Here is a 72089-nt window from a genome sequence, read left to right as displayed (position 1 = left end):
AGAGATGGGACTACCATACCACCTGACCTGCCTCCTGAGAAATCTCTATGCTGGTCAAGAAGCAATAGTTAGAACTGGAAATGGAACAACAGACTGGTTCCAAATCAGGAAAGGAGTACGTCAAGGCTATATATTGTCACCCTGCTTATCTAACTTATATGCAGAGTACATCATAAGAAATGCTGGACTGGATGAAGCACAAGTTGGAATCAAGATTGCCGGGAGAAATATCAGTAACCTCAGATATGCTGATGACACCATCCGTATGGCAGAAAGTGAAGACCTAAAGAGGTTCTTGATGAAAGTGAAAGAGGAGAGTGGAAAAAGTTGGCTTAAAACTCAAAATTCAGAAAACTAAGATCATGGCATCCAGTCCCATCACTTCATGGCAAATAGATGGGGAAACAATGACAGACTTTATTTTGGGGGGCTCCAAAATCACTGCAGATGGTGACTATAGCCATGAAATTAAAAGACGCTTACTTCTTAGAAGAAAAGTTATGACCAACCTAAACAGCACGTTAAAAAGCAGAGTCATTACTTTGACAACAAAGGTCTGTCTAGTCAAAGCTATGGTTTTTCCAGTAGTCATGTATGGATGTGGGAGTTGGACTATAAAGAAAGCTGAGCACTGAAGAATTGATGCTTTTGAACTGTGATGTTGGAGAAGACTCTTGAGAGTCCCTTGGACTGCAAGGAGATCCAACCATTCCTGATTCTAAAGGAAATCAGTCCTGAATATTCATTGGAAGGACTGATGCTGAAGCTTCAATATTTTGGCCACCTGATGTAAAAAACTGGCTCATTTGAAAAGACCCTGATGCTGGGAAAGATTGAAGGCAGGAGGAGAAGTGGACGACAGAGGATGAGATGGTTGGATGGCATCACCGACTTAATGGATATGAGTTTGAGTAAACTCCGGGTGCTGGTGATGGACAGGGAGGCATGGCATGCTGCAGTCCATGGGGTCACAAAGAGTTGGACATGACTGAGTGACTGAACTTTCTGATGCAACCTCTCTCCAGCTTTTACTTCATTTATCTTCGGTAGACATATGTTTCTGATGACAGCAGACTAGTTACTTTCAGACCAATCCATCTACTTAGGACACCAAAAATATCTGCATAGAACATAAATGTAAAATTTTTATTTAAAATAGTATAATGTAATATAAATTAAGCACAATGAGTTTATATTCTGTGTATCATGTATATGTATGTGTGTGTATATATATATATATTTATAATTATTTTATACTAAGTAAGTGTTAGTCGCTCAGTTGTGCCCAAGTCTTTGCGACCCCATGGACTGCAGCCCCCCAGGCCCCTCTGTCCATGAGATTTTCCAGGCAAGGATACTGGTGTGGTTTGCCATTTCCTTCTCCAGGGATCGACCCGGGTCTCCTGCACTGTAGGCAGATTCTTTACTGACTGAGCTACAAGGCAAGTCCTATTTTTATACTATAAAAAAATACAAATTGTAGTTCAAGAGTAATAAAAGAAGATTCATGTTAAACATATAAGGTTTTCAGTTGAGAATTTGAAGCTCTGTGTTTCACTACTACACTACGTGGATAAGCAAATCATTAAAAGTACATTCAAACTTTTATGGATTATGGAAATCTGGGTCTGCTAGTGCTTTCACCCAGCTATTTCTCAGAATGAAAATTAAATCATCTCTGGAGGAAGAGCACATCAAATTTATCTAAAATATTATACAAAATTCTTTGGCTTTTGATAAAATATAACCAACCTTGCACAAATAAAGGATTTGAAAAATTAATGAAAAAATACATACTACAAATAGACAAACAAGAGATCCATATGTTGAAGTTATCAGACAACCGTAGTTGAAGAATTTCAAGAAAATCAAATTTGTCACAGAGCTAGAAACTAAAACTTAAGAATCACATGGGACTTCCCTGGGAGTCCAGTGGTTAGGACTCCATGCTACCACGGAAGGGATTATGCGTTCAATCCCTAATCTGGGACCTAAGATCCCATATGCCATATGGCATGACCAAGAAATTGAAAATATTTTTAATTAAAAAAAAAAGAACCCCTCTACTTTGTCACAGAGCACCAAATTGACTGAGCACACACACACACACACACACACACACACACACATATATAAAAAATGCAAACAGAGCTGTTCAAAGGTATCAGAGTGTACTGAACGCAGCCAGACTTGATGTATCAAGGTCAAGAGAAAACGAAAGCACACTAAAGTAAACCCTAAAACTCTGTCTCTTTTCTCTTTTAAGGCATTTTACAATTCTTGCAAGGAGCACAAAGGCTAGCGGGAAACAGATTCCCTGAGCTTATAGCAGTCTCACTGGGCATAGAGAACAAGTTAGCATTTAGGGATCCCAAAAAGGCCATAATCTAAGGGCCAATATTTCACAGAAAAGGGAACCACACCAAAGTGAGTCTAACATTCTACACTCAGTTTTCCCTTGAAGTAGTTTTTTAAGTTTTAAGCTTTACTTGTATGGAGAATGGTTCTGAGAAACCATACTAAAAGAAGCTGTAGGAGGTGAAAAGGCTAAGAAGAGATTCCAACAGTGTCATGGCACTAAGGAGACAAAAAAAAAAAATTGAGGTTAGAACCTACAAAGGAAGAATCACCTGGTAAATGAACAAAGCCTTCTGGTAAGACTCTGAAAGAGATGTATCCTAGAGAAAGGACAAAATGCAAATAGACTAGTTGGAGAAGGAGTAAGGCAATTTGACCATACTCTATGCTTCTGTAAGAAGAATAATATATCCTCTCTAAAGGAAAAAATGAGACTTAGAACCTCTAAATTTTTCTTGTGCAATGTCTATTATTCAATATAAAAGTAACACGTATGGAATGAAACAGGACCAACTGACTTAAATTCAAGAGAAAAGGCAGTCAATAGAAACAGATCCAATGGTGATCCAGACACAAACTTATAGAGAAGTATGATGAATATCTTCAAGAAAATAGAAAAAAAATGGAAAATTTCACAGAAATAAATAATAATAATCAAATGGAAATCTTAGAAATAAAATGTAAAATGAAATAACACTTAAAAGTTTTAAGTAATCTAAATTAGTAATTTGATAGACAAGTTTAACAGCAAATCATTCCAAGTAGAATGGATGAATAGTAAATTTGAAGGTAGGTCAGCAGAAAATGTACAGAATGAAGCACAAGAAGAAAAAGAAAAATGTAAAAATTCTATTGTACAGGTAAATGGAAGCTAAGAAAAAGAGAAGACAGAAAATGGGTCAGAAGAATATTTGGAGCAATATCAGCCAATAGTTTTCCAAAAACGATAAACACCATCAACTATAGATAAGAGAATATCTATGAATCCCAAGCAGTGTGTGTGTGTGTGTGTGTGTGTGTGTGTGTGTGTGTGTCTCCAGACAAAGAATATCATGGTAAAGCTTCCGAAAATCAGAGACAGGATAATATGAAAAATCAGCCAAAGGAATTTAAAGTTCCATTACTTTTAAAACCGCACCATTAGACTAATAGCTAATTTTTCTAAAGGAAGAATAAAATAGGAGTTCTTTAAAGGACTGAAAGCAAATAATGCAAACTCACCTTACAATTTATAATGAAAACATCTCTACACATACAGACAAAATAAAACATATTCAAACAAAAGCTAAAAGAATGAATTACTATCAAATTTGCCCTGAAATGTACTAAAAAGAAAGGTTTATGAGAGGGAAATGATCTAAGGTAGAAGTATGGTAATGTGGAAAAGAATGATGAACTCCTGAAAGGATAAATTCAAATGGATACTGACCATTGAAAGCAATAATAGTGCTAAATTGTGTGGCTTTAATATTTGCAGAATTAAAACTTTTGGCAGCAAATCACATAAAATGCAAAAGAAGTGTGAATAAAGATAAAATATTAGAAAGGTCCTTGCATGTTTGGAAAGTAATAAAAGCATTTATTTTGATCGCATTTTAATGAGACAAGGATGCATGCTGTAGTCTCTAGGGTAACCATTAAACAGCATGAAATATTTATTATTAACAGGGCAACAAAGGAAAAATAGGATTTAAAAAAATATTTGATTAATTCAAAAGAATCCAAAACAGGAGAAAGAAACCACCAAGATAGGCCAAAAAGAAAGTATATAGCAAAATGGTTCTATAAACTCAGAGACATCACTAACTACTTTATATATAAATGACCACAGACTCCAAATAAAAGACACATATTGTCAGTCTAAAAATGAAAATAAAACTCAACTTATTAGTTACCAGAGGCACACCTTAAATGTACAGAAACATAAAACATGAATGTAAAGAGTGAAAAAAATACACCATGCATACAACTAACCCAAAGGAAGCTAAATTAAGAAAATAAAAGGACACCAATCAGAATGGCCATCATTACAAAATCTACAGATAACAAGTGATGCAGGGGGTGTGAAGAAAAGGGAATCCTTGTACACTGTTGGTAGGAATGTAAATTGGTACAGCTATTATAGAAAACAGTATGGAGATTCCTTAAAAAAGACTGAGCATAGTGTTACCATAAGATTCAGCAATCTTATTTCTGGGCATATATCCATACAAAGCCATAATTTGAGAAGATATTTGCATCCCTATGTTCATAGCAGCAATATTTACAATAGTCAGGGCATGGAAACAATCTGAGGTCCACTGAAAGATGACTGGATAAAGAAGAAATGATATAATACAAACACAATGGAAAACTACTCATCATACAAAAGAATGAAATCATGCCATTTGCAACAACATGGATGGACCTAGAGATTTTAAGTAACCTTGAGATTATCATACTAAGTGAAATAAATCAGAAAGACAAAGACAATACCATATGATATCACTTATATGTGGAATTTTTCAGATAAACTCAGAGACATCAGTAATTACTTTTTAAATATAAACTACTAAAGACTCTAAATAAAAGAAACATATTGTCAGTCTAAAAACGAAAATAAAACTCAAATACAGGGTTACCAGAGACACACCTTAAATATACAGAAACATAAAACATGAAACATAAAACATTCTATCATAAATTATGATAGAAATGAATTTATCTACAAAACGGAAAAAGACTCACAGACATAGAGAACAGACAAGTGGTTGTCAAGGGGGAGTGGTGTGGGGGAGGAATGGTTTGGAAGTCTGGAATTAGCAGATGCAAACTATTATATATAGAGAATAGACAATCAACAAGGTCCTAATGTATAGCACAGAGAACTCTATTCAATATACTGTGATAAATCATAATGGAAAAGAATATGAATATATATGTGCAACTGAATCACTTTGGTATACAGTAGAAATTAGCACAACATTGTAAATCAATTATACTTCAGTACATTTTTTTTTAAAAAGAAGAGGGTAGGACATAAAGGACAAATTTAATAATGATAAAATGTCAACTCAACAGGCAGGTGAAAAGTGAAAGTCAGTCATGTCTGACTCTTTGTGGACATGACTGTTTAGTCCATGGAATTCTCCAGGCCAGAATACTGGAGTGGGTAGCCTTTCCCTTCTCCAGGAGATCTTCCCAACCCAGGGATCGAACCCAGGTCTCCCACATTGCAGGAGAATTCTTTACCAGCTGAGCTATCAGGGAAACAGGAAGGTATATGCACCCAATAATATAGGTTAAAATATGTAAAGCACACATTTTCAGAAGGCAAACAATATACAGACCTGCAAACAAATCAGGAGACATTAAAATACCTGTCTTGCTAAAAAATAAAACAAAGAAAAAATACTGATTATCTGACAGATGTAAATAAACTGTCTTAATTTGGGTTATCCCAGAAATAGATTTGGAGACAAGGATTTAAATGCTAGCTATTGCTTTGGGAAGCCCAGGGAATACTGGTAGTAGACTGGGGAATTGTTAATGAAAAGAAAATTCAGCTATTGCTATGTGCTGCTGTGGGCACTGGAACTTATTCTTGTCTGTCATCTTTCAGACAAAGTTAAAACAAAGAAACAAACACTTCCTCAGTATTATCCCAACTAAGGAGTAATAGAATATTTATACACATATACCCACTCCCAAGAGTCATTGATTATAGGGCCAGTCTCTAGGGGAATAAACTCTCGAGCACCTCTGGTCTATAGTGTACACATGGACAGCATGACCTTCCACCTTTCTGCTTTCAGTCATAAAGTTGTAAATTGTGGGCAATTTGCAATCAGCCAGAGCACACTGGAGTGTTCTAAGGATGTGAGTGAGGCACTGACAGCACCTGCTACAATGACTAACAAGAATGGCCTAACTGATATTTATAGAGCACTGTTCAGTTCAGTTCAGTCGCTCAGTCATGCCTGACTCTTTGCAACCCCATGAACCATAGCACACCAAGCCTCTCTGCCCATCACCAACTCCCAGAGTCCACCCAAACCCACGTGCATCAAGTTGGTGATGCCATCCAACCATCTCATCCTCTGTCGTCCCTTTCTCCTCCTGCCCTCAATCTTTCCCAGCATCAGAGTCTTTTCAAATGAGTCAACTCTTCGCATGAGGTAGCCAAAGTATTGGAGTTTCAGCTTCAACATTAGTCCTTCCAATGAACACCCAGGACTGATCTCCTTTAGAATGAACTGGTTGAACCTCCTTGCAGTCCAAGGAACTCTCAAGAGTCTTCTCCAATACCACAGTTCAAAAGCATTAATTCTTCAGTGCTCAGCTTTCTTCACAGTCCAACTCTCACATCCATATGTGACCACAGGAAAAATCATAGCCTTGACTAGACGGACATTTGTTGGCAAAGTAATGTCTCTGCTTTTTAATATGCTGTCTAGGTTGGTTATAACTTTCCTCCCAAGGAGTAAGCATCTTTTAATTTCATGGTTACAATCACCATCTGCAGTGATTTTGGAGCCCAGAAAAATAAAGTCAGCCACTGTTTCCACTGTTCCCCCATCTATTTCCCATGAAGTGATAGGACCAGATGCCATGATCTTCGTTTTCTGAATGTTGAGCTTTAAACCAACTTTTTCACTCTCTTCTTTCACTTTCATCAAGAGGCTTTTAGTTCTTCTTCACTTTCTGCCATAAGGGTGGTGTCATCTGCATATCTGAGGTAATTGATATTTCTCCTAGCAATCTTGATTCCAGCTTGTGCTTCTTCCAGCCCAGCGTTTCTCGTGATGTACTCTGCATATAAGTTAAATAAGCAGGGTGACAATATATAGCCTTGATGTACTCCTTTTCCTATTTGGTACCAGTCTGTTGTTCCATGAACCCTGTACATTATAGCAAAACTGCAGCATACACATTGTTTCCAAGTGCACATGGAACATTTATCAAAATACACTATATACTGGGCCATAAGACAAGTCTCAGCAAATCTTGAATTGATTAAATACATACTGAAAATGTTCATTGACCACATTAAAATTGAACTAGAATTTAATAACAAAATGATATCCCAGGAAATACACACATGTCCATATATTAGAGACTGCACTTATAAATAAACCATAGTCCTACTTTAAGAAAAACTGATGTTATAGGCAGAACACTCAATGACATAAATCAAAGCAAGATCCTCTATGACCCACCTCCTACAGTAACGGAAATAAAAACAAAAGTAAACAAGTGTGACCTGATTAAACTTAAAAGCTTTTGCACAGAAAAGAAAACTATAAGCAAAGTGAAAAGACAACCCTCAGAATGGTAGAAAATAATAGCAAATGAAACAACTGACAAAGGTTTAATTTTCAAAATATACAAGCAGCTCATATAACTCAATGCCAGGAAAACAAACAACCCAATCAAAAAGTGGGAAAGAGACTAAACAGATATTTCTACAAAGGACACATACAGATGGCTAACAAACACATGAAAAAATGCTCAACATCACTCATTATTAGAGAAATGAAAATCAAAACTACAATGAGATATCATGTCACACCAATCAGAATGGCCATCATCAAAAAGTCTACAAACAATAAATGCTGGAGAGGGTGTGGAGAAAAGGGAACACTCTTGCACTGTGGGTGGGAATGGAAATTGATACAGCTACAATAGAAGATGGTATAGAAATTCCTTAAAAAACTAGGAATAAAACCACCATATGACCCAGCAATTCCACTCCTAGGCGTATACTCTGAGGAAACCAAAATTGAAAAAGACACATGTATACGATTTTTCACTAAAGCACTTTTTACGATAGTTAGAACATGGAAGCAATCTAGATGTCCATGGACAGATGAATGGATAAAGAAGTTGTGGTACATACACACAATGGAATATTACTCAGCCATAAAAAGGAATGCATTTGAGTCGGTTCTGACGAGGTGGATGAACCTAGAACCTATTATACAGAGTGAAGTGAGTCAGAAAGAGAAAGATAAATATCACATTCTAACATATATACGGAATCTAGAAAAATGGTACTGAATAATTTATTTACAGGGCAGCAATGGAGAAACTGATATAGAGAACAGACTTATTGACATGGGGAGAGGGGAGGAGAGGATGACATGTATGGAAAGAGTAACATGGAAACTTACATTACCGTATGTAAAATAGCCAACGGAAATTTGCTGTATGGCTCAGGAAACACACAGGGGCTCTGTATCAACCTAGAGGGGTGCGATGGGGAGGGAGACAGGAGGGAGGTTCAAAAGGGAGGTAGTATATGTATACCTATGGCTGATTCATGTTGAGGTTTGACAGAAAACAGCAAAATTCTGTAAAGCAATTATCCTTCAAGTAAAAATAAATAAATTAAATTTAAAAACCTGATGCTGTCAGCTATGGCAGGGAAGGCCACCCTGACGTAGAAAAATGTATGATAAGACATGGGAATCAGAGAAAAAGGGTATTATTCCTTCTGTATGGAACATACCCTTTTTCTGAAATACAAAAAACCTCGAATAGCCAAAGCGATCTTGAGAAAGAAGAATGGAACTGGAGGAATCAACCTACCTGACTTCAGGCTCTACTACAAAGCCACAGATATCAAGACAGTATGGTACTGGCACAAAGACAGAAATATAGATCAATGGAACAAAATAGAAAGCCCAGAGATAAATCCACGCACATATGGACACCTTATCTTTGACAAAGGAGGCAAGAATATACAATGGATTAAAGACAATCTCTTTAACAAGTTGTGCTGGGAAATCTGGTCAATCACTTGTAAAAGAATGAAACTAGAACTCTTTCTAACACCATACACAAAAATAAACTCAAAATGGATTAAAAATCTAAATGTAAGACCAGAAACTATAAAACTCCTAGAGGAGAACATAGGTAAAACACTCTCTGACATACATCACAGCAGGATCCTCTATGACCCACCTCCCAGAATATTGGAAGTAAAAGCAAAAGTAAACAAATGGGACCTAATTAACCTTAAAAGCTTCTGCACATCAAAGGAAACTATTAGCAAGGTGAAAAGACAGCCTTCAGAATGGGAGAAAATAATAGCAAATGAAGCAACTGACAAACACCTAATCTCAAAAATATACAAGCAACTCCTACAGCTCAACTCCAGAAAAATAAATGACCCAATTAAAAAATGGGCCAAAGAACTAAATAGACATTTCTCCAAAAAAGACATACAGATGGCTAACAAACACATGAAAAGATGCTCAACATCACTCATTATCAGAGAAATGCAAATCAAAACCACTATGAGGTACCATTTCACACCAGTCAGAATGGCTGCGATCCAAAAGTCTACAAGCAATAAATGCTGGAGATGATGTGGAGAAAAGGGAACCCTCTTACACTGTTGGTGGGAATGCAAACTAGTACAGCCACTATGGAGAAGAGTGTGGAGATTCCTTAAAAAACTGGAAAAAGAATTGCCTTATGATCCAGCAATCCCACTGCTGGGCATACACACCGAGGAAACCAGAAGGGAAAGAGACACGTGTACCCCAATGTTCATCACAGCACTGTTTATAATAGCCAGGACATGGAAGCAACCTAGATGTCCATCAGCAGATGAATGGATAAGAAAGCAGTGGTACATATACACAATGGAGTATTACTCAGCCATTAAAAAGAATACATTTGAATCAGTTCTAATGAGGTGGATGAAACTGGAGCCTATTATACAGAGTGAAGTAAGTCAGAAAGTAAAACACCAATACAGTATACTAACGCATATATATGGAATTTAGAAAGATGGTAACAATAACCCTGTGTACGAGACAGCAAAATAGACACTGATGTATAGATCAGTCTTATGGACTCTGTGGGAGAGGGAGAGGGTGGGAAGATTTGGGAGAATGGCATTGAAACATGTAAAATATCATGTATGAAACGAGTTGCCAGTCCAGGTTCGATGCACGATACTGGATGCTTGGGGCTAGTGCACTGGGACGACCCAGAGGGATGGTATGGGGAGGGAGGAGGGAGGAGGGTTCAGGATGGGGAACACATGTATACCTGTGGTGGATTCATTTTGATATTTGGCAAAACTAATACAATTATGTAAAGTTTAAAAATAAAATAAAATTTAAAAAAAAAGATACCCAAAATAAATAAATAAATAAAAGTTATTTTTAAAAAATGGAAGGCTCTTGAAGGAGGCATCTTGAAATGGGCCTTAAATGATTACTAAGACTTGGCTGGCCAGAGGGAAAAAGAATAAAGGATATTGCAGGTATAAAGAGCAATATGAGTAAAAAGAGGTATGAACATGACATGTTGGGGTCTATGAACTTTAATGAAATCTAGCTTCTTTGATGTGTAGCCATGGGGAATTAAGTTGGAGAAATAGGATGAGACCAAATAATGGTGTGGAGAGCAAAGATTTTTAGCTATGGGTCAATACACAAGAGATGAATGTATACTTATGTAGCAAGCTTCCTTTATAAGGCAAGCTTCAGTAGAATATTTAAAAACCTAAATTTAATTCAAAGAGATATTAAAAGCCACTGAATAATATATCCCTTTAATAGCACATGTAAAAGTGGTCCACCTTCTGTTCCAAGGAAAGCGTTCTTCTGTTCAGTATATATTGCAACAGCAGGTTGCTATCAAGCCCAATATTATTTAGTAACAGATTGTTACAGTATAACAATCTAACTCAGGCCATTCTTGGTCTTCCAGCAGTCCAACAGGAATGGACTGCTTCAGTTAATTGAATATTCTGTACATTTGTCATGCAAATACAGAAGGTTTAGCAACATTTACAAAATCTGAGTACAACTCAAGTCACTTAACACAGATTAAGAACTCAAAATCCACGTGCTCAAATTATCTTTCAGTTCATTTCAGTTTATCTTTCTTTGATGATTCAGAAAGCTCTTTGGGTCTTAAGGGGTCATCTGTAGAAATATTTTCTTATGTGTTCAGAAATGCTTAGAGTAGAAGTATCCAGGCAGGGGGTGCTGGAGAAAATGATTTCTTGTAAGGTGATACTCTAATCAAGTATGGGGGGAAAAAAGTATAATAGGGTATTGGGAAAACCTAGAAGAATATCCTGCCAACAGTTGTACAGATTTGGAAAGGGAGAATGTCTCCTGTGCTGGGCATGAGGGATGTAGGACTATGTATTCCTCTTTACAGTCTCCAAGATACTGCATCAGGCTTAAGCCATAATAGCTACATTCTATAGCTCTGTTCTCTGGAGAAGGCAATGGCACCCCACTCCAGTACTCCTGCCTGGAAAATCCCATAGACAGAGGAGCCTGGAAGGCTGCAGTCCATGGAGTTGCTGAGGGTTGGACACGACTGAACGACTTCCCTTTCACTTTTCACTTCCATGCATTGGAGAAGGAAATGGCAACCCATTCCAGTGTTCTTCCCTGGAGAATCCCAGGGACGGGGGAGCCTGGTGGGCTGCTGTCTATGGGGTCACACAGAGTCGGACACAACTGAAGTGACAGCAGCAGCAGCAGCATAGCTCTGTTCGTTCACAATGATTGCCCTCTACATCACCAGCCTAGCTTTCAAGAGGGAAAAGGAGGCATTACAATATATGCAGGATGGTATGGAGAACTCAGAATATGGAGACAAAATATATTCTACTGTTAAAATAACCCTGAGGTCCAGAAAATGTTGAGGAGAAAATTCACATTTAGTAAGGCTGAATCTTCACAACAACTATTATTCATATATTATAACTGTGAAATTATTCCCATTTTACAGACAGAGAAACTGAACTTCACTGGGATTAGCTAAACTAATATATAGGTTAGCTAATAAATCTTTAAATCAATATTTAAACTCGGTTTTGTCTCATTCGCAAACTGTTAGCTTTTCAGTATTCTACATGCTCTCACATTCATTTTGGCAACAGCTATATGTCAGGTAGGGAATTAAGCACTTCCCATACATCACCTCATCTCAAAGTTTTAGAGACTGAGGTCCAGAAAGCTTAGGTAACATGTCTAAAGTTATACACTAAATGGCATAAACCAAGATTTGAACCTAGACTCTGATTTCAAAGTCTCCTTTGTTAAGCACTGTGATACATGTGACTAGAAGCAGACCACACATATCCCAACCTGATTTTTCCTACTCAAAGTCAGAATGCCCAGTGTTCTTCATCTAACTAGGACGTAGATACCCAATTAGCAAGTTGAAATTAGTTTTCTTGGTTTTGTCCCCAAACAATCCATTATTAATACAGCAGTCCTTAACCTTTTTGGAACCAAGGACCAGTTTCATGGGAGATGATTTTTCACAGAATGGTAATGAGACAGAGGGTGGGGATGGTTTTAGGATGATTCAAGTGCATTATATTTATTATGCACTTTATTTCTACTCGAACCCTTGTCTCCTGTATTTCAGGCAGATTCTTCACCATCTGAGCCATGAGGGAAGTCATGGTATTATTACATCACCTCAGATGAACTGGCCTTAGATCCCAGAGGTTGGGGACCCCTGCATTAGAAGATACTACAGTACCTAGCAAAGGGGAGAAGACAGTGTTTTCATCATGGACAATGCCACTTGGCAAAAGGCTACCTCCTGGGGCATCTACTGCCTGTTTTGAAGGGGCACTATCTGGTTCAGAGCTGAGAGTAATATAGAGATTCAATTATGTCAACTTATGTCACATGGCCCCAGATGATCTCACTAGCTTCTTCTGAACTGTTTCATCTTCTGTAACCTTCCTTAGTATGTGCTTTCATTTCTCATAGAACTCCACCCTCAACAAACAATTCCATATCCTTTCCTCTCCTCTAGGAGAGAAATGCAGTAGCGAATTGCATATATTTGTTCTCAAGCTTGTGATTTGCCAGGGAGGTTTCAAAGTACTGCCTGACTCTAGAAATCCAGTTCATGAAAAAAAAAATAATAAGATCAAATCCCTTACTATATTAATGGAGTACCATGTTAGCTATAATTACACTAGTTGTAGAAATGTCAGGGTTTGAAACGGTACAAACAGAGAAATGATTCCTCCTACTCACACACTACTCATCTATAATACTGATGTCAGAAGGGAAGGCCTGACACCTGTGTTCTAATTAACCTGTGACCTGTGACCCTTCCACCAAGGCAGTGGTCCCCAACATTTTGGCACCAGGGACTGGTGGGAGACAATTTTTCCATGGACTGGGCAGGGGTTGGGGGATGGTTCAGGCAGTCATGCAAGGGATGGGGAACAGCCGATGAAGCTTCACTCACCTGCCGCGCAGGAGGTGAGCAGCCCAGTTCCTAACAGGCAGTGGACCAACTGGGGGTTGGAGACCCATGCACTAAAGAATTCTTACTTAGGGGATACTTTCTAATCTGTGGAATGTCAAAAAAAGATAGGAGGTGATGAGGTAAGACACCATGCCTCTGGCCAACAGCTCTCTAGATGCAGGAATAAATAAACCATGACATATGGACCAAATCCAGACTGCTGTTTATTTTTTTAAATAAAGTTGTATTGGAACACAGCCACACTTATTTATTTAGGTATGTCTAGTGGTAAAGAATCTGCCTGCCAATATAGAAGATGCAAGAGATGCAGGTTCGATCCCTGGGTTGGGAAGATTACCTGGAGGAGGAACTGGCAACACACTCCAATAGTCTTGCCTGGAAAATTCCATGGACAGAGGAGCTGGTGGGCTACAGTCCACAGGGCTGCAAAGAATTGGACACGAGTGAGCACCGCACATTCTATTCTACATTCTACTTTACCATTGTTGTTGATGCTCTTCACTCAGTCGTGTCCAACTCTTTGCAACCTCATGGACTGTGGCATGCCAGGCTTCACTGCCTTTCACCATCCCTTGGAGTTTGCTCAAACTCATGTCCATTGAGTCAGTGATGTGACTGAATCATTGCATTCTCTGTCATTCCCTTCTCCTCCTGCCTTCAATCTTTCCTGGCATCAGTGTCTTTTCTAATGAGTTGGCTCTCTGCATCAGGTGGCCAAAGTAATGGAGCTTCAGAATTGAATAGCTGTTCTAGATAACATGTAGCCTACAAAGCTGAAAATGTTTACTATCTTGTTCTTTACAGAAAAAATTTGTAACCCCTGGTCTATTGGGAACGGTTGACTTGGAAACTACAATGAACACAAAATCAACCCATACAGATAAATGCCCCTTAGGTACCTTCTGTTCCCCACGACCCCTCCTGTTGTTCTCTCTCCAAATTCACAGGAGAACTCAGAAGGAAGGTACCCTATGAAAACTAATGTGAGTTCTTCAGAGAACTTATGATTTCAGCAAATAGGGGGGAAAAAAGAGTGCGATAAAATTTCAGCATACAGAGCACTTAAAAGTGGTAGGGCTGAACTGAGAAGATGGCAAATTTAGGAGAGTTTAAGTTAGCATGAAGACATTTAGGACCTCAGGAGAGATGATTTTTTAGAGAATGACAGTTACCTAGGGCCTATTCATTTTTATATTTTTACTACAAACTTCCTGACTCATTCATAGCAAATAGAAAGTAAATACCTCTTCTCTAGTCCCTATTTTCATCTGTTCATTCAAAGTTTTGAGCAAGATACTAAACTGGATGCTGAGAATGTAGCATGAATAATCAGAGCTTGTTTTCTATTCTCACGGGGCCTACAGTTGAGTGAGAAAAAGAATTGAAGATAAGCTCACAAGAATTTATAATTTTGATAAGTACCACAAAGGAAAACTATAGGATGCTCTAAGAGTCCAAATCGAGACTGGAGGGGGTGAGGATAGTGTTACAGTAACAGCAACACTGATAAAGAACATTTAAGACCTGAAGAATAGAGAGCAGTTTATGTGAACCGCTCTTTCTCCTATTTCTATTTTTCCTAGGATAGAAATTTGGCATCTTCAAAGACTTGAAACAAAATCAGAATCCTAAGCAAGGGTGAAAGAAATGGAACATTAGGTTCAGTATACAGGTAGAGTACAAAGCACACTGGACATTGAAAGCTCTAGAATTTTATTACAATAATAAGAATGCACAACTTAGAAGTAACAGGGACCATGATTTCACCTACAGTTTGCTCTATCACTTCAAGAAGAAGGTAGAGGATAGACAAAAAGGGAGGGAGGTCATAGCTTTCATTGGCAAAGTCTTAGGGGGCTCTTGTAATATCTTCTGTCTCTCCTCACTTTTAGTCATCTTTTTTTCCTTTTCTATACTCTCTACTTTTCTGCTTATTCCTTTCTCTTGACTTCCTCTCCTCTAGTATCAATGGTCCAGTGCCCTTGGATTTCAGCTCTCAAGCTTATGCTGTTAATTTTACTGCTTTAGCAATCAAATCAGCTCTGCGGACTGGCCTGGGAAGTCAGATATTGCTTAGAGTGTTGGATCATACATTGTGTGCCAGGTTGAGTTTGTACATAGGGCACCTTGTATTTGGAAGTTGGAAAACATCTGTACTATAGATCTTGGTTCAGTGGATGCCCAATGCTCGTTTACTCATAGGTTAACATGAACACCTTCATCTCTCTTATTTCCAACTTAACTGTAACAATTAATCCCTTACCCAGCATTGAATACCCACATTGTGCTCTCTCTGACTTTCTCCTCCCATATTTTTTTCTTTTCTTCCTTAAAAAAAAAATTAATTTCATAGCATTTTTCTAATTGAGGAACAAGCAGTTTTATCTCCAGCTAAACAACTGTGCCATTAGCAAACAGATCAAGGGGGGGAAAAAAAAAAACATCTTTTGGTAAAAGGGTCCTTTCAAGCACAGCCGCAACCTCACCATATTCACAACTGACTGCTTAGGCTACACGGAAGGCTGGACTGTAGCAAACATATACAAGTACAGACTACAAGACCACAGCCTACTGTGATTCAATCATAGCTGCCCATATACTTCATACATCACTGCTGCCCATCACCATAAAGTTTAGCCATTACAGCCATAATTTGAAAAATATTGTGATGGAAATTTCTGTTTAACAAAGATTTCCAAGCCTTGAGTGATGGTCCATTTATTTCAAGCAATTAACATTTATATAACTTTCATTTTCTGCCACCTAGAAATGAAAAGCCAGGGTGCCTGCGAACCATCTATTAGGATTAAGCTCTCTACATTTTGGTCTTGGGGGTTCGTACTTTATCAGACCTCCTTCTTCTTCTCTCCTCTGTTGCCTGGTGATAAGTTCCATGCTCACAGTGAGAAGGAAATGAATATATAAGCACAGAACAGTATCTGTATTGTACTGGAGCTCCTGAGAGCCATCCACTGAGGCAGTCAATTTCCAGCTGAGATATCCAGGTGCCCCTCAAGGCAACAGAACCCTCAGTTGCTCTGGTAACTTGATGTATTGCTTTCCTTACCCCACCTGTGTCCTAGTCTAGCTTGACCCTGGAGCTGCTGTTGATTCTACCTCTGTGTGTCCATGCAATACCATCACCACTTTCAGAAAGGAAGCCTACACTACTCTCTTTGATGTTTCCTCTTGATTTCAGATTCATCCTAGTTTATATCTTGGCTACAAGCTTTCTTCAGGTGTTACATATTTTCATCAGCCTCTGGCCCCTTTACTTTATACAAGTTCAGTTTATTCTTTTTAATATTGGTATCTCCGTAAAGAGTGAGGCAGCACATCATGATCAATTAGAGCAGTGCTTCTCACAGTTTAATGCACATAAGAATCACCTGGGGATCTTCTTAACATGCAGATTCTAATACAGTAGGTATGAGTGGGGCCTAAGAGTCTGCATTTTTAATATGCTCCTAGATAATGAAGATTAATACCTAACCTACAGAGTTGTGTATTAGGTAAACCAACCAAGCAAAAGTGCCTGGTAAGAATGAAGGGATCGAACCCAGGTCTCCCGCATAGCAGGAAGATTCTTTACTGACTGACCCACCAGGGAAGCCCAAGAATGAAGAGAATCAGCATTTTTTGAGTACTTACTTTGAAAACTACTATGAGATTTTCATCCATGATTTAATTTAAACCTCACAAGAACACTAATAGGAAGCTACTATTAGCATTATTTTCATGATAAAGACACAAGGTTAATACCTTGTCCAAAGTTCCGAATGTGTCCGATACAATGTTCAGGTTCTTAACCATCATATAAATAAGTACTTGGCAAGTAAAAGCTAGACTTTTTGATCCAAGATAGAGCCATATAATCAGGGGTGCTCACGAGAGGTTAGATAGTTATGAGTTTGGTGTACAGGCACTTGATTATCAAAAAAATTGGTTGAACAAGAGTGAAGATTGTCTCAACAACTAAGACTCTATGATACTGTGCTTGGTAATGGTTACATTTCAGGTGAAAAATATTTATCACTTCTGGACTGAGAATGGGGGAAGCCAAATAAGCAGCTTTATCCATGGTAAATCTAGATTTGAAAAATGGATTTGATTCAAAAGCTAAACTTGGACTTCCTACCCCCTCAATACTCCCAATTTTAAGATAGTGAAGTCCACTAAAAGGCAGGAATGACTTATTAATCTAAGTGAATAAATGGTAAAAAAAAAAAAAAAAAAAGTAGAGTAGTAGTTGGGAACCACTAGAACCGATCTGTTTACCCCATAAAGATTGCAAGCACATATGAAGTTCACCTTGTCTGAGTACAAGGGATCCAAAAGAGATAGGAGAGAGAGAGAGAGATTGCGGTAAGCCTGAATTGCCTTTTCAATACATTTATTCTGCCTTCTGATTAAAAGAAAATTCTTGGGAAGGAGTGCGTAGGATTTGAAGATAAACTGAAAATATTCTCTCCAAAATAACTCTCCATATCCCCCTAACTACACAAAAGAGAAACAGAAGTCCCCTTATATATAGTACCAGGCAAGAATCATGGAACAGGTAAACATATGTCATCTCTCCAGGTAGTGATAAACATGTATTTTCTTGATTTGACAGCATGGAGTAGAGGTTAAATTATGGGCTCTACTTAAGTTACAAGGGCTTAATTCAGGCTTTGCTAATTACTCTGTAACATTAACAAAGTCGCTTAATCTGTGCATCAGTTTCCCCACATCTAAAATGGTAATAACAGGACAGAATTTGGGGGAGATAGTGGAAACAGCAGCATTCTTCTTGAATCTCCCTGAATTCGACAATAAAAAAACATATGGAACAACTAGATATCACAATAAAAAATTCAGGAGCAACATTTACAACAAAATTAGGTAATAAGATACCCTCACAATCTCAAAATACCAGCAAATGAGCAGGAGAGATATCAACATGCAAAACTAGCATGGTATCAGGGAATATGCAGAACAGAGTAGAGGGAAGCAACAGGGCATCTCATGGACCTCAGAACAAAAGAGCCCCAACATAGTTTAAAAGTGTTTATAGGAAATACAGCAGAGTAAATTGAGAATAGCAACAGAAACTGCATGTAGAATACAAGAAAGGCGATAAGCAGAAGAGATTAAGTAAAAATTCTGTAGCCCTGAATTGGATGAAATAAGAAGTATATATATGAACTCATAAGGTTTCCTTCCTTCCCTCCCCATCTCCTCTCTCCCGCTCCTTTCCTTCTTTCTATCTATCTATCTTCACCAGCTCTACACATGGCAAAGGCATAGAAACACTGGCCATAACAAATAGTAACAAGTTGTCTAACATCCAACTTGTGACTTGAAATACTGTGTTGTATCAAAAGAAACTAGGGCATCTTAGAGAAATAACTGATTCTAGGTCAGCCATATTTTATCATATAAGACAATATATATGTTATGAAAAACTATTAGAGTCATGTTAAAAGAACTCAGGGGCCAGTTTGAAAGGGATCTTACTGACCATATATGGAAAAGTTTGAGATTGAAAAAGGACTACATTAGTAAAATTGCATAGTAGGCAGCTCCAAGCTTTCATTTCACCAAAGAAACATCACAAAATCACCAGAAGTTTTCAGAACTCTAGAAAACAGTCAAAGGTTTAGAGCAATCAAGTAAACACTGAATCAAGAAAAAAAAACCTGAAACAATAGAAAAATTTTATGGAATTTATACTAGCCCTTGACCCACTCATGGTGGCAGTTTTTCTATTAAAGATACAAATCTGATTTCCTGGTGTGGGATCCTGATACCTGGATCCAAAGGGAGAAGACTAGGCCTTGTTCACAAATTATTGTATATGTGTATTCTAACTCATTTGGAGGATACCTGAAGGACAAAGGTAAGGCAATTAACTCTGTTTCAAATAACTCAGAATTTAGGCTAGAAAAGTGGTAGGATTTGCTCAAAAGTGCTACAAGCTGAAATAACAGTCCACAGATGCTTGATGACAAAACAGAAAATAGTCCACCTAAGGCCCAGGAGACAAAACTTGAGTTTCTTGGGGAAATTAGTACACTCAAAAGGATCTGTATATACAGGGAAATTTAGAAAGCCATGTGAATGCTCAGTAAAAGCTGAAGAAGATACAGTTTTCAACTAAAGCTAATCCTCCAGCTCAGTTCAAGCCTGGCCAATTGTGGAAGGAATGTCCTCACACAGAGCAAACCAATAGGAATAGGAGAAGTATTTTGTGTTTTAGGGATTTTTCTGTTTTTTTTTTTCTTTGTTGTTGTTGTTTTAGCTTCTAGCATTCAAGAAAATCTGTTAAAATATTACCTGAGCACATACTAAGGAAGAGAGACTTCACTGACCACAAACAATGAATATAGTATACAAAAATAGTTTTAGAAAGTCATTAAACAAAATAACTAGTGTATCCTTCAACAATGACGACAACAGAAAGCAAATCCTAGGGAAGGGAGAAAGTCTGATTTCAAGAGTTATCATATTATAATATTCAAATTTATCATATTATAATATTCAAATTTCCCATTTTCAGCAACAAAACATATCAAAGAGCATACAAAGAAGTGGGAAACTATGACCCATTCAGAGAAACAAAATAGAGTGATAGAAACCATACCTGAGGAAGTCAAGACATTACACTTACTAGAAAAAGACTTTAAAACAACTATCTTAAATATGCCCATATGGACCTACTGTATAGCACAGGGAATGCTACCCAGTAATCTGTAATGGTCTACATGGAAAAAGGAACCTAAAAAATAGTGGATATGTGTATATGTAAAACTATTCACTTTGCTGTTCAGCAGAAAGTAAAGCAACATTATAAATCAACTATACTCCAATAAAAATGAAGAAAAAAACAAATAAAATGGCAGTTTTGCTTCAGTGTAACAAAGTGAATAAAACCTAAAAGATCTGTGGAACACTATGGACAGAACAACATGCACATCATGTGAGTCCAAGAGGGAGAAGAAAAGGGAAGAAAGAATATATGAACAAATAATGGCTCCAAACTTCCCAAATTTCGTGAGACATATGAATCTATATGTTATCTACAAGAGATCCAAAGGCATAAATATCTTGAAAATGCGCTACGCTCAGTCATGTCCGAGTCTTTGCAACCTCATGGACTGTAGTCTGCCACGCTCCTCTGTCTATGGGGATTCTCCAGGTAAGAATGTTGGAGTGGGTTGCCGTGCCCTCCTCCAGGGGACCTTCCCAACTCAGGGATCAACCCATTGCAGGTGGATTCTTTACCATCTGAGCCACCAGCGAAGCACATCTTGAAAACAGACAAATGAAAAAAAGACTTTCTATCCAAATAGTAACCCAAAGAGATCTAAGGTGTCTATACTAATATCAGAAAAATATACTTCAAGTCTAAAACTGTTACAGGAGAAAAAGGACATTATAAAAGACTCAATTCATTCATAAGATATAACAATTGTAAAAATATGGTTAATAAGCAATGATAAACCAAATAAGAGCTCCCAAATGAAGCAAACATTGAAAGAATTGGAGAGAGAAATAGATAATTCTACAATAATAGTTGGAGGCTCCAATACACCACATACAATAATGGACAGAATGACTATATAGATTAATAATGGAATAGAGGATTTGAAAAACAGTATAAACCCATGATGCATAATAATCATTCTACCAGACAACAGCAGAATAAACATTCTTCTCAATTGCACATAAACATTCTATAGGATAGACCCTATGTTAAGTTATAAAGCAAGTTTCAAAAATTTAAAAGATCAAAATCACACAAAGTATCTTTTTTGACCACAGTGGAATGAAGATAGATCAGTAATAGAAGGAAAACTGGTAGATTCACAAATATGTGGAAAATAACACATTGCTAAACAATCAATGGAGAAGGCAATGGCACCCCACTCCGATACTCTTGCCTGGAAAATCCCATGGACGGAGGAGCCTGGTAGGCTGCAGTCCATGGGGTCACTGAGGGTCGGACACAACTGAGCAACTTCCCTTTCACTTTTCACTTTCATGCATTGGAGAAGGAAATGGCAACCCACTCCAGTGTTCTTGCCTGGAGAATCCCAGGGATGGGGAAGCCTGGTGGGCTGCTGTCTATGGGGTCACACAGAGTCGGACATGACCAAAGTGACTTAGCAGCAGCAGCAGCAAACAATCAATGGTCAAAGAAGAAACCACAAGAGGTATTTGATCATACTAAGAGAAAAATAAACATGAGAACACAACACACCAAAAGTTATAGGATGCAGCAAGGGCAGCATTCAGAGGGAAAGCCATAGCTATAAATGCCAAAGGCATAAATATCTTGAAAATGTGCTGTGCTTAGTCACTCAGTCATGAAAAAAGAAGGATCTATCATAGATAAATTAAATTTATACCTTAATAAACTAGAAAAAGTAGAATAATTTAAAACTAAAGCTAGCAGAAGGAAGAGAATAATAAAGACTGGAACAGAAAAGAATGAAAAAGAGAATAAAATAAGTACAGATTTTTTTTAAAAAGTTGGTTCTTTGAAAGATCAACAAAAGTTGACAAATGTTTAAGTTAGATTGTCAAAGAAAAGAGAGATGACACATATAACTAAAACCAGAAGTGACAGTAGGAGGAACGTTATTTACAACCTTACAAAGCAAAAAGGATTGTTAAGAAAAAATCATGAACAGTTGTACAACAAAATTAGGTATCCTGGATGAAATGGACATATTTCTAAAACCACAAAAATTACCTAAACTGATTCATGAAGAAACAGAAAAGCTCAATAGTTCTTTAACAAGAGATTAAATCAGTAATCAAAAATAAAAAAGAACTGGACCAGATTGCTTCTTCACATATAATTCTCACCAAATATTTAAATAAGAAATGACCCAATGCTTCTCAAACACTTCCAAAATGTAAGAGTAGGAACCAATAACTTATTCATTTGATAATACCAAAGCCAAAAAAAGACATCATAACAAAAGAAAGTTACAGACCAATATTCCTTATGAATATATTAGCAAAAATTTTCAACAAAATACTAGCAAACTGATTCCAAGAGTATATTTAAATGATTGTACACATTACAAAGTGGCAGTTCTCACAGCAAAGCAAGGATCATTCGACATAAGAAAATCAATGTAATATACTACATTAAAGAACACGGAAAAAAAGACGCGATTCTTTCAATTGATAAGAAAAAAGGCCTTTGACACAATTTAACATTCTGTCAGGATAAAAACATACGTATAACTAGAAAATAGATAGTGGTGATAGCTACAAAACACCATAAATATAATGCTACTGAATTGAATTGTACACTTAAAAATGCTTAAGTTTTTAAATATTATGTGAAATATAGATACAAAATTTCAAAAATGATACAATGAATTGAAATATATTAAATATCTTAAGTCCATGAGTACTTAATGATATTAAATAATAAATGATTTGTTCACTTTTGGAAGTTCACCTTTCTTTATATTAAAGTGGGCAAATAAAAGGAAAGATAATGCATGTGTCCTTCCTCTTCTATGTAAATTTTACTTCTCATTAATCAATTTGTAGAAGATACATCTATTCTAAGTATACTATCTATAAGCAATAATAGAATTAGAATTTTTATCATTTCCAATCCCTAATTGATTATTTGATCTAGGCATTGACCATAAATAGCTGCTAACACCACAAAAAGAGATGGAACAAAACATGTATGTCTCATTATTAAAAATACAACTCTGACTGTAGTTTACTGAAGAGAACAAATAAGAAACTGAAGCAAGCTTCAGATTGATCTGCCAATTTGCAGGAAATACTAGGGTAGAGGAACATGTTTAATTACACCATGAGCATGCAACATATTCTTTGAGTTCTTCATCAGATATTAATAAAGCTAACAGGTGTAAGGAGAATCTTCAGAATTAAATAATTTTTAAAATATAAAAATTTTCATAAAAATAGGCAAAATTGTAAATACATATGAGGAAAATATTACTGTAAAACCAAGATGGAAGTCACTGTGGGGAAAGAGAGAGGTTTTGACTTGACGGGGAAATGGAAGGGCTTCAGGGTGGCTGCTATATTTCTGTTTCTTGACCTCAATTGGGTACACATGGGTTTACCTTATAGTAGCCCTTCATGCCATATATTTGTTCAGTATGTTTTCATAGTCTATGTTTTATTTTACAACAAGAACATTAAAAATTGATTAAGGAGAGAAATGCATTCACAAAATTTTTTTAAATGGCAATATTAGTATTTGAAAGACCCAGCCTTTGACTGTGTGGATCACAATAAACTGTGGAAAATTCTGAAAGAGATGGGAATACCAGACCACCTGATCTGCCTCTTGAGAAACCTATATGCAGGTCAGGAAGCAACAGTTAGAACTGGACATGGAACAACAGACTGGTTCCAAATAGGAAAAGGAGTATGTCAAGGCTGTATATTGTCACCCTGCTTATTTAACTTCTATGCAGAGTACATCATGAGAAATGCTGGGCTGGAAGAAGCACAAGCTGGAATCAAGATTGCTGGGAGAAATATCAATAACCTCATATATGCAGATGACACCACCCTTATGGCAGAAAATGAAGAAGAACTAAAGAGCCTCTTGATGAAAATGAAAGAGGAGAGTGAAAAAGTTGGCTTAAAGCTCAACATTCAAATAACTAAGATCATGGCATCTGGTCCCACCACTTCATGGGAAATAGATGGAGAAACAGTGTCAGACTTTATTTTTTTGGGCTCCAAAATCACTGCAGATGGTGACTGCAGCCATGAAATTAAAAGATGCTTACTCCTTGAAAGGAAAGTTATGACCAACCTGGATAGCATATTCAAAAGCAGAGACATTACTTTGTGAACAAAGGTCCGTCTATTCAAGGCTATGGTTTTTCCTGTGGTCATGTATGGATGTGAGCGTTGGACTGTGAAGAAGGCTGAGCACCAAAGAATTGATGCTTTTGAACTGTGGTGTTGGAGAAGACTCTTGAGAGTCCCTTGGACTGCAAGGAGATACAACCAGTCCATCCTAAAGGAGACCAGTCCTGGGTGTTCATTGGAAGGACTGATGCTGAGGCTGAAACTCCAATACTTGTGGTCACCTCATGCGAAGAGTTGACTCATTGGAAAAGACCCTGATGCTGGGAAGGATTGGGGGCAGGAGGAGAAGGGGACGACAGAGGATGAGATGGCTGGATGGCATCATTGACTCGATGCGCATGAGTTTGGATGAACTCTGGGTTGTTGATGGACAGGGAGGCCTGGCGTGCTGTAATTCATGGGGTCACAAAGAGTTGGACAGGACAGAGCAACTGAACTGAACTGAACTGAACTGAACTCATGCTGGGAAAGATTGAAGGCGGGAGGAGAAGGGGACACAGAGGATGAGATGGTTGGATGGCATCACTGACTCAATCAACATGAGTTTGAGTAAACTCCAGGAGTTGGTGATGGACAGGGAGGCCTGGCATGCTGCAGTCCATGGGGTCACAAAGAATCAGACACGACTGAGGAACTGAACTGAACTGATTAGTAGTACCTTAAATGGAAGACTATGAGAGTTAAGTGAAAAGTATATTCAAAGCATTTTGACATGCCTGGTATGTCTAAAGTTCTTACTATCAGGTCATGCTTTGTTTTTGATTCTAAAATTAAGTTTTAAATCTAGGTAGTTGTAACACCAATTTAAACACATTTGTCATCTCACCATGACAACAAGCATAGAGGTGAGGTACTCATTCTTTGCTTCAAGGGTGTAACTGGCCATTGCCTTAATATGTTAAAGTGTCTGTTTTGCAATAATAATGGTGAATTGGAAAATTAATTCAATTATGAGGCCACTGACTTTGAATAAGGTACTTTTGTCATTTATGAGCTGTGCTAAATTGTGTGTGCAAGAAATACACTTCTATTTGGTTCAGTCCTGAGTTTGGGGAGGACTTATTCATATTACAGCAGCTAGAATTATCTTAACTATGACATTTGGGTAAATTGTTTAACATCTTTGTTTTCTGGGTTGCTCTTTTGCAAAATGGGTATCAGTCTCTACCTCAAAGGGTTGTTGTGAGGATTAAAAGGGTTCAGGTTTATAAGTCATTTGAACAATACCAGGCAGGCTCTGTCATTAATGGCTTTCTGGCTGCTTTTTGTCAGAACTGGCTGAAGGACTGGGCACCGCTGATCTGATGTTTGCAGAAGATTCTCAGGATTGCAGCTGACAGAGCTTGGGGCAAAGACTGGTACACATATGCTTTTGCTTATCTTTTTATATTGCTTAATTTATCCCTGTGCTGACCACACATTCAAAACACCTCAAACCTTTTCTTTCCCTGCTTCACTCCTTAATCACGTGTGCTGCTTGATAATTTATTGGCTTTTCTTTCCACTTAAGCACAGGGGACCTGTCATATACAAAGTAGTTCCTCCTAGAAGCATTTCAGAAGTTAATAATTCCAATAATATTAACCTGAGAGAATGGCACTGTTTGACTGAGGCTGCATGGTTATTCCCTGATGTGTCACTTGCTGCTTGCAATATGCTGGGAACGATGCCTTGTTATAACTGGGCCTGCTTTCTACTCTTTCTTTGTGGTCCCTCAGGTAAAATAGGTAATACGTCAAAGTAATTAATTATGGCTAAAACCAAGAGCTGTACTTTGCCAGCCTGAACTCTTTGGGAATGGGAATATGAGGACATTGTCCTCTCTGGGCAAATTTGCTTATGTTTATACATTTTTAAAACTGCTTATCCCTGAAGAAAAGAAATTAAGTCTCACAGTTATGGATTGGAAAGTCATGCGGATTTCTATTTTGAAAACAAGAGCTAAGAGGAGTGGCTAGAAGTAAATGCCCCAACTTCTCTTAACACTGCAGTTTTTAGAAGGCAGGTCTAATACCTACCTTAACAGCCATCTAGGGTTGAGCAGACTCTTGCTGTGTAGAGTTATAGGGTTATAGTTTAGGGATTCAAAATGTGACCTTTAGAATAGGCCCTGTCTTGTAAGTGGCTAGAAACATCAGTCACAGGCATAAAATGAGGGTTCTGGACTTTTCCATTACTACCCATGTATTCCTGGGTAGGTCAATCACAATTCTAAGTATAAAGCAGCCTCACAGACATGTTATGAACATGAACTATGGAAGGTATCATGCCAGGTGTTCCAGTGACAAAGATACATAGGACTAGGTCCTTTTCTCTCTCTTATATGGGTAAGGAAATTGAAGCCATTGGGCTTTGGGATCTCTAAAGCTCCTTTCAATCCAAAATTTCTTCAGTATGACCATGTCTGATGTTTCATTTATTTTAAATTATTGTGCTATGCTCAGTCACTTCAGTCGTGTCTGAGTCTTTGTGACCCCATGAACTGTAGCCCACCAGGCTCCTCTGTCCATGGGCTTCTCCAGGCAAGAATACTGGAGTGGGTTACCATGTCTTCTTCCAGGGGATCCTCCCAACCCAGGGATCAAACCTGCATCTCCAGCATTGCAGGCAGATTCTTCAGCTGAGACACCAGGGAGGCCATTACTAGATGCTTCAAATGTAGTATTTAAAAGTTGGCAGCAGTTTGGATGGGTTTTCTTATTATTCCCAATGATCCAAGACTTCTGAAATGCAATGGTAAAGGCAGAAAATTTAGCCATTTCCCAAATTTGGGCTCCTATCGGCACCTCTCACGTCCCCCACTGTCTCTGCTGAGATACCGGGAAGGTGATTCCAAATCAGAAAGGTCATCTTCTATGTCAATATGAGCATTGTTGCTATTAGGGTTTGCTACTTTTTTAATATCAATGGACCATCTCTAAACGAGGATTATTGCTAAGGTGACCATTTGGAATTATGGCAGGCAGAAGTGTAGGTTAAACTGTGGAGATATATTTCTTAACTTAGGTGCTTCAATGTGAAAAAATATATCTTGTATCAATGTGCACAGGAAAAAAGAGGAGAGAGCCTTCACTCTGGACTCTGAGGAGAAACAGGACAAAAAAATAGGCAGGTTCTATGTCACTAAAATGATATTTCCTTCTCTGGAGAAGGAAATGGCAACCCACTCCAGAATCCTTGCCTGGAAGACTCCATGGACAGAGGAGCCTGGCAGGCTACAGTCCATGGGGTCGCAAAGAGTTGGACAAGACTGAGCGACTTCACTATGTCACTAAAGAAGGAAGTCAACTTGACTTTTGAGATTACTTGATGGGAAATTAAATAATACTTGTGAAGGGCAAGAAGGGCCAACCTTAGCTAATGGCTAGGTTCACTCCATCTGTCTTAACTGAGTAGGCTTCTTTCCCAGGAAGGCTCCAAAGGACCATCCTAAACATCTCAAGGGAGAAGGCAATGGCACCCCACTCCAGTACTCTTGCCTGGAAAATCCCATGGGCACAGGAGCCTGGTAGGCTGCAGTCCATGAGGTTGCTAAGAGTCAGACACGAATGAGCGACTTCCCTTTCACTTTTCACTTTCATGCATTGGAGAAGGAAATGGCAACCCACTCCAGTGTTCTTACCTGGGGAATCACAGGGATGGCAGAGCCTGGTGGGCTGCCCTCTATGGGGTCGCACAGAGTCAGACACGACTGAAGTGACAGCAGCAGCAGCAGCAGCAAACATCTCAAGAGGTGACATCACAGTAACCTAAGTAGAATGCCAGAATAGCACCTCAGAGATAAACATGGAGATGGAATGGTGATTTTTTCATCTCTTAAATGGAAAATCATAGTAACAGTATCTACTTCATAGACTGATGTGACAATGAAAGAAATTCATACATGAAAGGGTACACAATAAGCACTTTATGAAACAACAATTTTAAAAAAGGAAAAGGAGTCATCCCAGTGCACCAGCCCCAAGCAACATGTGTATACCTGTGGCGGATTCATGTTGATATACGGCAAAACCAATACAATATTGTAAAGTTTAAAAAAAAAAAGATAATTAATCAAAAAAAAAAAAAGAAAGAAAGAAAGAAAAGGAACGCTACCACTGAAGACTGAATCAGGCTATAATTTTTCCATGGTTTTATTTTCCAAAGTGAGTTCAAACATACTTGTCACACACATTTGTATATTAATGTACACATGAGTATGTTTATAGTATGGCTAAGTTGGTAGGAGTGTAGGTATACATATGTGTACATGAGCAGGGAGGGGTCAAATATAAGAGGGAGTATGTGGGTACTTAGTACAAAATTACATTGTACTTGGACATGATTACATGGCATCATTTTGCTTATTCTGCTCCAAAACATCTCTTCTTTTATTGCAATCTGTTTACTTGCACATCCAGCTGACATCTATTCTACTACTTTAATTCCTATTTTAATAATTTCCCCAATATCCTAATATCCTTATCATTTTTGGAAAACAAACTATTTGATAAAAGAGACTGCCTGCATTGTTCCCTATGCACTAAATTTTTAAACCTCCTAAAAATGGATGGCTTCCTGGTTGATTTTTCTCACTAGCATCATGTCCTGAAAATAACCTCTTTTTACTGTGCTGGTTGACACATAGCAAAGAGGGACTTTAATGCTTTTTCTTGCCAGCTAATCTGAGTCTCCATCAAGCTTAAAGTTACTTTCTTTGTTTATCAGGAGATATAAATCTAATAAGCATTTCCACTATCTTGAAACTGATATATGACAATGATACCCTAGGTCAAAATGAAAATTAAGGCAGTGTGATAACTATGTAGGAGATAGCTTCCTTACGATAACCCTCCCCATCTGTACAAAGATATGTTAAATTTCCACCAATCCAGGGAAACAACCCTATATTCTTTTAAATTGCTTTTAGGAGACTGAAAACAAAGATTCAATTTTTTTAAACTTGGTCATTACTGATTGCTTAAATCTTCACATTTCCCTTGTAAATAATGTATTATAGCTACATTGTAACAGAGGGCGCCACTGTGTGTGTTTGTTAACATCAGAGAATCCCATCAAGAGTCATGGCACCATGATGAATTATTAGGATTTTTTACAACTGTCTCAGGTTACTGCACCTAGGATCAGATGTATTCAGTTGGAATAATGGTAGTTAGATTTTTGTGCTAGAATACTAAAGGTGAGTAGAAGCATTTCCAGACATTGTTTTGTTCATACAAAGACCTGCCATTCAAAAAAAAAAAAAAAACACATTGCAATGAACAAAGTTCAGTTCAGTCGCTCAGTCATGTATGACTCTTTGTGACCCCCATGGACTGCAGCACACCAGGCTTCCCTGGCGTTAGTCCATCACCTGCAGTTAGTCAATCACCAACTCCCAGAGCCTGCTCAAACTGATGTCCATCGAATTGGTGATGCAATCCACCCATCTTATCCTCTGTCATCCCTTTCTCCTCCCACATTCAATCTTGCCCAGCATCAGGTTATTTTCCAATGAGTCAGTTCTTCACATCAGGTGGCCAAGTACTGGAGTTTTAGCTTCAGCATTAGTCCTTCCGATGAATATTCAGGATTGATTTCCTTTAGGATTGACTGGTTTGATCTCCTTGCAGTCCAAGGGACTCTCAAGAGTCTTCTCCAACACCACAGTTCAAAAGCATCAATTCTTCGGTGCTCAGCTTTCTTTATGGTCCAACTCTCACATCCATATGTGACCACTGGAAAAACCATAGCTTTGACTAGATGAACCTTTGTCGGCAAAGTAATATCTCTACCTTTTAAAATGCTGTCTAGGTTGGTCATGGCTTTTCTTCTAAGGAGCAAGCATCTTTTAATTTCATGGCTGCAGTCACCATATGCAGTGATTTTGGAGCTGAAAACAACAAAGTCTGTCACTATTTCCATTGTTTCCCCATCTATTTGCCATGAAGCGATGGGACCAGAGCCATGGTCTTAGTTTTCTGAATGTTGAGTTTTAAGCCAACTTTTTCACTCTCCTCTTTCACTTTCAACAAGAGGTTCTTTAGTTCTTCTTCACTTTCTTCCATAAGGGTGGTGCATATCTGAGATTATTGATATTTCTCCCAGCAATCTTAATTCCAGCTTGTGCTTCATCCAGAATGGCATTTTGCATGATGAACTCTGTATACAAGTTAAATAAGCAGGGTGAGAATATACAGCCTTGACATACTCCTTTCCTGATTTACAACTAGTCTGTTGTTCCATGTCCAGTTCTAACTGTTGCTTCTTGACCTGCATACAGATTACTCAAGAGGCAGGTAAGGTGGTCTGGTATTCCCATCTGTTGAAGAATTCTCCACAGTTGTGATCCACACAGTCAAAGGCTTTGGCATAGCCAATAAAGCAGAAGTAGATGTTTTTCTGGAACTTTATGGCTTCTTCAATGATCCAATGGATGTTGTCAGTTTGATCTCTGGTTCCTCTGCCTTTTCTAAATACTGCTTGAACATCTGGAAGTTCATCGTCCACATACTATTGAAGCCTGGCTTGGAGAATTTTGAGTGTTACTTTGCTAATGTGTGAGATGAGTGCAATTGTGTGGTAGTTTGAACGTTCTTTGGCATTGCCTTTCTCTGGGATTGGAATGAAAAGTGACCTTTTCCAGTCCTGTGGCCACTGCTGAGTTTTCCAAATTTGCTGGCATATTGAGTGCAGCACTTTCCCAGCATCATCTCTGAGGATTTGAAATAGCTCAACTGGAATTCCATCACATCCACTAGCTTTTTTCATAGCGATGCTTCCTAAGGCCCATTTGACTTCGCATTCCAGGATGTCTGGCTCTCGTCCAGTGATCACACCATCGTGGTTATCTGTGTCATGAACAATAGAATGGGAAAGACTATAGATCTCTTCAAGAAAATTAGAGATACCAAGGGAACGTTTCATGCAAAGATGGGCACAATAAAGGACAGAAATGATATGATCCTAACAGAAGCAGAAGATATTAAGAAGAGGTGGCAAGACTACACAGAAGAACTATACAAAAAAGATCTTCATTGCCGGGAGCAGGAGCTCCACCCCTGGCAAAGGTCATGAGGAAGGAGGCTCGGCATACACAAAGGCGGAATCGAGCCTCAGGAGTCCCCCTGGAAATTCTCGAGCATCTACCCCAAAAACCAGAGTGTGCCTAACTTTCTGCTTTGTGCTCTCACCTACACCTCTGACTTTATGGGAGGGCTGTCCCCCACTACCTCTCTCTGAAAAAGGAGTTAACTTATAGCTCCAGTTAATAAAGTTCCTGGGTGTGATAGTGTTTCAACCTACAAACTCCTTTGGAAATCCTCTAGCCTGCCTGAATAGGTTTTTCCAGCCACATGTGATTGCTCAGAGCCTCCCAACTGTGAGAGGCATGAGATGTTCTAAACTGTCTAAATACAGAGTCCTTTGAGCAGTTAAAAGATTGATTAGAAATTGTATTGGTGAAGGGTTTTTCACTTATTGGGCCAATGTTTGCTGCTAAGTCTCCATACCCCTTACCTACTGTGTTCTTGGCAGTGTATTGATTGATATAATGGGTGTATAGAAATGTAAGTAATAGCCTCAATGTTTGTAACCTTGGACCCTTGAGTTAATTCTTTTCTTGATTGAGCCCACCTCACCTTTGCCCTATAGGAATGCAGCTTTGTCCAGTGCTTTTTGGAGGCTGGCGCCTGACTTTAGAATAATCACCTTTAGAGAAAAATAAGTTTCTTAAAATGTTAACAGGCCTCCTGGCCAGAAGATGATGTAAATCACCTGAACTTTTGCATATGATAAGTTTGAAAGCCTGGCTTCGATTAGGACCAGGAACTGCTGTCCTTGCATGACTCCACTCCTTCCCCCATTATCCTCTATGCATAACTTAAGGTATAAAAACTACTTTGGAAAAATAAAGTGCAGGCCTTGTTCACCGAAACTTGGTCTCCCCATGTTTCTCTCTCTCTCAAATTCTGGCTGAGTCTCCATCTGGAGCGCAGAACCCGCCATGCTTACTAATTATGCCTGGGCTTCTAAGATCTGACCGGGGAGGCCTCAGTGTCTCCTCTCCTTCCCGGAGAACGGAAGGACGCCTGCGGCCTATGTAAGTGGTGCAAACTTCTTGTCGTGAAGTTTTATTGGTCTCCCGCGTAAACCAAGCTACTCAGCCTCTTTTCTCCACTGAATTTCCTCACTGAGCTATCCTCATTCTATTACTCTTTATATCTTTGATAAATATTTAAATAAATAGGTCACCTACGCTGTTTCTCCTTCAAACACCCTGGATCAGCCGGGGCTGGACCCCGGCATTTCATGACACAGATAACCAATGTACTAAAGATCAAGATAAATTTAGATTAGAAATTCTATAATAATAATCCCAGGGAATTATATAAATATGTAAAGTGTGTCAAGCAAGATATGCTGCACTCAGTCGATGATTCTGCCATATTAAAGGTCAAAATTGGCAAAGATAATATGAATCATTCTCCTTCTATAAATTTCTTCCTTTTTCCCTCCTCTCCTTTCTTCTTCCCTTCCTCATTTCATTAAACATTTACTGAGCACTTGCTATTTACCAGGCACTGTGCTCGCTGCTATCGACAAGGGATACAATGAAGAATAATTTATAATCCCTCTTCTCAAAGAGCTCATAGTCTACTGTTCACATACCTCCTGAGCATCACTATTAACTGATTGTTAGGCAAGGGTATTACAACAGGGAGCACTGGTTGGTAAGAAGGCACAGATAAGTGACACATAACCCAAATTTAAAAGACAACTAAAAAAGCACAAAATGTTCTAATATCTTTGTCTCTCTGTAAAGCCAAACTGTCCCTCATACCGGAAGTACTGATTTCAGCTCAATATATTCGAGAGTTTTCTCCTGCCCAGTTTTCTGAAAACAAAATGGGCTACGACTTGTATAGAATGATTATCATTTGAATAATCAAATATATGTTTATGTCTGTTTGTTTAGACCTAAACAAGCTGGAGACTGAATAACATGATGTCTAATGCCATTTCAAACTGTATAAAATGACTATATTTAAATACAATAACAGAGCTTATTCAATCCCCACCCCCCTTCAATTCAAGCACTACAAATTGTTTTGGGTCAGGGCCCACTGAACAAATAGTACCATCATCCTCCATGGTAAGAAGTCTACAGTACTAGGAGGCTCCTTCTCCTTCAATGTGTTCAGTCTCAAAGCTCAAAGTATACCAAAGAAATATATTTGTTGTGGGGGTTCATATTACCCTACATTTGATATCTGGCAATGACTCTGGGTATCTGAAATAGAATCAAACAATTTTGAAAATAAATAAGAGTCATACAAAATCACTATAAAATGTATTATTTTAGACCTTGACAAGAAACATTTAGGGAAAATAAACTCCTTGACATAAAATTACTACTACTGCATTTGCTTCATTTGAAATGCAGAAAAAAATTTCAGTTGAATCAAAACTACATTTTTCTGTTGATGCAAGCATACAGTTATGTTTTTTTTTTATTTGCTGTGGGTTGCTGTTGTTGTTTATTTCTTTTTTGGCAGCTTCTTCCAAATGTAACATCTAGTCAAGAGAATGATTTCTTGCAAACTTTATGCCATTAATTCCAAGGATAATAAAATAAGAAAAAGAAAAAAGAAGATCCTATATTCACTAAAATAACACAGAAATATAAGCTTTCACCCATAGACACCACAAGATTACACATACACACACACGCACAAATACACAGAGAGAAAAATAGTTAAAATATTTTGAAAACAGACATTTAACGTCTAGTTTTAAAATCTGGATATTGTCCCCAAGCTCTGGTCCTCATTATACTATTATTTCCTTAAGAGATTTCTCTCTTAGTGATATCATCCTCTTTTACCATTTCAACCATCATTCCCCTCCATCTGTCTTTTCTATCAATCATCTCCACCTGACTTGTGCAATCTCCATCTTGATGTCTCAGTAACATATACAAATAAATTCAAAGGTACAACTCCTCTCTGTCTTCCTTATTCCTACTACTGTAAAGGAAAATCCTTTCCCTAATCACTCAAGTTGTAAACATTTGATCCCTTGCCCTTCATTTTGGCCTTTCTTATGTAGCCAATCATTTAATGATGCTAACTCTTCACAATGGCTATCATCTTCCTTCTCTTGCTCATGGTTTCTACTCTATTTTAGGGATTTACCATCTTTAGTCTTAAGTATGGTAATAATCTCGTTCAGTTCAGTTCAGTCACTCAGTTGTGTCCGACTCTTTGCAACCCCATGAATCGCAGCACGCCAGGCCTCCCTGTCCATCACCAACTCCTGGAGTTCACTCAAACTCATGTGCATCGAGTCAGTGATGCCATCCAGCCATCTCATCCTCTGTCGTCCCCTTCTCCTCCTGCCCCCAATCCCTCCCAGCATCAGGGTCTTTTCCAATGAGTCAACTCTTCGCATGAGGTGGCCAAAGTATTGGAGTTTCAGCTTCAGCATCAGTCCTTCCAATGAACACCCAGGACTGATCTCCTTTAGGATGGACTGGTTGGATCTCCTTGCAGTCCAAGGGACTCTCAAGAATCTTCTCCAACACCACAGTTCAAAAGCATCAATTCTTTGGCACTCAGCTTTCTTCACAGTCCAGCTCTCACATCCATACATGACCACTGGAAAAACCATAGCATTGACTAGACGGACCTTTGTTGGCAAAGTAATGTCTCTGCTTTTTAATATGTTATCTAGGTTGGTCATAACTTTCTGGACTCAATCCAGACTCTCCTTTCCCAACCTACTTCACAAAACACCAGACAAATTCTACTGAAAATAATATTTACACGTGTCATATTTTCCCCAAAACTTTCAATGGCATTCCTAATTATTTTAAGAACAGTGTATGAAACCTATAACCTAGAATTCAAGTTCCCACATATTTGGGCTCAAGTGTTATTCTTTTAAATTGATCAATGTGCCAAATTGTTTAGCATCCCTTACCACACTTAAGAGCAGACTGAAACTGGAGAAAGAAATAAAATATTGTACAATAAACAAGAATACAGGATCTTCAGGCTAGGTCTGTGGCTCTCTGCCTATGTCTTTGCTTATATCATTTTTTGTCTACCTGAAAAACCACTACTGGTCCTTCCTTGCTCTGCATATGCCTACTAACCCAAGCTCTCATGTCCATATTAATCACTCTATTTGATCTTCTCTAGAGCTATCCTCTGTGTTACATGCATTTAGCATCCTCTGCCTTATACTGGAATGATCTCTCTCTCTGGGTATCATTTTATTCCCCATTTAGACAGTCAGCTAATGAAGGTCAGAAAAAGGCCTGGCACTTCTTTGGTAGCCCTTGTGAACACTAGCCAGGCACTCAGCACATGCTGGTGTTTGAATATGGAGCATTTACCAAAATTGTGTCTTTGTCTGGTTTAGGGAAAATTCTTGACCTGACTCAGTCCTTTAACTGATGCCAGTTTGTTTATTAGTGTGTAGACCTAGCCCCAATTAGTCTGCTATTCCTATAAATTATAACCTGCAGGGCCATGTACCTAACCTTTCTCTGTAGATTGAGTTTCAAACTGTGACTTCTTCTTTTAAGCACATCAGTCAAAATCCTGGTTCAGAGTTATTTAAAGTGGTTTGTATTTTATGGTCCTATGAAGACTTCACATTGCAACTGCTGAGCTTTAAAAACACAGAAACTAGAAAGAGGGTACAAGGAACTGCCATCTGTCCCTATAAACAATTATCGGCCAGCCATCTGCCCTTATACTGGGTAATGATTTTAATGCTGGTAATATCTGACTGAAATACTCTCTCTCCCTGGAGCCAAAGAAAGGGAACCCATTAAAAAGTGCTGATCCTTCTAGCTGTTGTTTGTGACTGTTTTCTCCCATAGAAGAGCCTATCATTTCATTTGAATCTCTATGCTCTTCCCTATGTATTAAAAAGTTATTCTTCATGACCCATCTACAAACACTGCAGCTTATCAAACAACTAGGTGCTTCTTTGTACAAATTACCAGAAAGAATTAATAGAACTGTAAAATATCATTTAAAACCATTCAAATGAACCAAAGTGTTGAATACAGTATAAAAGAGAGCTAATAGTAAAGGGATTAATGATTAACCTCAGGTTCAAGCCAAGCAGAATACAGAAATGAAAACCAGTTCTATGCCTTTCAAAATCAACTCCACAGAAGTTCACAATTTAATGTAATCCTTCTAATGGGTTCACTGCTTTATTTTTCTGTGATCAAAACTGAGGCAAATTAACATGTGAGTGATAATGAATTATTCTTTTAAGGTAGGGGATGGCTATTTGACAATGCATGGATTTCTACACGTGTGACTTAATACATGAAATCAAGGTCCTGCTTGGGGTATTAACTCTAAATCATGGTTCATTCAGCTCATTCCTGTTTTATACACAATTGTCCTAAAAGATATGTGGTAACTTGTAGCTTTTATCAATAATGTAAATCTCAAGGTTAGGAATATTACCCAAATGGGCAATGTGGGTTTTCAGTCAGTACCATTTCTTGAGAGACAAGCATTAACTGAGTTTCAACCCACAGTGTCCTAGACTAACTCATTTGTCCTGAAATTATTTGTTATTCAAGTGTAGACTCAATTTTTTAATAAAATAGGTTTCAATAAATGTGTCATTTCATACATTTAATGTGAGACAGAGATCTTGCCAACAAGTTTCATGTCTAAACTAATTCTAATAATTTATACTTAAAGAATTTAATTATGTTCAACAATTCTTTGCCTTGCTTTTAATTGTTTATTATATTCTTTCCTCTAAGAAGCACGGCTTCTCAGAAGTCTGCCTTAAGTAATGGGAGATGAGCTCCTACAATATTGGCTAACCCACTGAAACTAGCTAGGAAATTTTCAGCTAGCTGATAGAAGGTATGAAAAAAGTAATTCTCAGACACCCTGTATAAGGATGTGAGAACTTTTGCTGCAAATTTCGGATCTGGATCTACAAATAAGTATCACTCCCATAGAAGCTTCAGGGACTGAGAGTTTTAAGGGCTGTTAAAACCCTAAGAAGAATGCATGCTCCTCTAGAAAATGGCCAGTTTCTTTGACTTGACAAATGATGCTAAACAATGTATAAAATAAAACCTCAATTTAGAGCTAAGAACTATTAATGAGGTGTAATTTTATTTACATTTTAGTAAACAAATTAAAAAAAAAGATCAATCATAAGTCTTTTTATAGAAAAATGTGAAAACAAGACACATTTTTATTATTGCTGCTTTAAAATGTATAACTTTCTTTGTTCTCCTGTACCTGACAATTTTAAATACATGAGTTGTGCTATTTATATTATAATAATCACAACATGTTGTTTAAGAATAAAAGGAAAGCATAAATTTCCACATCATTCAACTTTCATTTGAAATCTTTGCTATTTTTTTTCTAAGTCTTTTCTTGGAATAACAGAAATTTCTCATTATCTTGACACTTCAGGTGCAAAAAAGACATTAATAAGGCAGATATTACTGTCATTGCCCCACTAGGAGTATGAAAAGATAATGAGTGAATCTGGTAAAAGAAAAAAAGTGGAAACAGAAAAGAAAATCTATAGGTGGCAATTTATTCACCAATGTCAATTGATGACTCATTCCCCTAGCTAGCTCTGCAGCTTGCCAAGGAACTTTGCTGGAGAAAGGACTCCTTCTGGGCTTGCTTACTGCAGTGCGTTTTTGCTTGCTGGTGTTAGATTCCTGCAGCTGTTGCTTTTTCCTGCAGAGGGGCTGCCACTATAAAAACTCAAATGCTACTGCAATAGCAGTATGTATTGGATTCCCAGAAAGTCTTTGGTAGAACAGTGAAGAAAGTGAAATAAGCACCTCAGCATCAGGATGACCCAAGTTCTTGTACTAGATCATTTGCAAATTACCTGTGAGAGCCTTACTAAGTCATTTGCCTCCTGTAAATATCACTCTCCTCACCTGTAAACCAAAAGATGTGGATCCAACTACATAATTTGTACTCCTCTTACTTTATGACCCTAGGAATAGCTTATCTGTATTTGTATTCATTAAGTGGAGGATTCTTAAGATACTTAAAGATGTCTATTTTTTTTCTTTGGCGTGGGTACTCTTGCTTAATAGCTGATGGATTTGTGACTTAAAAGCTTTTCAGACATAACTACCAAATATAAATACTATGCTGATCTCAGGCCTTTCTTTAAAAACAGAATCAATGCCTGTACAACATATTTAAATACACAGTATTTGAATACACAATATTCAGGGCTTCCCTGGTAGCTCAGTCCATAAAGAATCTGCCTGCAATGCAGGAGAGCACCTGCAATGCAGGAGACCTGGGTCTGATCCCTGGGTTGGGAAGATCCCATGGAGAAGGGAAGGGCAACTCACTAAAGTATTCTTGCCTGGAAACTTCCATGGACAGAGGAACCTGGTGGGTTACAGTCCAAAGGGTCATAAAAGTTGGACACTACTTAGTAACTAAACCATCAAACCAACACAATATTTAATCCCATGTCTTACTTATTTTTTTTTTTTTGCCTACTTAGTAATCATTTCCTTATTTTTTGTTACCCATTTCCAATTTTTTTCAGCTATTGGGTGGGCAAATGCTTCAGAGATCTGCCCTCTTCTCTCTCAAGGGGTTCACTGTGATTAGCTTAAACCAATCAATGTAATCCTATTTCTCTTCTTAGAGAAATTTAAGGGTAGGTGTTCTGGGATAGGCTTACTTACAAAAAAAAAAAAAAAAACAAACAAACAAAAACGGATTTTCAAAACAAATATGTGAGAATGTGCCTGGATCACAAAATGCCACAACCATTTTACAAACACAAGTAACCAAATTGCTAAGAATGGCAGAATAGAAAGAACGAACTTGGATTACTATTGACATTATATAGTCTCTTAACTAACCAGTCCTGGACAGTTCATAGTTGCATAGTTCTTAAGTGAGATAGTAAAATGTCCTTTCTGTTTTAGCTATTTACAGTATTTTTATAATTGCATCTATAAGCACCCTGATAAACATACTTAAGTAAAAGAAGATATTAAATAAACAATAGAATATATTATAGCCTCTGCTCTCAAAATGATACATTTCTACTTGAAAGATTGAGAATCTTGTTTTCTTTCCTATTATAGCATGTAAAGGACACCAAAAGTTTATAATGTACTCATTTATATTGATAGTTTCAAATAATGATATCTGCATTGTATTTGATGATGAAGTACCTGTTAATGTTTAACCAAATTTTAATAATTTGCTTGAATGTTATGTCTCTACTATCCCACATATTCAGCATTATTGAATTTTATATGCAATGTGCTAAAATGACCAGCTATTTTGGAGTTCTGTATTATTTATTATAGGGACACAGTTCCAAAGTACTTTGTATCATCTTATATTTAATTCACAGAAACGAAAAACAGTAATATATTATGTCACTAGATAAGAACATCATGAGTTATGAACAGACAGTGCCAGGCTCCTCAAATGACAGCTCAAGCCATCCACCTGATTTTTTTTCATGCAAGTTAGGTATGAGTTTCACTCTCAGCCAAGGGCTTGACTTAGATCATTCTAAAGTTTCCCAGTATGAGAGATTCTCAGAAATGAGATCCAGACTGTCAACAGACTTAAAGCCATCCTGGCCCAGAATTCTGGGATCTCCCTTTAATACTCTTTCCTCCACCTCTTCATTGGACAAGTCTCAAATTTAGTTAGACTTTAAGTTCATTTTTTTTTTTTCATAAATTGCTGAGCACTGCACTAAATTTAAAACCTAAATTTAGAGCTAAGAGCTATTAATGAGGTGTAATTTTATTTATCATTTTAGCAAACAAATTTAAAAAGACATCAAATCTTTTATAGAAAAAATGAAAATGAAGCACATTTTTATTATTGCTGCTTTAAAATGTATGACTTTCTTTTTTTCTGCTGTACCTGATAAGTTTTAATACACGAGTTGGATGCTGGGTTTTTAATAGTGAACAAGATACATGAAATTCTGGTCTGCTGAGGTTTATAGACTAGTGCTGTCATCCTGTGTCTAGTATTATACTCTCGCCCATCATTCTAGTATAGACAATTTTATGTCCTCCATACAGTCTCTTGATTAACCAATATATTACAGAAACTCGGAGAAGGGTTTTGTCAGACAATCCAGGGTAGACTTTGGAATTTTTGTAAAGATGAATTTACCAGCAAATCCCTTGATCTTAGCCTCAAGACTCTTGAAATTTCACCCAATTCTACATGTCCAAAATGCTTTTTCCAACATCATCTTACACAAGTCATGGCATTAGTCAGGCTGGACTATTCGTTATCCTCAAAATTGGCCACAAGCATTTGTGATATCCTGAATTGTAACTCAAACTGGCTTTGCTCATAGAAATAAATCACACTGGCAGTTAGGTATTTGTGAAATACTGCTCTAAGTAGACATATGGAGTATATTGCTGGTTAAATCTCTAAAACTTAAACATTAAGCATTTAGAACATTGGAACTCAGAATTCATTTATCATAGAAACAAACTATTCCATTAAAAATGAATTTTGGGAGCACAAGTAATTAGTAAGTATTAAATGCTTGTTCATGTAAGATGTCATCATTCTGATTTTTGAAAAGATTAAATATCAGTATTTGTACTTTGACTATATCTTTCTAAAAGTACATGTTACCACTAAGTCTTGGCAAATGCTCAATAATGTTCTGGAATAGTCTACCATGAGCTTGTTTTATTATGCTTTGCCTCTTTCTTTCCAAGTTTAAAATTCTCTCAAATTTAGTTAATTAAAATATTCTATTAATTGCTCTCAGAATAATTAGAATTTTACTATCTTTACAAGGTCAAGATTAAACTTATTCAGAAGGAACTGCTATCAATGAATATTGCAACCATTTCCCACTCAGCTATTTCAATACGATATTTCCATACTGGTTCCTGCCCTATGCTGCATTTCTTTGCCATCATTTTAATTTCTGAACAGAGAATAATTTAGGGTATTTGAATAAAGAAGATGTACTCACCCTGGGTAACAGAAAAGGGGAAATGCTTTAGCTACAAGAGCTCCTTTTGTTTAAAAAAAAAAAGAAAGAAAGAAAGAAAAGAAAAATGGACCTAAAAGCTCTTCCTGACCTTAGTAAAGTTCAAGTCACGGAAAACTCCAAGGATATGAAACACAGCTCTGTGTGAATGTTTACATATAAAAGTTGATATGTGGAGAGTGGGAATCTTCCTAGTCATCTCTATTCACTAATGCCCCAGAAAGACACATAAAATCCACAATCTGATTTTGCTTGATAAAGGCAGCATATTCATTCATACTTAGTAGTCCAGTCTAGACACTACCTTCGCCTCCAGTCCCAAGCCTCCAGCTAGCATGCTGCAAGAGTTTCTATTTCTCTTGTAGCTTGTCCTTACAATCCCACCCCTCCCCCACTAAAGACTCAAATAAGCACCAGGAAGCACTTCTGTAAATAGCAACTCCTCAGATTCCATCCTGAAACAGAATTCTTATGATTCCAATTCCATTCTCCTGCCCGCCTCCTAACATATGTCTTTAAATTCACTTATCTGAGAGCACCATGAGTAAGCATGCTGCTTCACAGATAAAACTTGTGTAAGAGGATTAAGAAATCTTCACATTTTGTCTCAGTTAAAAGGAAGATTTTCTTCAATTTTCAAAATCAATTCACTCTCTTTGCCTTTTTACCAATTCATATTATCAGTAGTTAAATGATGTTTATTTTATTCATATCATTTAATTTTAATCCATTTCATAGAATTTCCTTAATGTATAGCTCAGAATGAGGACATTTTTAGTAAGTTTTGTCTTACTTGTTAAGGGAGAGCCTCATTATAGATTTTCAATTTCTTCCTGAACCAATGATTTGCACTAAATTCAGAGATGAACTGTAGGCTATTTTCATGTGACACCACTTCAATTTGGTTGGAAATGTAGGTATTTATTTTGCTTTTTCAGAGCATTCTTCCAAACTTTAATCTGTTTCCAATCATCTCACATTTCTCACATATCTGTTCCTAAAACAGATTCATGTCACTCATTATTTTCTACCTAATTGACTGGGTCTTGTTATGTAAAGCAGTCAGTGAATGTATTGATATTTTTCTTTTTTTGGTAAATTGAAGTGGTGTCACTTACAGAGAAGGCAATGGCAACCCACTCCAGTACTCTTGCCTGGAAAATCCCATGGAAGGAGGAGCCTGGTAGTCTGCAGTCCATGGGGTCGCTAGAGTCGGACACGACTGAGTGACTTCACTTTCACTTTTCACTTTCATGCATTGGAGAAGGAAATGGCAACCCACTCCAGTGTTTTTGCCTGGAGAATCCCAGGGATGGGGGAGCCTGGTGGACTGCCGTCTATGGGGTCGCACAGAGTCGGACACGACTGAAGCGACTTAGCAGCAGCAGCAGCAGCATGTTAAAAATTATTGGTAACTTCTATACTTATAATGAAGTGTTTGTGGAAGAACATTACCTAATTTGGCAATCAGCACAGTTTTATTGTATGTTTATTGTAATTTCAATCCATCAATGAGCTCAAGTCAATAAGAATGCAATAAGTTTCTATTACACACAAATATGTACTGAGTAGAGGGTGAGGGAAAGAAAATGCACAGAGATGGCAGGACACAGGTTTTGCCTCCAGGGGCTCACAGTCTACTGAAAGAGACCTTCAACTTACTGCTACAGAAAACAGAATGAAAGTGAAGCTATAAATGAGAATAAAAAACATGATATGGAATTAACATCTTTTTTATGGTAGAGTTATCTTATTAACCCCACACAGAACTACATTTTACACCCTGTGAGGAAAAAAGATGGGTATTATAACTAGTTTTGGATTTCTAACAGTGCCTTTCACATAATTGGTTATTAATAAACATCCACTGAATTGTAAACTGCACTCAAAACAAATTTTGTGGTCTTGACAACAATAGAAGGCTGTCTTGCTCTTTATAGTGATGCTACAGTCTGTGGTATGTATAGCTTAAATCTTCTGACTTTCTTTATTTGAGTGTGCAGTAAAACAAACAAGTAAATACAGTAACTTTTCAAATCTTGTTTAAGAAATAGCTAGGAAGAAAATCAACAGTAAAAATAAAGCCAACTGCCACCTTCCAATTTTGAGCCAGTCACTTTCCTTATCTTGACCACAGTTTTTCCACTTGAGTCCTTCCATATCCAGCAGTATGTGATTCTCTTCCCTGATAGCAAGTTTTTCCTCAAGCTACTTCCTCATTTCCCTGCTTCTTAGCAAATTTTCTCAAAACTGGGCTAATATTTACTATTAAAATAGCAGCAAATATCCCTCACTTCCCAGTCTTTCACCAAACCCACTTCAGTTAAGGTTTTCTTCCCACCATTTCACTGAATCTACTTTTTTCAAGCTCAACAGTGACCTTCAATTTATGACACCCAATGGCTACCTCTCTTTCCTCATCTTCTGTACCTCTTAGTAGCATTAAATACTTCATCACTATCTCATTCTTAAAAGTCAGCCTTCATTTGTTCTCCATGACACCTCCCTCTTGACTTACTTCCTTGTTTTCCTGCCATGCTCAGATTCCTTTCCTTGCTCAGCCTCCTCTAAGTGAGGGCACTGCACTCATTCCTGGATTGTCTGCTCATTTATGTCTAGAGTTTCACACTATGTGATTTCAACAAACCCAATAGCTCTCAATACCACGATATACCAAGGACTCTTTATATAACTTCATTCCTGAACACTATACTTTTTCATAAAATATCATACCTGAAGTCTCTAGTCTATGCCTAATAGGCCACTGCAAGTTAATTTGGTCAAAACTAAAACCTAATCCAAGGCAATTATCTTAAGGCTGCATTATCTTTTTCCTCACTGTTCACCTCCATGGGGTTGATGACTAAATGACTATAATATTTTTTTACAAACTGAAAATGGAATTTACCATAAAATAACTTTCTAAGCATATTGCCAAGAAACTCATTTTTCCCCTAGTTAGTAGCAGATCTGTTTTCAGCTGTGAAATTTCCATTTTTTTCATAGTTATAATTCTCTGCTGAGAACTAGTCTCTTTCCATTCATTTTAAGAGCATTCACCTTTTCTTCATGGAGCATGCTTATAATAGCTGCTTTGAAGACTTTATTTTATAATTTTGACATCTGGGTCATTTTAGGATTAGCATCTGTTTTCTTTTCCCTTCAGAATTGGCCACTTTTCCTGGCTCTTCATACAACAGATAATTTGGGATTATAGCTTAGATTTGAATATTATGTTGTAAGATTCTAGGTTCTGTTAAAATTCTCTGGAGACGTTGATTTTGGTTTTGTTTTTGTTTCAGCTGGCAATCAAGCTGGTCATGTTTAGACTGTAGGTTGTTTCTCATTTTATGCAGGCAATGATTCCAATGTCTGTTTTTGGTTTTCAAAGCCTTTGTTACACTTTTCAGCTGTATTCTGCACATGAACATCTCAGTGGTTAGTCTGGAACTCGGGTGGCATTGTGTATTGCAGTTCCATCCTTAAAGCCTTTCTTATTTCTTTGGGTCTGTTGCATGTACGCACAGGGGAATGTTGGGGATGGGCCTGGGACTTGATTAATTCATACATGGAATTTGGAGTGCCCTATTTTAGTTCTATCTTCTTCAAGAAACCTTTCCTCCCAACTCTTTGGGTCACCTGGGCTCCTATTTATAGTTTCCTCTATCCAGAGAGGCAGGTTTTCTCTCAGGACGACAGGTGTCCACATGGCCTCCTTTCCTGCCACTACAGCTGTGCAACTTCTTATCTGGGACTTGCATTGTGACGCCAAGGGAGAAAAGAAAAGGAAAGATAAACAACTCAAGGATTCTTCACACTTTGTTTTTGTTTGTTTAGATTTACAGAATCTCCTTTCCCTAGCTCCCTGGCTAAAAAGAGGTGGTTTCTCTCAGACTCCTTGCTTTCCTCACTCAAAGTGTAGTTCTGAGGGCCTTCTCTGGTGGGTCAGTGGTTAAGAATCCTCCTTCCAATGCAGGGGACATGGGTTCAATCCCTGATGGCGGAAGGAAGACCCCACCTGCCTTGAAGTAACTAAAACCGTGCGCCATAACTTGAGTCTATGACTTCAGAGTCTGTGCTCCACAGCAAAGATCCTGCATGTTGCAACTGATGCAGCCAAATACATAAATAAATGAACATTTGAAAAAAAAAATATTTTGAAAAAGTGCAGTTCTGAGGCTTGGTTCACCCTTGGTTTAAAGCCAGGCAATAAAGAAGGGGGGAACAAAAAGAACATTCCTGTCATTATTTACTTTTCAGCATCTTCAGGCAGCTGCATTTTGGCTGTAATTAACTGGAGAATTAGATTGTAGTGACTTTCTCTCTCTTAGCCAACACCGGAAGTGCCACTATCTTTTTCAATCATTCTTTGTTTACCGATAAAAATGTAATGCCCATATAGGCTCTCATAATCACTGCTGAATTCACAGAGCAAGAACAGTGCTCAGCACATAATGAACATAATGTATTTGTTGAATGTATTAATCAGCTAATTAATGTGTATTTATTTCCTTTCATTAATTTTTTTTCCTAGAATGATGCCAACTACAGGAATATGGATTTCAGGATCTCTTATTTAAATAATGATGCCGTTTCCCTTGTCACAACACTGGAAATTAGTCCTTCTATGATGTTCAATGGAGGAGGATAGAAGTTAAGTTGGAGGGTCACTTGACAATTTTTTATGGAAGTGGTGCAAAACTGAAATAAAATTGACCTGCTATTTTGTCTAAGCCCTAAGTCAACCTCACTGTGCTTCTATTAGCATTACAATATATTGAAAAATCTTTATGATAGTAACTCAAGACCCTTAGAGAATTAAAAAAAAATTCTAACATTTTCTTAAAATTACTTCTCAGAAGCCAGCATTTTAGCAAAATACTCTTTAACAACTTAAACATTATGTAAGTTGCAATTTACCAGTTCTGAACTTTCTTCCTTTTTATAGATAAGGTATTAAAATGGCCTGTAATTTAAAGGAAAGAACACTGTGCCCATCTTTGCCCTTGTTATGCACTGAGGCAATTGAATTGAGTTTCCATGGGCACACACTGATCATTAGGCTAGCAGTAGAGCAAGAACAAAATGAACTAAATTTAATGAGTAGCTGGGTATTTGAGAAATGCAGCACTTCTAATAGCAAGTATCATAGGACAGTATCAACAAATCTTTTCCAGTATCTGATGAATGAATATACCATCCAAGCAGTCCTAAAAATGCTTAATAGTCCAGAGGTTGAAAGGATCCGGAGCACCTACCTGGAAACACAGTATAAAGTCCTTCTACATTTAACACTTCAGCTGTCTCTATCAGGGCCTATTTAATTTATATAAACTATTTCTGGAGTTCTACTGGATAACTTTAATATATAGATTTATAGTGCTTCCTATAATATAAATGAATGATATAATTTATAGTCTAAATAAGGACATAGTAAAGAAAGGAGGTGCTATTGATAATTATGGTAGGAAAATGGGAACAAACTGGGATTCTCCCGGACAAACCAGGATGTGGTCTGTCTGCATGATATAGAAGGTACGATGTACCATCTGTAAAATTGGTCCGGCTAAACTCCCTGAATTTACAGCAAGTAAAACCCACAACAATAAAAATTCTAAATATATTAAAAAGCACAATCCTAATCTCGACAGATGGTGACTGCAGCCGCGAAATTAAAAGACACTTACTCCTTGGAAGGAAAGTTAGGACCAACCTAGATAGCATATTCAAAAGCAGAGACATTACTTTGCCAACAAAGGTCCGTCTGGTCAAGGCTATGGTTTTTCAAGTGGTCATGTATGGATGTGAGAGTTGGACTGTGAAGAAGGCTGAGCGCCAAAGAATGGATGCTTTTGAACTGTGGTGTTGGAGAAGACTCTTGAGAGTCCCTTGGACTGCAAGGAGATCCAACCAGTCCATTCTGAAGGAGATCAGCCCTGGGATTTCTTTGGAAGGAATGATGCTAAAGCTGAAACTCCAGTACTTTGGCCACCTCATGCGAAGAGTTGACTCATTGGAAAAGACTGTGATGCTGGGAGGGATTGGGGGCAGGAGGAGAAGGGGACAACAGAGGATGCGATGGCTGGATGGCATCACTGACTCGATGGACGTGAGTCTAGGTGAACTCTGGGAGTTGGTGATGGACAGGGAGGCCTGGCGTGCTGCAATTCATGGGGTCGCAAAGAGTCGGACATGACTGAGCGACTGAACTGAACTGAACTGAATGATGTTCAAAGAAGAGAAAGCTAAAAATGTTACTATTGTAGGTAGGGATCCAACACTACCTTCAAGATAGATGATTCAAAAAAAAAATATTAAGAATTATTCCTGACTTAATAGCATGAACTGTCTTTCAGAGGAGCCAAATAATCCTCATTTATGAGTAAAAGTTCTTCCTCTCAATAGATTTCTTGCCAATACAGGTGGAAGAAATACTAGAATTACAAAAATTATTCTTTTGCAATCCCTAATGAATTTATATATTCAAACAATAATCATCACTGAATGAAATCATTAGATAAAAGGTTTTTGGAGAATTTCATAACAGAAGAATTATACTGGCACCATCTACCAACTAGGTACTCAATTCAGTAAGTTTAGGAAAACAAGGAATTATTTGCCTCTTGATGTAATGTGGTATGAATTGTATAACACTACCTGCTGCTGCTAAGTCACTTCAGTCGTGTCCGACTCTGTGGAACCCCATAGACAGCAGCCCACCAGGCTCTCATCCCTGGGATTCTCCAGGCAAGAACACTGGAGTGGGTTGCCATTTCCTTCTCCAGTGCATGAAAGGGAAAGGTGAAAGTGAAGTCGCTCAGTCATGTCCAACTCTTCACAACCCCATGGGCTGTAGCCCACCAGGCTCCTCCGTCCATGGGATTTTCCAGGCAAGAGTACTGGAGTGGGGTGCCATTGCCTTCTCCATATAACACTACCTATGATATACCGAAAAAAGTTGAATTTAGAGCTAATTATTAGATGATTTAAAGGAAATAAGGTGGTAGAGGAACAAGTTAAAAAACATCACAGGGAAGCAAAAACATCTATATTATGAGACTGTTACAAGATAACTTGGCTTGATTTTTCAGCAAGTCATTAGAATGAAGAAAGGAAAAAAAAAAAAACAAGGAAAGGAGAGCTATTGTTGAATAAGAATATAAAAGACATTAAGCTAAATATAATGTGTTGGATTCTACTTTAACAAATCATATTCTATCTCAGACAATCCAATAATATCTATCTTAGGGAATATGATATTTGAGCAATAACCAATACAAGGTATATACAATCCTGCTGATATATTTTATTTACCTCTCCTAATCCATTCTTTGTGCTTCTCTGGTGGCTCAGAAGGTAAAGAATCTGCCTGCAATGCAGGAGAACCCATGTTTGATCCCTAGTTTGGGAAGATCCCTGGAGAAGGAAATGGCAACCCAATCCAGTATCCTTCCCTGGGAAATCTCAAGGACAGAGGAGCCTAGTGGGCTACAGTCCTTGGGTCGCAGAGTCGGACAAGACTGAGCAGTTAACACTTTCACTTTCAATCCATTCTCTACTCATTTTCTGCCCATGGAGGGTAACCTGTATAACTTATATAAAAAGGTACTGTTTCTCTTAGTTTTCCGTTTGGTTAATCTATTGCAAGGTGCTAGCTCAAGAGCAGAGGATTAGCCATGTTGGATACATACCTCCACCAAAGAGAACTCATTGTCAAACGGACCCATGTGGCCAAACCATGCCAGCTTTCCTAGGATTTTTCCAGTTTTAGCATCAAAAGTCTCACATTCCAGAAAATGCCTCAGTCTGAGGAAAATCCAGATGGTTGATCACAAGGGGTTAATCTCTCCATTTAGCTAGATTCTCAAGATTTTTCTAATTGCTTCTTTCTCCTTGACCCTTTAGGCCTATGAGTGGTAATGGTTCCCTGATGCCATTAACTCCACAGTAATTGTTGTTTTTCTTACCCTTCCCCTATGCATTTGTAAAGACTACTTTTATTACAGTTTGTTTAACCCTTTTTGAGGCTGTGATTTGTTTGTGCCCATGCACTGAGTGTATGTAAAATACGGAAATTTGTCAGTCTTCAAAAGTGTGATAATGACATTTTCTTGTAAAGAAGTATCTATGGTTTTGAAGATGCATACTAAAGTATATTGAAGCAAAATTACAAGATACCTGGGATTAAAAAAAAATGTTTTACTAAAATAAGGGGGGTGTAGATAAAGCAGGAGTATCAAAACTTGGTAATTCTAGAATATGGATTCTGGGTATGAGGAGGTTAATTTTACTGTTCTTTATATTGTGAATGTTTGAATTTTTACAAAAATTAAATAGAGGTAATTCATGCAATTTGAGTTACATGAGGAAAGTTACTAGTTAGTCACATTATTAGTCTTAATATTTTAATCTTAATATTTTAAGAAAATATTAGGTCAGTGCAAACGTAATTGCTCTTTTGGCCCATGAATTACAAAATCATTATAACTAGGCTCAAACTCTTTTTATTAAACAAAATAAGAACCATTACAATCAACACATTTTTGCCAATGAGAAATAAATTTGTTTATTCTGGTAGCATAAAAATCTGTGCTTTGGGATTTGAAGAACTCTTGGAAAGCATTTTCTGCCTCCTGCTGGTTGTGGAAATGTTTTCCCTGCAAAAAGTTGTCAAGAAGCTTGAAGAAGTGGTATTTGGTTGGTGAGAGGTCAAGTAAAGATTGCAGATGAGGAAAACTTCATAGCCCAATTCGTTCAACTTTTGAAGTGTTGGTTGTGTGATGGACAGTCAGGCATTGTCATGGAGAACAGGGCCCTTCCTGTGGACCAATGCCAGATACGGGTGTTGTGGTGTTCGGTGCATCTCATCAAAATGCTGAGCATACTTCTCAGATGCAATGGTTTCACCAGGAGTCAGAAAGCTATAGTAGACCAGATGAGCAGCAAACCAGGAGACAGTGACCATGACCTCTTTCTGGTGCAAGTTTGGCTTTGGGGATGTGCTTTGGAGCTCCTTATTGGTCCAGTCAAAGAGCTAGTCATCACCAGGTATCATATAAAACCTACTTTGTTTCACACTTCATAATCTGATCAAGAAACTGCTAATTGTTATTGCACAGAGTAAGAGAAGGCAACACTTCAAAATGAAAATTTTTTTGATTTGCAGTAAGGCCATGAGACACACACATACCCAGCTTTTTCAGCTTCCCAATTTGCTTCAAATGCTGAATAACTAGAATAGTTGATGCTGAGTTACTCAGCAACTTCTTGTGTAGCTGAAAGAGGATCACAAGCTGCAATCAAGATTGCCAGGAGAAATATCAATAACCTCAGATATGCAGATAGAACCACCATTATGGCAGAAAGTGAAGAGGAACTAAAGAGCCTCTTGATGAAAGTGAAAGAGGAGAGTGAAAAAGTTGGCTTAAAGCTCAACATTCAGAAAACGAAGATCATGGCATCTGGTCCCATCACTTCATGGCAAATAGATGGAGAAACAATGGAAACAGTGGTTGACTTTATTTTTCTGGGCTCCAAAATCACTGTAGATGGTCATTGCAGCCATGAAATTAAAAGACGCTTGCTCCTTGGACGGAAAGTTATGACCAACCTAGACAGCATATTAAAAAGCAGAGACAGTACTTTGGCAACAAAGGTCTGTCTAGCAAGGCTATGGTTATTGCAGTAGTCATGTATGGATGTGAGACTTAGACTATAAAAAGCTGAGCACTGAAGACTTGATGCTTTTGAACTGTGGTGTTGGAGAAGACTCTTGAGCATCCTTGGACTGCAAGGAGATCCAACCAGTCCATCCTAAAGGAGATCAGTCCTGGGTATTCATTGGAAGGACTGATGCTGAAGCTGAAACTCCAATACTTTGGTGGCCACCTGATGCAAAGAACTGACTCATTTGAAAATACCCTGATGCTGGGAAAGATTGAAGGTGGGAGGGGAAGGGGACAACAGAGGATGAGATGGTTGGATGGCATCACTGACTCAATGGACATGAGTATGAGTAAACTCCAGGAGCTGGTGATGGACAGGGAGGCCTGGTGTGCTGCGATTCATGGGGTTGCAAAGAGTTGGACACGACTGAGCGATTGAACTGAACTGAACTGAAGAGGTTCAACTTTGATGATGGCTCTCAATTGGGCATTGTCAACTTCTGATGGCCAGCCACTTTGCTCCTCATCTTCAAGGCTTTCATCTCCTTTACAAAACTTCTTGAACCATCACTGCACTGTACATTTGTTAGCAGTTCCTGGGCTAAATGTGTTGTTGATGTTGCAAGTTGTCTCTGCTGCTTGAGGACCCATTTTGAACTGAAATAAGAAAATTTCTCAAATTTGCTTTTTGTCTAACATAATTTCTATAGTATAAAATAAATAGCAAGTAATAAATAGAAAGGAACGAACAACTGAAGAGCTTCTTGATGAAGGTGAAAGAGGGGAGTGAAAAAGTTGGTTTAAAACTCAACATTCAAAAAACTAAGATCACGGCATCTGGTCCCATTACTTCATATCAAGCTATGAGAAATTCTTAAAGAGATGGGAATACTAGGCTGCCTTATCTGCCTCCTGAGAAATCTGTATGAAGGTCAAGAAGCAACAGTTAGAACTGGACATGGAACAACTGACTAGTTCAAAATTGGGAAAGGAGTATGTCAAGGCTGTATATTGTCACCCTGCTTATTTAACTTCTATGCAGAGTACATCAGGTGAAATGCCAGGTTGAATGAATCTCAAATTGGAATCAAGATTGCCAGGAGAAATATCAGATATGCAGATGACACCACTCTAATGACAGAGGCAAAGAGGAACTAAAGAGCCTCTTGATGAAAGTGAAAAAGGAGAGTGAAAAAGCTGGCTTAAAACTCAACATTCAAAAAACTACAATCATGGCATCTGGTTCCATCACCTCATGGCAAATAGATGGGGAAAAAATGAATACAGTGACAGATTTTATTTTCTTGGGCTCCAAAATCACTGCAGACAGTGACTGCAGCCATGAAATTCAGATACTTGCTCCTTGGAAGAAAAGTTATGACAAACCTAGACAGCGTTTTAAAAAGCAGAGACATTATTTGCTGACAAAGTCCGTTTAGTCAAAACTATGGTTTTTCCAGAAGTCATGTATGGATGTGAGAGTTGGACCATAAAGAAGACTGAGTGCCGAAGAATTGATGCTTTTGAACTATGCTGTTGGAGAAGACTTGAGAGTCCCTTAGTCAGCAAGAAGATCAAACCAGTCAATCTTAAAGGAAATCAACACTTAATATTCCCTGGAAAGACTGATGCTGAAGCTGAAGCTCCAGTACTTTGGCCACCTGATGTGAAGAGCTGACTCATTGGAAAAGACCCTGATGCTGGGAAAGATTGAAGTCAGGAAGTGAAGGGGATGACAGAGGATGAGATAGTTGGATGGCATCACTGTCTAAATGGACATGAGTGTGAGGAAACTCTGAGAGTTAGTGAAGGACAGGGAAGTCTGCAGTCCATGGGGTCACAAAGAGTTGGACATGACTGAGCAACTGAACAACAATATAAGCCTAAACTGATTATGAACATGTAAATTATTACTAGTCTTAAAAAAGCTTATATTGAATTAATCCAATTTTCTCCAAGTCTCCTTATGACCAGGAATAATATGTGCAGAAATACTGGTCAATAATACAGACTGTTACCTCTATTGTTATCAATAACAGTAGATATTGTTCAATAATATTCAATAATAGATATTGTTATCAACAACAGTAATAATGTATATTGAGTCACAACTACTTTTTATATGCATCAGGGAAGAAAGCACTTTTAAAGGTAATAGACATTCATTATTGAAAATTTAAAAATTACAAAGTACTACTGAAAAAATAAAATTCCCTCATAAATTGGCCATCATATAATAATAACTGTTATTTGTCACAATACTGATATCTAGTCTTAAAAAAGTTTTTATATGTGCACACATAGCACACACTTGTATTAAACTCAGTAGTTTAATAGTCACATTAGTTATCACAGTGAAGTTATACTTTTACTGTTTTAGTACAAATTTTCACGTAATATGAATAAACCAAAAGTGATCAAATAAAAATAGGTTAAATAATATTAATACTTAATGATACCATATATTCTATTTTATAAATATTCTCTATTTTACTTAAATACTGACATAATCTTGGGCATTAAAATTGTTTCCAATTTTTCTTTTTTCAGTTATTTGTTATACTTTAGTAAATATGCTTTTACATAAACCTTTATATACCTGTCTGATTATTTTCTTAAGACGAATTCCCCAAAATAGAATGGCTAGGTCATAAATATAAACACTTTGAGGTTATGTATGTATATTAGAAAGTTGCTTTTGAAAAAGTTTTAAACTTAATTATCATCCAGTAATAGATGAGAATATCAATATTACTCTGATGTTCTATTCGAAGAGAACTATTGTTTTGTTGTCTTAGTTGTCTACTCAGGACTATTTCTTAGTATGTTTCTTCTGATTAGGCTAGGCTGATAATAGCCTTTCATCTTCCTAGAAAGAAGGATTGGTTCATTTGACTTAAGAAGGCAAATTGTATTCCTTCCTGTTTCCTGTGATTGTGGTTTTCAGTCAGTCTGCCCTCTGATGGAGAAGGGTAAGAGGTTTCTGAAGGGAGAGACTGACTGACAGGGAGATTGGGTCTTGTTCTAATGGGCAGGGTCATGTTCAGTAAATCTTTAATCCAATTTTCTGTTGATGGGTGGGGCTGTATTCCCTCCCTGTTATTTACCTATGGCCAAATTAAGGACTTCCCTGTAGCTCAAAGGACATCTTTTTTTTTTTTTGGGGTGTTAGTTCTAAACAAGACCAGGAGCTGACTGTGGCTCAGACCATGAACTCCTTATTGCCAAATTCAGACTTAAATTGAAGAAAGTAGGGAAAACCACTAGACCATTCAGGTATGACCTAAATCAAATCCCTTATGATTATACAGTGGAAGTGAGAAATAGATTTAAGGGCCTAGATCTGATAGATAGAGTGCCTGATGAACTATGGAATGAGGTTTGTGACATCATACAGGAGACAGGGATCAAGACCATCCCCATGGAAAAGAAATGCAAAAAAGCAAAATGGCTGTCTGGGGAGGCCTTACAAATAGCTCTGAAAAGAAGAGAAGCAAAAAGCAAAGGAGAAAAGGAAAGATATAAACATCTGGATGCAGAGTTCCAAAGAATAGCAAGAAGAGATAAGAAAGCTTTCTTCAGCGATCAATGCAAAGAAATAGAGGAAAACAACAGAATGGGAAAGACTAGGGATCTCTTCAAGAAAATCAGAGATACCAAAGGAACATTTCATGCAAAGATGAGCTCGATAAAGGACAAAAACTATGGACCTAACAGAAGCAGAAGATATTAAGAAGAGATGGCAAGAATACACAGAAGAACTGTACAAAAAAGATCTTCACGACCCAGATAATCATGATGGTGTGATCACTGGCCTAGAGCCAGACATCCTGGAATGTGAAGTCAAGTGGGCCTTAGAAAGCATCACTACGAACAAAGCTAGTGGAGGTGATGGAATTCCAGTTGAGCTATTTCAAACCCTGAAAGATGATGCTGTGAAAGTGCTGCACTCAATATGCCAGCAAAGTTGGAAAACTCAGCAGAGGCCACAGGACTGGAAAAGGGCAGTTTTCATTCCAATCCCAAAGAAAGGCAATGCCAAAGAATGCTCAAACTACTGCACAATTGCACTCATTTACACACTAGTAAAGTAATGCTCAAAATTCTCCAAGCCAGGCTTCAGCAATATGTGAACCGTGAACTTCCTGATGTTCAAGCTGGTTTTAGAAAAGGCAGAGGAACCAGAGAGCAAATTGGCAACATCTGCTGGATCATGGAAAAAGCAAGAGAGTTCCAGAAAAACATCTATTTCTGCTTTCTTGACTATGCCAAAGCCTTTGACTGTGTGGATCACAATAAACTGTGGAAAATTCTGAAAGAGATGGGAATACCAGACCACCTGATCTGCCTCTTGAGAAACCTGTATGCAGGTCAGGAAGCAACAGTTAGACTGGACATGGAACAACCGACTGGTTCCAAATAGGAAAAGGAGTACATCAAGGCTGTATATTGTCACCCTGTTTATTTAACTTATATGCAGAGTACATCATGAGAAACGCTGGACTGGGAGAAAGCAAGTTGGAATCAAGATTGCCGGGAGAATTATCAATAACCTCAGATATGCAGATGACACCACCCTTATGGCAGAAAGCGAAGAAGAAGTAAAGAGCCTCTTGATGAAAGTGAAAGAGGAGAGTGAATAATTTGGCTTAAAACTCAACAGTCAGAAAACCAGGATCATGGCATCTGGTCCCATTACTTCATGGCAAACAGATAGGGAAACAGTGGAAACAGTGCCTGACTTTATTTTTCTCAGCTCCAAAATCACTGCAGATGGTGACTTTAGCCATGAAATTAAAAGACGCTTGCTCCTTGGAAGAAAAGTTGTGACCAACCTAGACAGCATATTAAAAAGCAGAGGAAAAAAAAAAAAGGCAGAGACATTACTTTGTCAACAAAGTACCATCTAGTCAAAGCTATGGGTTTTCCAGTAGTCATGTATGGATGTGAGCATTGAACTATAAAGAAAGCTGAGCACTGAAGAATTGATGCTTTTGAATTGTGTTGGAGAAGACTCCTGAGAGTCCCTTGGAGTGCAAGAAGACCCAACCAGTTAAAGGAGATCAGTTCTGAATATTCATTGGAATGACTGATGCTGAAGCTGAAACTCCAGTACTTTGACCACTGATGTGGAGAACTGACTCGTTGGAAAAGAGCTTGATGCTGGGAAAGATTGAAGGCAGAAGGAGAAAGGGATGACAGAGGATAAGATGGTTGGATGGTGTCATTGTCTCAATGGACATGAATTTGAGGAAACTCCGGGAGTTGGCAGCTGACTTGGTGGCCTGGCGTGCTCTAGTCCATGGGATTGCAATTAGTGGGATACAACTGAGCAACTGAACTGAGCTGAATTGATTCCTTCATGTGGTTGACACAAAAATACTGGGTGAAACAGCTTTCTATTTTAAGTAGAGCTGCTAAACTGGAGGTTCTGGCATTCATAATCAATACAACTTCAAGAAGTCCCACGTATAGCAGGAAGAACACAAAGCAAAACAGAAACATGACACACAATTGTTAAGTCCAAAGACAATAAAAATCAGTGTCATCAAGACAGAGGTTCTCATCAAAATTATTAAATTATATGCAAGTAACTTAACCTTGTCTTAACATGTTCAATGATATGTAAAGAAATGCAATAATATTCAGCATGGAACAAGGCAAAATAACCATGTCTGGCATCCAATCAAAAATTGCAAGTCATTCAAAGATGTACAAAAATATGACACATGATGAGAACATATCAATCACTTGAAATTAACACAGAAATGACAAAATGATGACAGAATTAGTCAGACCAATTAATAGTGATGTTAAGCCAGTTACTATAATTATATTTCTATTTTGAAGAAGCCAGGGGGGAACAAAAAATGTTAAGCAGCAAAGGAGACAAACTCATAATAACAGACTTTTGGACTCAGTGGGAGAAAAAGAAGGTGGGATGATTTGAGAGAACAGCACTGAAACATATAGATTACCATATGTAAAAGAAATAGCCAGTGGGACTTTGATGTATGATACAGGCAACCCAAAGCTGGTGCTCTGTGACAACTTGGAGGGATGGGGTGGGGAAGCAGGTGGGAACGGGTTTCAGGAGGGAGGCGACACATGTATGCCTATGGCCGATTCATGCTGATGTATGCAAAAACCATCAAAATATTATAAAGTAATTATCTTCCAATTAAAGTAAAAACATTTACAAAAGCAAAGTAATAGAGGTTATATAAAAAAGAAACCTCAACTGAACTTACAGATGTGAAAAATACAAAATCTTGGAAGACAAATTCTTAAAATGGGCTAACAGCAGATTAGACATTGCAAAATAAAATATTAGTTAAGTTGAATGCAAAGCAATAGAGTACTAAATTAAACAAAAAGTGAAAATAAATACAAAAAAAAATGAACAGAGCATCAGTGACCTTTCACAATGTCAAAAGACCTGATGTATATATCATCAAATATAAGAGGAAAAAAATAAGAGAAATATGTCAAATAAGTAATAATATTTGAATAAATAACAAATTCATCAACTTTAATGAAAATTATAAACCCACAGATCCAAAAGTTTGAGGAATTCCAAGCGAAAGAGTTATGAACAAAACTACATCACCACATCATAACTGAATGTTTTTAAAATGTGATAAAGGAAAAAAAATCCTAAAAGCAGCAATTGGGGGTAAAAGAAATCACATTACAAGAACAAAGATAAAGAATGATGTTACACATATGATTATTAAATAAGTCTGTTATCTGACCACAACGGATTTGCATTAGAAATCTATATCCAAAAATCCAGAAAATCCCTAAACATTTAGAAACCAACGAAATACTTATAAATAACACTTTCCAATAGTCCAAGAGTCTAAGAAATAATTAAAGAGAAGACAAGGATGCATTTTGAATAAAATGAAAGTGAAAATATAGCATGAAAAATTTTATAGCAGTTAGAGCAATATTGAAAGGGAACACATAGTACTATATGCCCATATTACTAAAGAAGAAAGTTCTCAAAGCTAGGAAAAACACTAAAAAGACAAGCTAAACCCAAAATGAAAGCAAAAATAATGCAATAGAAAACACAAAAGCAATGGATAAAATCAATAAAACCAAAATCTGGTTATTTGAGAAGACCAATAAAATTGATAAAATTCTTGCTAGGCTATTAAGTTAACAAAAGGAGAATCACAAATTGTCAATATCAAGAATTAGAGGGGACATCACTGCAGATACCAAAGGCAAAGATAATAAGAGAATATTATAAATAATTTTGTGTAAATACAATTGATAATGTAGGTGAAGTTGACAAATTACTTAAAAGGCACAAACTACCAAAGATTACTCAAGAAGAACCAAGTAACATACATTGTTGTTGTTCAGTCACTAAGTACTGTCTAGCTCTTTGCTACCCCATGAACTGCAGCATTGCAGAACTGCTATGAAAAATATTCAATCTGTGTTTTAAAACTATCTCACACACACACACACACACACACACACACACACACCCCTTGAAGTCCATATGGTTTCACTGTGGAGTTCTATCACACATTTAAAGAAAAAAATACCAATTCTACAAAAAATGCCTACTAAATATTGAAGAGACCTCATTTCAAAATTCATTCTGTGACCAGAGTTAACAGACAAATTCATTACAATAGAAATTAACTACAGATCATTATTCCTCACAAATATAGTTGCAAATATTCTTAACAATATTTTAGCACATGTAATCCAACAGTATACAAAATAAATAACACATTATGATCAAATAGGAATCTTTCCTGGGAATGCAATTTAACATTCAGAAATCAATCAATGTAATTCACCATATCAATAGACTAAAGAAGAAAAAACATCTGATTGTCTTCATAAATAGAGGAAAACATTTCAAAATTCAGCATCTATTCCTGATACTCTCAGCAAATTAGAAACAAAAGGGAACTTCTTACATCACACTTAATTGTGAAGGACTGAAGACCTTTCTTCCAAGATTGTAAATTCTAAGACAGAAAAAAGCTTTCTTCTAAGACTGTCTCCACTCAAAACTCAACATCATAATGGATGTCCTAGCCAGGGCCATAATACAAGAAAAAGGAACTAAAGCTACAGGCTAAATATATTCATAGATGGCATGATCGGAAATGGAAAATCCCAAAGAATCAATAAAAACAGCAAAAGAACTACTAAAACCAGTAAGATCTCAGGATAAAGGTTAATATAGAAAAGAATCAGTCATATCAACATCATAGCCATCTAGTAATTGGCAATTAGAAGTCTATTTTTAAAGTACAGTTTATAGCATCACTAAAAATCAAAATAGATAATAATCTAACAAAATATATACAGGATCTATAAACAACATACAAAACACTATGAATGAAGTCAAGAAGCTAAAAATGAGACATAGTCTGCTTATGAATTTGAAGACAGTGCTAAGATGTCCATTTTTTCCAAATGTATGCACACATTCAACGTACTCTTAAACAGAATTCCAACAGGACTACTGCAGAAATCAGTAAGACAATTCTGGAATCTATATGGAAATGCAAAGGAACTGGAATAGGCAAAACAATTTTGAAAAAGAACAAAACTGTAGGACTCACAATTTTAAGACTCACTATAAAACAGTATTTCATGCAGTTTTGTTGCAAAAGGTAAAAGGATAGATATATATTTCAGATGAAAAAATAGTAGTGAAATAGACCAATGGTCAATTGATTTTTATTTTGTTTTCAATCACACAATACATAATCTATCCTTATAAAAACTCAAATGTAGATAAATCAAAAGTCCCTCTCAAAATCTTGTTCTAGTTCTACTGACTTAACTGGTACTCACTCCATCTGTGGGTTAGCAGTATGCCAGACAAAGCCAGACTGTGCTACAGGTTCTGGCACCAACAAACATGATGCTTGATTTTGAGCCTTTTTGGGTTCAAAGAAAAGAGGCACACACACATGAGTATGTTTCATACTAAGAATACTTAAAGGGATACAACAGGACAGGAAAGAATTGGAATGTTACAACTAGGCTCACAGAGAACTGTAATACCATTTGGAACACAGCTCAGGAGTACCAATTCAGTTCTTCTTTGGTGTCCTCAACAGTAGGGATCCATTACTCCCAACTCTAGTGCTCTCCACTACAATGAGCCAATAGGTTATTCCTATTTTCAATTCTCCTAATATTTTCTGAATTCTTGACTAATTATTTCTTAATTCCCAATTCTCTTCTTGTATATTTTGCTCCTGCCTTCTGTACCTCTTCAATCTACCCTTCCTAATTTCCCCCTAGTGTCTGTCCTTTCTGTTAGGGCTTTTATTACATCTCCTTTAAAGAAAGTTTCTGATTGGCCATTATATAGTAGTAAGACTTTTTTGGTGCAGTGGTAAAGCCCTCATGCCAGATGATCTCAAAGGCTGCTTACCAGCCCACAGGTAGCTATTGTGGTCAACTGAGTTTTTGACCAGGGTGTAAATGCAATTAAATACCTCTTGTTGGAACAACTGGATACCCAAACTCACAAAAAAATCAAAGCAAACAAAAAGTGATTCAGCAATCCCACTTCTGGGTATATATCCAGAGGAAATGAATTCACTATCATCAAGAGTTACTGGCAACTCCCAGGTTTATTTTACCATTATTTACAATAGTCAAGATATGGAAACAACCTAAATGCCTGGCAATGGATGAATGAAGAAATAAAATGTAGTATATAAATAATGGTATGTTATTCAGCCACAAAAAGAGAAGAAAATCCTAGCATTTGTGATAATATACATGGACTTGGAGGGCAGGCAGTATGCTAAGTGAAATAAGCCAGACAGAAAGACAAATACTGCACAGTGTAACTTATATGTGGGGAAAAAGTCAAACTCATAGGAAAAAAGGCTCAATCCATTCCACACCCCATATATTTAAAAAAGTCAAAATTAGATCATGGACTTAAATATGAAATCAAAAACAATAAAACTTCTAGAATAAAACATACAGTAATACTTTTGTGAATGCAGATATAGCAAACATGTATTAAGCACCACCCAAAAGCATAAAATAAATCAATATAAATTGAACTTCATCAAAACTAAGAATTTTCACATTTATAGAGACAGAGAATGAAAAGAAAAACCAAAATATTGAGAAAATACATTAACAAATTACATATCAAACAATTTGTATCCAAAATATGTATTCAGTTCAGTTCAGTCACTCAGTCGTGTCCGACTCTTTGCGACCTCATGAACTGCAGCATGTGAGGCCTCCATGTCCATTACCAACTCCCAGAATCCACCCAAACCCATGTCCATTGTGTCAGTGATGCCATCCAACCATCTCATCTCATCTTAAGTCGTCCCCTCTCCTCTTGCCTTCAATCTTTCCAAGCATCAGGATCTTTTCAAATGAGTCAGCTCTCCACATCAAGTAGCCAAAGTATTGGAGTTTCAGCTTCAACATCAGTCCTTCCAATGAACACCCAGGACTGATCTCCTTTAGGATGGACTGGTTGGATCTCCCTTGCAGTCCAAGGGACTCTCAAGAGCCTTCTCCAACACCACAGTTCAAAAGCATCAATTCTTCAGCACTCAGCTTTCTTTATAGTCCAACTCTCACATCCATACATGACTACTGGAAAAACCATAGCCTTGACTAGACGGACCTTTGTTGGCAAAATAATGTCTCTGCTTTTCAATATGCTGTCTAGGTTGGTCCTAACTTTCCTTCCAAGGAGTAAGTGTCTTTTAATTTCATGGCTGCAATCACCATCTGCAGTGATTTTGGAGCGCAGAAAAATAAAGTCAACCACTGTTTCCGCTGTTTCCCTGTCTATTTGCCATGAAGTGATGGGACCGGATGCCATGATCTTAGTTATTTGAATTTGAGCTTTAAGCCAACTTTTTCACTCTCTTCTTTCACTTTCATCAAGACGCTCTTTAGTTCTTCTTCACTTTCTGCCATAAGAGTGGTGTCATCTGCATATCTGAGGTTATTGGTATTTCTCCCGGCAATCTTGATTCCAGCTTGTGCTTCTTCCAGCCCAGCATTTCTCATGATGTACTCTGCATAGAAGTTAAATAAGCAGGGTGACAATATACAGCCTTGACATACTCCTTTTCCTATTTGGAACCAGTCTGTTGTTCCATGTCCAGTTCTACCTGTTGCCTTCTGACCTGTATACAGGTTTCTCAAGAGGCAAGTCAAGTGATCTGGTATTCCCATCTCTTTCAGAATTTTCCACAGTTTATTGTGATCCACACAGTCAAAGGCTTTGGCCTAAGCAATAAAGTAGAAATAGATGTTTTTCTGGAACTCTCTTGCTTTTTTGATAATCCAGCAGATGTTGGCAATTTGATCTCTGGTTCCTCTCTCTCCCTTTTCTAAAACCAGCTTGAACATCTGGAAGTTCACAGTTCACATATTGCTCAAGCTTGGCTTGGAGAATTTTGAGCATTACTTTACTAGCGTGTGAGATGAGTGCAACTGTGCAGTAGTTTGAGCATTCTGTCTTTGGGATTGGAATGAATACTGCCCTTTTCCAGTCCTGTGGCCACTGCTGAGTTTTCCAAATTTGCTGACATATTGAGTGCAGCACTTTCACAGCATCATCTTTTAGAATTTGAAATAGCTCAATTATATATATATTTTTATATATTTAGAATTTAAAATAGCTCAAATAAATATTAAAAGGTCCCCAAACTCAACAAGAATAAAATTTTTTAAATGGCAAAACATTAGCACAGACATATCAGTAAAAATCTACAAATGGTACAAATTTCAAATGGTACATAAAGCAATGTGCAAAAAATATTAGTCATTGGGGAAATGAAAGTAAAACTTCACTCAGAGATATCTCTAAATATTATTAGATCAGTTAAAAAACATCACTGGTAATGCAAAGTGTTGGCAGATGTGGAACAATTATAACTCTCCTACATTTCTGTTCAAACTGCTACAGCCAGTCTGAAAAATTATTTCACTCTTTCTGGGGGAGCATGTGTATATCTGTTTTATTTTTAAAATTAAAAAAAAAATAAATAAATAAAATAAAATAAAAAATAAATAAATAAATGTAAACATTCATTAAACATTTGATTCAGCATTCCCACACCTAAGTATTTATACAAGTGAAACAAAAACATATTCACACCAAACATGCATGTAAATGTTATAACAACTTCTTTATTCATAATTGCCCCACATTAGAACAATCCGAAATCAAACTACTTTCTTCTACTGGGGAATGTATGTCCATATAATGGTGCTGTATATTGGATTGAAATTATTTCAAATCCAGTTGCTTATGGCTTCAATGAATTTGTTAAAATCCACATGTTTATAACACAGACAGCAAAAACAAAAAAGTTGTTTTTAGAAGTAAACTTGTTCTGATATAAGAATGAAGTAAGTTGTGTCAGAACATCACCATCCCATCTGTTGTCATTGATAAGCACTTAGTAGCTCAGCTGCTAGGGCTTCCCAGGTGGCATTAGTGGTAAAGAACCTGCTTACCAATGCAGGAGACACGGGTTCCACCCCTGGGTTGGGAAGATCCCTTAGGAAAGGGCATGGCAACCCACTCCAGTATTCTTGCCTGGAGAATCCCATGGACAGAGGAGCCTGGAGGGCTAAAGTACTTAGGGTCGCAAAGAGTAGGACACAACTGAAGTGGCTTAGCGCGCACACACACACATGCACAGCTCAGTTGCTAAGGGGCGCAGCTGGGTCTTATGGATTCTCTGCCATCTTCCCTTGCCTGAAACAATAGTGTAATTAATCTATCAATTGTTTGGGGTACACTTCTTTATAGGCTTATTGGAACACATTACCCTGTATGTTACTGGTTTGTAAAATTCCTGAAGTGAACCTCTGTTAAATATGCTATCTCAGCCTCTGAGCATAATTTACCCCCTGCTCCAAATAGAATAAATAGAATACTCCTCAGCAACAAAAAAGGAGCAAACTACAAATGTATGCAACAATGTGCATAAATCTCCAAAGCATTATATTGAGTAAGAGAAGACAGATTCAAAGGGACATAGACTATCTGATTCCTTTCATGTGATATTCTGGGAAAAGGAAAACCTATCAGAGATCTCAAGCAGATCAGTAAAATTATTATGAGGCTAAATATAAGCAACTTGAAATAGTTTCCATAATCTTTCAAATGTTTCAAGTTTCATCATATGTGGTGTTACAGTGGCAGAAAGTGCTAATTGTCATGGGCTCAGAATTTATTTAATTTTAAATAAATTAATTTTACATGACAATTTCACAATAAGCAACTTAAGACCTACCATGCACTCTGAGTTGCTCAATTATTCAAAACTTGCTATCTCAATTTTTATTCACCAGCATCCCACTCTCTTGTTCAGAAGTAGAAGGACACTGAATTGTTATAAATCCATATTGGGTCCCAGAGTGAAATGTACTCTTAACCCAGTGATAGGTCACTCAGTTGGTAAAGAATCCAGCTGCAATTCAGGAGACCCCGGTTCAACTCCTGGACTGGGAAGATCCACTGGAGAAGGAATAGGCTACCCACTCCAGTATTCTTGGGCTTCCTTTGTGGCTTAGCTGGTAAAGAATTTGTCTGCAATGCAGGAGACCTGGGTTCAATCCCTGGGTTGGGAAGATCCCCTGGAGAAAGGAAAAGCTACCCACTCCAGTATTCTGGCCTGGAGAATTCCATGGACTGTATAGTCCATGGGGTCACAAAGAGTTGGATATGACTAAGCCACTTTCACTTCACTTCACTTCAGGCCTTAGACCAGTTTGTTCCTTAGTATTTCAATCTATAAGATAAAGATTTGTAAAATCATTTTTCATAGAAATCTCAAAGTTCAGTAAAACTGACAAATTATATTAGGAGAGTAAGCAGGAGGAAATCTAGATTCCCAAGTCATGTTTCATGTACTCTATATTGCACATTATTATTGTATGTAAGAAAAGGGCTACTGGTGAAATAAATGCTTTGAGAACCAGCCATCTAAATGTTCCTTTCCGCCTCTATAATTGCCATTGCAAATATTTAATAAACAAATTAGTGTGCAGCCCCATGCAGATACATAATTTAGACACAAAACAGAAAGAAAGCAAGATGTTCCTGGTGCTCTCTCTACAAATAAAACAGTATGAAATGATCAGACTTGAAACTCACAAAGCATCAACTTGGACCTTCTCTTAGGTGATGTACTAAGTAAGATTGTTGGTAGAGGGAGGCATGTATGCAATTACCAGAGGCCACTTCAACACAAACAGAGACTACTCAGCATTTCAACAGTCTCCTCACATATCTGGGCAGGTAATCAGGAGAAACTCACTGTTGACAGAAACGTAAATTAAGTGAGCCATTTTGCACTGATTTGCATTCCAGCAAAGGTGAACTTACAAAGTGCATCTCAGTTCAGAATACTTATAAGAATTCCAATGTTTAATACTTTCTGGACTAGAATGAAGAAGTTACTGAAAGGCCAGAATAACTGGTCCATGGCAAGAGATCTGGTAAATATCTATGCGTAGAAGGAGGCCATTTCACCCACATCCTCTGGTAAATATCCAGATAGAGTGCATAGTCTTTAGAGATGTCTTACTTGCTGTATCACCTTACCAAAATAAAGCCTACTGGCCAAAAAAGAAGAGAACTAAAATAGTACAAATGAAAAGCTATTAAATTGGGTTTGATTCTTGGCCTTCACCAAATGAATCTTAGGCAAGTGATTTTCTGTCTCTAGGCCTCAGTTTTCTCTGCAAAATGAAGTATGAATAATCTCCAAATTCCTTCCCATACCCAATATATCTTCAATCTGAGAAAGGAAAACAACTTGAGTGTGTGCTGCTAAGTCTCTCCATCTATCTATCGCCAATCAAATACAGTATATGTCAAGAATCAAAGCATGATTGTAAAATAATCTTCTTCCCATGTTACATGGCCAATTGTGCCCAGTGGCTGCCTGATGGAAAACACCTCACTGTGGGCACGACTCCACAAATCAAACTGTATGCTCTCATTACAACTCAAAGACAATTATACAGCAGTGTTTGATAAGTAACCAACCCTGATCTTTGGTCAATATTTCCAAAATCTGCTAGAGGAAGGAGAAATGTATGCTTAGTAGTTCAGAAAGATCTGTACACAATACACATATTCAGGGACTTTGTTTAAGATTTTACAAAGCCCTGACCCACCTCTGATTTCTGAGGTCTGAGAAACATTCAGTAATCTTAAAGGTGCCAATCATTCTGGTTCACAGATAATGTTTTAACCTACTTTGACTTGCCTAAAATTTCCACAAAATTGGGAAATAGAAAAACTATATCATTGTTACTTAGATCGCATATTATTCTGTTTTTTGAAGCTACAAAATTTTTTTCTTATCAAATCAAACTAGAAAAGTTACATGTGGTGAGAGCGTGTTTTTAAATTCTAAATGTGTTGAAAAAAATAATGGTGTTCAGAAATACTATTAGATTGAGATATATAGTCTCATAATAAGGAGAACAAAGGTGAGAAATCTGAATCTCTCTACAAAGGTCACCAAGTTATTAAATGCAAAACAGAGACAAGGAAACTATGTTAAACAACTTTCCGCACTGAGCGAACATGTTTTCTATTCATGTGCAGCCAACAGGAAGGAAAACCAGTACAGTGTCAGATTTGGGGAGATGGTGGTCACCTATACAGATATCTCCAATGGAATGATGGAGCAAACACACTTTTTAAAAAAATCAAGTCCATTTATTTAAGGGCATTGGGAATATTATTTACTTCAGATGAATGCAAGGTTATCTACATGGAAAATTTACACAATCAGCTCCTTGCTAGAATTTCTACCAGGATACAATTGTGCTTCATCACAATTACAAAGATACATGAAGTTGTAGAAAACTATTGGTAAAACTCGAATCATGCTTTGAATTATAAACTTTTGGGCTTCTGGGTTGTTTTCACTGAGGAGCTTTGGTTGCTTCTGTGTAGTATCAAATAACATTTCCAGGAATAAGGATGGGGTGGATAGAGGGTGGAGAATAATACTTAGCCATGAGACTAGGCCAAAAGGGAATACATGTATACTGAGCACCTATGATGAGCAGGCCCGTATGGTTTTAGATCTCAATTTAACTGGAGGCTTTGAAGGCATATGTGATTCGACACCTTCAATGGTCACAAGAACCTGCCATATTGGAGCTATATATATTGGAGATAAGAGCATATCAGCTCTAAGAGAAATTTGTCTAACTTCAATCTTTCCTGCTGTCTCCCAGAAGTGAATAGGAAGAGTGACCCAGAGACATTTGAACATAGCTGACTTCAACTGGAATGAGCATGGCAGAAGACAGGACATGGAAACCGATCTATCTATGGAGACATGAAGGACACTAAAGAGCAGGGTATGAGAGGATAGAATAGATGAGATGCATGGTAGGGGAGGAAGCCTAGTTCTATGGCTAGATCTCATTGAAATGGCAGTTAAAAATGCAAATTGTGTCCAAGGCAAGCAGTGAGCATGGGAAGAGAGAAACAAACATAAGGTGATGGGGTGTCCTGCCTAGAGCAGGGCCAAATACAGTTAGCGGGAATCCAGGGATAGAAGGTACAGGTAAGTTAGAGCAGGAGAACCAGCATACAGTCAGATATACGGGGAATCACTTTTTGGGCTTCAGCATTCCAGCCACTGTGCTAGGCTTGGGATAAGACTAAAGTATCAGATAATATAAACTGGAAGAGCAAAGCATAGAACAGTTCTAGGGCAAGGGTCAGGAAACATTTTCTCTAAAGGGCCAGAAAATAAATACTTTAGGCTTTCCAGGCCACATGGTTTCTGTTGCAACTGCTCAATTGTACTTTTTGTGGCATTAAAGCAGTCGTAGACAATGGCACCCCACTCCAGTACTCTTGCCTGGAAAATCCCATGGGCGGAGGAACCTGGAAGGCTGCAGTCCATGGGGTCGCTGAAGGTCGGACACGACTGAGCGACTTCCCTTTCACTTTTCACTCTCATGCATTGGAGAAGGAAATGGCAACCCACTCCAGTGTTCTTGCCTGGAGAATCCCAGGGGCGGGGAGCCTAGTGGGCTGCCATCTATGGGGTTGCACAGAGTCGGACACGACTGAAGCAACGCAGCAGCAGCAGCAGACAACACATAAATGAATGGGCATAGTTGCATTTCCCCAAAAAACTATTCACAAAAGAAGTTGACCACTAGAGGTCTTGGAAATGCTTGGCAGGTTATACAACAGGAACTTAAAAATAAGAGGATAAGGCTCTGATAGAAAACCAGAGAATAATAGGAGTAGCTGCATTTCAAAAACAAGGCCCAGTTATTATAAAGTGTGGCATGAGATCAAGGCTGGCACAGCAAGAAGGGCTATATGATTGTCCTGGAATGTTTGATTGTAGCTGTGGAAACTCCTCTATCCTGTGGTCAGATGAGTTCCAGAGTCTGGGGCAATGCTGAGCCTGCAATTTTGCAAAGTCATGAATCACAGCAATCGAGAAGGAAAAAGCAAACACTTTGAGCCAGACAAGGTCTGCTAGAAAAAGCCTGAGATAGCTCTCTGAATTCTTCAGTTTGCTCTTTGTACATTTCCCCTAGCACCAATATAGTCACATTTATAAGTCTGTCCCTCAGGAAAGCACAGCATAACTGCTGGGAAAGTTAAAGAGACTAAAATCTGGGAAATACTGATTCCAAATCCTGAGATCTACTTTTTAAATCACTGTGTTACACTGTAAAATGAAGATAGTCTTAATCCCTGAGAACAATCTTTCTTATAGCATTCTTATGAGGACCCAAGGAAAATTAGAGATGAGAACATTCTTTGTAAACTACGAAGAGCTCTCCATACCCTGGTTATGAAGATCCAATTTATGATAAACAAGACTTTGGTTTAGTCATGAATTGCTCTCATCTCTGCATTCTTCTTAAAACACCAATGTCACTAAGCTAAATTGCAATACACAATCAGACAAGGAGGACTTAAAGAGTAAGCTGTCTATCTTAACTAATTCAGCCACTTGAAATACAAGGTGAGTAGAAGGGTCCTACCCAATATTATACACTTGATCCAGTTACAGTCAGTTGCTCATTTTCCTGACATATTTGTGCATAATAAGGGTATATATAGCCATAAATAATGTAACACAAGTAAGTAAAATTAATTAGTAAAAGGAAATTAAAATTAGGAGAATTTAATCCAGACTCAGGACAGTAAAGAAATGACAATTGACAGCTTTCTTTCACGGAGATATCCCCCTCTATATATGCAAATAAGGACTTTCCAGGTGGTGCTAGTGGTCAAGAACCCACCTGCCAATGCAGGAGACAGAAGAGAGACAGGTTCAGTCCCTGGGTCAGGAAGATCCCCTGGAGGAGGGCATGGCAATCCACTCCGGTATTCTTGCCTGGAGAATCCCATGGACAGAGGAGCCTGGTGGGCTACAGTCCATAGCATCACAAAGAGTCGGACATGAGTGAAGCAACTTAGCATGCACGCACGCATAGATCCAAATTAAAGTTTACCTAAACTGAAATCGGGAGAAGATATGCTGGTATTTTCTGTCTGATGTCATTTTGTGACAAGGGGACCACCCCTATTTCACCCCGAGTTTGAAATGGTGGCAAATGGGAGATGGTAGTCAGTTATGATATAATGTTAAGACCTTCTCTCCTGCTCTGCCAGCCCCCAGCATTGCAGAAATCATGAGAAATATCTGTTTCTATTTCTCCTCCTTGGCACCAATCTCCATGCCCAGTGGCTGTCATGGCAGGTGTTGAAACACAGAGGCAGTGATTGCTGCCTTGGGTGGCCAGTTCTCTCCAGGACCTGAGCAATCATAAAGGCGGTCTGGGACCAGTGAATTAAAGCCATCCGTCAGGCTCGTTGCACCACACTGAGCAACTGCTTCTGCTGACAACAGTGAGAATGGAGCTCTCACAGGGGAAATGGAAATGCAAGAACTGGAGATTTAAAATGAGGAAGCATTTCAAGAAGCAGACCTGCCAAGACGAGAACCATTATTCTATCAGATTCCCAAGTCATATTCAGGCTTTACCTAGAGACACAGCCTCATTTGTCAGGAAAATCACTGATAGCCTATGAGATTACAGGGAGAAAAAAAAGTTGGGAGCTTTTAAAGTTTTAGGCAAACATAAAAGAATGGAGCATGGCATCTTTGATCCTTTCAGCACTAAACAGGCCCACTTTAATTACCAAAAACAGCAATTTTGTACACATACTTGCTGTGCTCTTTAGTCTACAATCCCAGGCACCGAAGCCTGTTCACTTGTCAGACAGTTCCACTTTTATGGAGAGGCAAAAGATGTCACTGGGGCCAAGCTTGTGACCTCTCTATTTCCCAATCCAGTCAATCTCTGTACACGTATTCTTTCATTACAAGGAGAATCAAAAATTATAATCATGGGAAATGAATTAATACAAGGCCATGTGGATGTTTAGCTACAATGCATTGTTTTATAAACACTGCTTCTGCCCTAACTAGTAAAATGAATTTGATATATCTTCTTATGGGCTTCCTTGATGGATCATTGGTAAAGAACCTGCCTGCCAATGCAAGAGATGCAGGTTTGATCCCTGGGTCAGGAAGATCCCCTGGAGAAGGAAATGGCAACCCATTCCAGTATTCTTGCCTGGGAACTCCCATGGAAAGAGGAGACTGGTGGGCTACAGTAGATGGGTTCACAAAAGAGTCTGACATGATTTAGCAACTAACAACAACAAAAACACCTTCACATCTGGTAGGAAAAGAATGGATTATGCCTTTCCTTCCAGATGCTAAATCAGTTGCACTTTCTGTGCATGTCTGTCAGACTTCTGGGAAAGCTTCCACTTTAAATGGTTATGACTGTAAACCCCTTCCTATGCAGCGACATACCTATTCCATATGCAGCTCCACTCAAACCCAATTCTGAAGATCCTTATGCAATAAGAAGTGATTCATGAAATATGGTATTTGAGAAGCAGAATAAACAGACTACCCTAATCAAAAATATCTCATGCCATGACCTTGATAATGATGTTTTATGATGCTGCTTTGACATTCATTCATCCACAGAAATCCATGGAGCAACTCCTCCATAAATTGCTTTGTGTTCCCTACTGTGCAAGATGCTAGGGATACAATATTGTGGAGGAGGAGGGCAAGTGAATCAGTGTTTCAACTGTGTCATAAGTGCGCCAAGAGATAAGAAAAGAGTGCTGTGGGAACACAAAGGAAAGAGACATGTAGCATGAGAAGGCAGCACTGATTTGTCAGAAAGGGTGGGCTAGAGACACAAAATATCAGGCTTTCCTGATTCAGAATTCAGTGAGGGCCAATACAGGCAGAAATGTTGCTATCCCCAAATCGCTCATTTCAGGCTGCTACATGTCTACATAGGTTTTTATAGCTAGACTGCAGTTTTCTGATAGAACTATTTCCAGATATAGAAATGGTTTCTATCTGTACTGCCCAATATGGTAGCCATTAGCCACATGTAAATATGTGAGCATTTGAAATATGACTAGTGCTAAGGAACTGAATTTCTAATTTTTTGTAATATTAATTAAATTTAAGTGTACATTGTCACACATTACACAGCACAAGCCTAGACAGTGTATGTTAAGGTGGGGGAAAGCAAATGGTATATGGATCCTCAATTATACTCACAATTACAAAAGCTAAAGTCATTCTTTTCCGGTCTTACTGCCACTACCAAATTTAGGACCCTCATCATGTTACACCTAAACTTCTGAGTTCACTGAATTGATCCTTCTGTCAACACTTTTCTTCTGTCATCTTCCCTTAATTCACCATATCACTACCAGATTACTTTCTAAAATGGGAAATTATGTAAAAAATGGAAGACCACAGAAGTTTACAAAAGAGTAAATGGAAATATCAA

Source organism: Bos javanicus, chromosome X (assembly GCF_032452875.1).
Source record: "Bos javanicus breed banteng chromosome X, ARS-OSU_banteng_1.0, whole genome shotgun sequence".
In the NCBI taxonomy this organism is placed as follows: Eukaryota; Metazoa; Chordata; class Mammalia; order Artiodactyla; family Bovidae; genus Bos; species Bos javanicus.
Note: the sequence above shows the minus strand (reverse complement) of the source record.